The sequence below is a fragment of the Dermacentor albipictus genome, chromosome 1, assembly GCF_038994185.2.
Source record: "Dermacentor albipictus isolate Rhodes 1998 colony chromosome 1, USDA_Dalb.pri_finalv2, whole genome shotgun sequence".
Lineage (NCBI taxonomy): Eukaryota > Metazoa > Arthropoda > Arachnida > Ixodida > Ixodidae > Dermacentor > Dermacentor albipictus.
In genome coordinates, this window is record NC_091821.1 from 2,048,065 (window position 1) to 2,120,153 (window position 72,089).

Consider the following 72,089-nt stretch of genomic DNA (forward strand, 5'->3'; position numbering starts at 1 on the left):
TTTTTTATTGAACCATGGTTTAGATTTGTCGTTCACTGCCGAAACGTACGGAATATATTTGTCTGCAAGAGCGAGTAATTTGTCTTTGTAAAGTATGCAGTTTCCGTTAACGGAACGTTGGGAAAAAGACGGCAAGAATGAGTCACTGAGAAATAACTGAAGTTCAGTGTTGGTGGAAACGTAGTTAGCTTTGTTGTAATCCCGAATTTTTTTATGCTGAAACCCAGTGAATAACATGGGAATTCGGAGCGTCAGCTGAAGCAGCTTATGGTCACTGAAACCGTCAGAAATTAACACAGGACACACGGTTTCAGGTGCGGTAGTTAGTGCCAAATCTAAGAGGGGATTGTCACGGGTGGGTTGATTGATTACCTGAGAAAGATTTAAGTCCAAGGTTAATTCAATGAAATCGGTTGCGTGCTTGCACGACGATGACAAGCATGGCCAATTGATTTGGGGAAAATTGAAATCGCCAAGCAGATAAACATAACTAGTTGAACATTTCTGCATGGCAGTAACAATGCTTTCGCGTAGTTTATGAACAAATGGAAGGGACAATTCAGGGGGGCGGTAACAGACACCAACTAATATGTTTCCACAAATGGTTTGACAGGCAGCCCAGATAATCTCAAGTGATGATGCGGTGTCAACTTCATAAGAAGAAATCCTTTTATTTATTGCAAGTAAGACACCACCGCCCTTTTTATCATTGCGGTCATGCCGATAAATTCTGAGTATGTCACTTTCTATAAAAATTTCACTATCTGAAACATCGTGGTGTAGCCATGTTTCTGATAGAGCTAGAATGTCGGGTTTGCTATCTTCTATAAAGGAACAAAATATATCGCGCTTATTTAGTATGCTGCGTATGTTAGTGTACGATATTGTGAGCAAACGAGATGATTCAGTAGGAGAGGGAAATTTAGGGACCTGCGCACCCGTAGATTTCTTTAGCTAACTGTTACATAATACGACGGTGTCTCTATCAACATCGTACATGTATTCCTTGTTGTTAATGCGCATCTTATCAAGTGAAAGTTTGCATGGTTTGTCCTGTGCTCTTGCATATTCTAGCAGCTTTTTTCTTGCTAAGCGAGTGCCTGGCGCGAAATCCTCGCGGACAGATAAGCGGGAGCCTTTTAGCTTCCTTGCAGAAGCCAAAATATTCTGTTTGTCTTTAAATGTGACAAGCTTAGCGAATATTGGCCTGCATTTGTCATGAGCGAATCGACCAATTCTGTGCACTCGTTCAAACTGGTCGCTTGATAAAGTAAGCTCCAGCCTTTCAGCGCAGAGTTTGACGACGTTTTACTCTGAAGTCGTCCAATCTTCACCGGACTCATCGCTGATGCCGAAAAACAGTATATTTGATCTACGTAATCTGTTTTCGTAGTCCTCGCACCTTGAAGCTATGGTTTTAACTGGCGTGAAAATGACTGGATGCCGTCAGGTGTGTCTGTCCCAAAGGTTTCACGTAGGCTAAGGGTGGACTCGAGACTTGCGACCCTGTCCTTAAGGCATTTCACCTCAATGTCTGTGGCGTCCTGCTTCTCTTTTATCCCCTTAAGCTCCACCAAAATTGCAGTTTGGCCTGCTTCTATCCTGCGTACAATGTCTAAAACAGAATCTTCAGGTCCAGGATTAAGTTCGACATCCCCAGACAGCATCAATCGCAACAAGACATGGAAAGAAGCAAGAAGTCGCACGAAGCAGCAGAGTGCGCGTTTGACACTGTCATAGAGCTCAATTGGGCACGACACCGCTATTAGACAGCGATTATTGCACTTATAGCTACTGGTATTGTCCAGGTAACTAACCTGTAACAACAGAAGCGGTGAGCGTCCCACTGTCGTAGCGGCGTCGTGCCCAGCAGAGAGCAGTTGTGGCGGGCTTTTACTTCCCGCGCCGGATCCGATGTTCGTGCTGGTGCATTGCCCGCGTTGCCAGGTGATGATTCCGTCGTCCGCCAAAGTTGGTGCCGCATGCCATGTAGGCGCTCCCTCGTTCTGCGGTAGATCGACGATACCATTGTTGACAGGGCTCGGCCAAGGGGACCACGCATGCGCGTCCAAGGTACGTGACACACCCATGGAGCCAAGTTCCAGAATGACGGGAGGCCGGCAGGTCAGCCCGAGCAGGAGCAACTGTCACAACAGAAGCGGCGAGCGGCCCATTGTCGTAGCGGCGTCGTGCCCCTATACGAAAATACTATATTTTCGATTTTTAATAATAATAATAATAATGTTTGGGGTTTTACGTGCCAAAACCACTTTCTGATTATGAGGCACGCCGTAGTGGAGGACTCCGGAAATGTTGACCACCTGGGGTTCTTTAACGTGCACCTAAATCTAAGCACACGGGTGTTTTCGCATTTCGCCCCCATCGAAATGCGGCCGCCGTGGCCGGGATTCGATCCCGCGACCTCGTGCTCAGCATTTCGTTTTTCGATTTTTACGTCCCAAAACATTGGAATGGGTTGCTTATTTGTTAAGTCATTGCTTTTATGATCATATTTTATTCCTTGGACAACATAACAACAAGCACGCGCATGCCTTTGTGTTACGTTAAAAAAATATACTATCGTGCCTTGTAGCATGGACATACTCAGGAATTCTGGGCATTCCACCTTGACCATCCTGTGTGTAATTCACATGCGTAACTGAATGGGCAAAATTTGAAACAATTTCATTATAAAAGTCGATTACCAACAAGTTTCAACTGTCTGCACCAAGAGGGTAGTCATTTGTAATAACATATGCATTTATGGCCCTTAGTCGGAACATTGGGTGTGCGTTAAAGCAGCGTTTTGGTCGGGGATAGGTGGTTATGTCACACGACGGGAGCAAATTATTTTGTACCCCATGGGCCGAGGGCACATTGACTTGAAGAAGCGCCAAATTGCAACCATAAAGTAATTTATTACAGCTGGAGTTTGCACGGTGATTGCAGAACGATTGCCATTCAGTGTGTTTGCACGCGCATGTTTTTGCGAGGCAGCATGGAAGGAGAGGGAGTGTATAGGCGTGTACACGAGTTGAGCGCGTGTGCGTGTGTACTTGCATTTGCGTGTGCGCGCTTGTTTGCGTCTCCGTATTTGAATCTGCGTGTGCACGAGTGCGTGTATGCGTGGGCGAGCATATGCGCGTTTGTGTGTGCGTGCAGTTCAGTGTGCCTTTGTGCGTGTGTGCACGCATGGACGAGTGTAAATGTGAATGCGGACAAATATTTGTCGTATCTCGTTCTATCTCTCTCTCTCTCTGTGTGCGTGTGTGCGTGCGTGCGTGCGTGCGTGCGTGCCTACGTGCGTGTGTGTGTGCGCACTTCCCCGCTTACGCCTACGCTCCGATTTCAATGGGATAGAGAGTTTATTTAAACTCGTATTTAAATCTACGACACATGAACGAATGACTGCATTTATAGCGCTATCTCTTTCTGCAAGCGATGTCAATGGAAAAAAAAGACGCCTGAACCGTGAATATCGCCGCCCCAGATTTCGTCACGATGGCACCGTCACCATTCGCACGGCCCCGTGAGCCGCCGCTACCGGCAGCTCACTGTCTTCAAGCCAGCGACGCGCTAAACCTGTACCATCATTGCGCCATGCGTCGCTTCTACGGCCAAGCTAGCTTTCGGCGGCACATGTTCAATGGTATATTGATATTAAAAACTGTGAACAGCTTGCATTCGAATAAACAGCGTTAAGAGGAAGCTTTAGCTCGGGTGCTCCTATCTAAATCCATGTAAAAGGAGAATTCATCTTTCTGGGCATCCACTGCACCAAATCTGGCGAAGTTTGTTGCATTTAAAAGAAAGATTTAAAATCTAGTGACTGTTGGTTTTAAATTTTCGATTTAGATCGTAGATTTTTCATCAAAAAGTGGCAAAAATCGGAAATTTTAAGAAAACGAGACTATCAAGTGTACAACGCTGTAACTCTGCAAATACAAATGTTGTAACAAATATGGGATTGCATCTAATAGTGCATCTAAATGGACGAAATTGATACGTTTCACATGAATCTCAAAAAAATTACTAATATGTAAGTACAGCTTTTGCGGAACCCTTGTGCACAATGCAAGAAATTCACGTAAAATATCAAATACATATGAAATTGATCCGCTTTCAATGATCTAGTGAATGCCGTTTACAGAACCGCGATGTCTGCTTTTGATGTAGAGCTATTAATTTGTAAAGTTCTGGCTTCTATTTTTCTTAAACTCTCGAATTATTGAAATTTTTTAAAACAATATTGAAGCCCTAAATCGAAGTTGCGCTTGCAACAGTCAGTAGGATTTCGCTTGCTCTCTAAAATGCAACAAAGTTCATTAAAATTGGTCAGGGGTTATCTCAGAAAAACGTTTTGCGTTTTGCATGTATTTGAATAGGCCGCGTCGGAGTTGGGCCCGAGCTAAAGCTTCCTCTTAATAAATATCGAAAGCGGACTGGCCACCAGGAACACGCTTACGGAGCCATATTATTGACATCACAAAAGACTACGTGCGGTCAGGTTGACTTTACAGACTTTCTTTTTCCGCGTCAGTTGCGCTTTCCGAGACCATTTATTTGGAAAATATTTATTCGCATAGCTCTTCAGAAGCATGCTTAATTAAAATGTCTTCGCTTGGCTAGATGATCTCGAGGACGGGCTCCCAACTACTAATATTCTTTAGCCATTTAAGATCGATACTTGTAAATGTAATTTATGTATTTATTTATTTTATTGTACCCTCAAGACTTGTTGTACCCTCAAGGATGGGTAGGATGGAGTGCGGTAGCAGACAACAATCGTAATTTTACGGTAACCGATATCAACGCACGCGCGCACAACTTCCAGGTTACAGTATAAGTGGGCTTGATGACTTTGAAGGGATTTTGAAATAGGGAGTAGTACGCCTCCGCCTTTGCGATTAGTGCAATCGCAACGGAAGGTACGAACTCGAGACAAGTCAAAGATTTCACAATCTTGCACATGGGGTTGTAGCCACGTTTCCGTTAATGCAACAATACCAGCATTACAGCAATCGATGAGCGATTCAAGATTCTCGCGTTTGCGAAACGCACTTCTAGCGTTCTAGCATGGAGGCTTGTGGTGTTAAAGATACGCCATTGCCCTTTGCGCATTCCTATGTAGTAGGATGATGACGCAGATTGTCAGGTGCGCTTGCGTTATCTGGAACACTACTTTTAACTTGCTTAACGCTCTCACTTGTTGAATCATACATGAAACATTGTTTATCAATGAAAAGCTTGTTAAAACGTGGTTTACATGAGGGGGAATTAGGCTAGTTTTTACCAAATTTGAGAAGCTTTTTTCGAGCGAGCCTTGTCGCAGGCGAGAAGTCCTGAGTTACTGAAATGATACTACCTCTAAGCTGGCTGCGCGACGATACTATGCTCTCCTTAATTTTGAAGTTTGTTAGTTTCATTATAACCGGACGACATTTCGTATTTGAAAAAGTCCCGATTCGATGCGCTCGTTCAACTGAGTTTCGTGGCAAGGCATTTCCCATCGCTGACGACAGGGCATCCACAGTTTTTTTTTTTCAGCTTGCAGCCATGACTTATGGGAATCGGGTATGCCGTGAAAAACTAAGTTATTCCGCCTTGATCTGTATTCCAAGTCGTCTAAGCGCGAGACGATGGTGTCCTGCTGCTTTTTCGACCGTTCAGCGCTCTCTTGAAGTATGACGATATCATTGCAAAATGTGTCTAGTGCTTCAGATTTATTTTCAAGGGATTCAAGATGGCGGAGAATATCAGTTAGCTTGCCTTCGATTGCGTTTTGGCTGGCTTTCACATCCTTCATATCTGATTTCAACTCGGACTGACCTTTAGTAAGCTGGAGTGTCGACTTCTTTATGTCTTTTAGCATTAATAGCACGGTACCCATTTGATCAGACTGGGATTCGGAAAGACTACTCGAGGCAGAGTCATCTTGAGCCGACCTCTGCACCTTTGGAGGCCCCGGGTTTTCCTCAACGTCACCGCATTGCAACAACAACAGCGCCATGTAAAGACAAACACACATAGTAGCGTATAAGACAAGTGGGCATGGGAGCAGCAAAAGTTTAGCAAACAGGGTCAAATTGTTACGCACCTGTGGAGCGAAGAAAAGTTGCGCATGAGGCATAGTGCAACGAGTGCTGCTCGCATGCCCACAATTAACGTAGCTTCAATAATTACGCACACGACGTCTCAACTTATCCGTATCTAGAGGTTACCAATACGTTACACTCGAATGATAAAATGATCTCATCAAGACTTATATTGGTTAGTATTTTTATTAGGTGCAGTTAAAACAGCCGGCATATTGATAGTGCAGTAGGCTTCCTATGAAGCAATTGTGAAAGCATGGAGAGGTTTTCTTGGCTCAAATCAAGTTCATGAGTTTAAAAGCACGTGCCCAGCCGTGCACTTCTGCCCCTGCAATGGATTCTCCTACAAGAAGCACCTCAGCGCTACGGTACATCACAGAAGGTGCGCGGGAACATTGTGCGCGCTCCCGATTACATTTCTGAGCGTTGCTGGCGTCAGGCCCAATTTCCTGGTGTCATTAAGAATAAAAAGCCGGGGGACGCTTAAAGGGAAGCTGAAGAGTCTGTCGAATTCAATAAGACGCTCATATACGGATGCGGGAACCTTATAAACCAAGTAGGTAAAATTTGAGGGTTTTTTTTTTCAGTTAGGAGCGACGTAATCGTCGGTTGAAATTGCGCTGTAGCTCCGCCCCCCTTTGAATGAGCGAGCGGAGCGGAGACCGGAAACCGCGGTGTTGTGACGTCAACTCTGCTTCGTTCCTTCGCAGCGTCCGCGACCGTGCCTGACCGCGCTTGTTTCTGCGTGCGTGCCATCATATAATCTGCTTCGATCGACCCTGCATTCCTTTGCTGGTGCGTCTGCGTGTATGTAGAGTGGTAGTCAACGTGCGTGGTAGTCAACGTGAGTGATAATCAACGTGAGTGGTAATCAACGTGAGTGGTAGTCAGCGTGAGTGGTAGTCAACAGATGAAGATCACTACATGTACTGCATGAACCGGGAAGCTTTTCACGCGTTTAAACCGTCTTTGTAGATTGCCGACAGCTTTGGACAGCGCACAAATGCCGACGATCGCTTCCCCGTTAACGTTCCACGAGGAGGCATGCAGGAACACAACACTACAGTTGTTTGACCGAAAACTAGCTCACTAGATCGGCGAAAGATCGGCGAGATCACTAGACCACTTTGCAAAAAACATACTCACCAAAGAGCATTTCCAACACGAGGAGATCCCAAGACTTTGCTTTCGTTCGCGTCGAAAGCACTGCTCGCACCAGCATCGTTTGCTTCTTCGAGAGGCCGGCTCTTCGCAATCGGCTCGTACATGTAGGGACTAACGCAGAACTCCTCAAAAAAACGCAGTCTCTCTAAATTTTCCATTACCGTCTCAGAAAAACAGCACCAAACTACCTGGCACCGTGCTTCATGTGTAGCGGCAGTGGTCATCAGCGGCAGAGTTGACGTCACGAGGCGCACCGACCAATCACAGGCGGATACGAGACGCGCGAGCTGGGCGTGTCCGCTGCTGCACTTTTCGACGAAATAAAATATATTTGCGCTTTCTTTCGCTCAATTTCGATACGATATTCGAATTCGGAGGGTTGAAAACCATTACGTACAGATGTTCACTCATTTTTTCTCGAAAACCTTTCAGCTTCCCTTTAAGCTTTGCCTTTAAGAGTGCAACGCGATAGCATTCAAAGATCCCCGACTACTTCTCAAGCTTCCCGGCAACTGCAGCTTATGTAACTGTAATGTTTACCGGGAAAGGCTGGTGGCGAACGCTATGCACGAAGGCGAGCGTTCTGGCAGAAACGCGGCCTCTTTCGTGGGCCGATGCCGGAGGTAGTGCACAGCCGCGCCAAAAAAATTACATCATTTTCAGCTTTTTAACTTTGTTTCACACTTTTAACATTTCAGTTATAGAAACAAAGAAAGAAGGAAAGAAGGAAAAAAATAGAAGCAGAAGGCAGGGAGGTTAACCAGAATAATGTCCGGTTGGCTATACCCTGCACCGGGGGAATCGGAAAGGGGAAAACAAAGACAACAGGGCGAGAGAGGAGGGGAGGAAGGAACAAAATGCACGGTGAGTTCGCTGATCCGTGTGGTCTAATAGTTGTTGCCCTAATAGTCACAGACGTTCACACAAGCCCGTCGCCCTCAAGAAACACAAAATTGCCTTCACCATTTTATGGGACCGACGAGCGATGGGGGCGGTGTTCCAGCAGCACCTGCACCGAAAGCGGCCGATTGTCCAGTTTTTGGAGAGCATTAGCAAGTTCTTGTCTTTCTGGGGCACATCGTGGAGAGTGGCACAGCAGGTGCTCGATATTTTCTTTGGGGCCGCAGAGCTCGCATGCTACCCTGTCGGTCACTCTAGTTAATGTTGAGTATGCATTTGTGAAGGTAACTCCTAACCAAATGCGACAGAGATGCGTAGCTTCACGTCGGGGAAGTCCGAATGGAGGTCGGAGTTGCAGTGAGGGGTTTATTCGATGCAGTCATCAAGTTTGGCGCTCGCTCAGTTAGCGACTGCGTGCCAGGTGTCAAAACTGCCCTGCGGCATCTGTCCAATTGAAACGCTGTGCTCTTCTTGCTGTGATGTGCGAGCAGCGTCACCGGCGGAATAATTGCCACTGATTTCACAATGGGCCCAGTACCCATTGAAAGACAACCTCGTGACCTTTTTGTTGGAGGTGATGGTGATTTTTCACGATTTCGTATGTCAGCTGTTCATGACAACTGCGTCGGAGAACTGACTGCATGTACTGTAATGTCGGTTTTGAGCCGGAGAACACAGCCCATTTCCTCCGTTTAAGAAGATTTAACATAAAATGTATGCGCTGTCGATCTAGCAAGGCATGGCATAGATATACGCCGAAATATGTACGAAAAGTTTTTCCTCACTGACAACGCCACCGACGCCGAAACGAGATTTCCTGAGACATGGGGCCCTTAACGCTTTCGCGATAAAACAGCTGCTTGGGAAAAGCATTGGATTTGGTACCATTGGTGAGAAAGAAAGACAACACATTACGCTTCTATGTAATTTACAGATAGTTTAACCGTGTCACCAATATATCCTTCAGTACTTTGCAATAGATCTAGCAGCGCGGACAAGATGGACATGCGCGGACAGCGTGGATAAAAGTACTAATGTATGAGGATTGGTGTTTGCGGCATATATTGAGGCTGTGAAATGTTAGGACCTAAAAAATAAATACCGTAATTTTGCGACAATTATTGCTGACATATGTAAAGTCACGTGAAATATGAAGCTGGGGCACACTGCCCATGATGGAACTGGCCCCTGGACTACAGGGCGGCATTGACACGCGAAATACGGGTTTAATAACTACCAGTATTCTGAAAGTGTGTAGCTATGGAACTCTTGGTATGTCTGCGCCGATGTGCAATCTTGGGAGCCCCTCTTACGACGCGCCTAATATTTGAAGCAACAGTTACCTCTTACCCACCGCGGTTGCTCAGTGGCTATGGTGTTGGGCTGCTGAGCACGAGGTCGCGGGATCTAATCCCGGCCACGGCGGCTGCATTTCGATGGTGGCGAAATGCGAAAACACCCATGTACTTAGAGTTAGGTGCACGTTAAAGAACCCCAGGTGGTCGAAATTTCTGGAAGGATCCCCTACGGTGTGCCTCATAATCAGAAAGTGGTTTTGGCACTTAGAGACCCATAATTTGATAGAGTACGTTCTTATAATTTTTTTTTTACGAGTGAGCTTCCTTTAGCTTCTCCTCCCCCCCACCACTGTTCCAAGGTTATCGCTTAGCTCAAGCCGTGCCTGCATGTATTTCAGGCATCCAGAATGTCGTTACTGTTTCAATAGCGAAAGAGAGTTATCTATTCAGATTGCGCACGTGAAGTGAATACTGGCGTATACATTTTCGATCATATTTCAGCGCCCGTGATTGCGCTGCAGTGTACGGCCATTCCAATATGATGAACAGATGCCTTGATTCGTAGATCAGATGAAGCGCTATTTTGCGCGAAGCCATCGTTGTGCTTTGATTGTTATTTTGTTTTCCAGCACTAGCTCACCTTACAATGAGTTATATTCGTGACTCACTCTGTTGGAGCTGCCTTGTTCTTCGCATCACTACAACTTGACAGTATAGACGTGCTGCATCTTCATTGAGTGAATACTGTGAAATGGACTAGGATTGTTGTTACGTGTGCGTTTACTCATTTATACAAATAATTTATTATTCACAACTGACTTTTTAATCTAAGAAGTTGTAAATGACAGCAACCTGGACACTCACAGGTGTCAAGAATAAAGTAAATTTAAATGCTTATTAGTCTGCTTCTACCTTTTTAATCTAAGAAGTTGTAAATGACAGCAACCTGGACACTCACAGGTGTCAAGAATAAAGTAAATTTAAATGCTTATTAGTCTGCTTTTACCTCATGGCAAATGAAATTTCTAGTAAAAATGTTCTTAGGGTAATTTAAAGCCTATCCACTTGAAAACGTTTCATCTGAGTTACCCATTTGTAAGCTGATAAGCACTTGAAGGTGTTTCGTATTGCGGGTCCTTGACGTACGTCCTACCTTAACACAAAGGGTCATTCCGAATTTTTCCTTTCGGGAAGGCGTGTTACCCTCCTGCCTTCCACTCCGGTTCACAACCACGAAAAAGATGAAAGTTCTGCATGAGTAGCGTCGTTGGTCCTAACCCACGAGCTATCGTAACTCAGCTCGACTGTATCGCTGTTTCCTGGATAGGAAATGTATCTTTTAAATCGACACATCAGAAATCCGAAAAAGCTGCCCTCGACAAGCCCAGCAAGGTTTATTTCATTTATACTTCGTCCTGTGAAAGATGAGGCAGGTCGCCGACAAAAAAGTGCGAAATACTAAAGGGCAGATAATGGAAGCGCGAAAGGCAAGGAGTTGCCCGATTGGCTATCGTACACATCGGGAGGGAAATAATTTAATGGTAATTTAGCGGTAAATGCGAGAAAAATGCGGTAAGCATTACATCGCACCTCTGTGAGGTCCCCGTTCCATGATTTGTGCCACGCTTACTAAATTACAGTGTTGTTCAGTGCCTCACTCGACACACGTCCCGTTTCTTCTAGGAGCGAAGTGTAACCGACAGTGCGGTCTGGAGCTTGTCACCTGGCATATATATATATATATATATATATATATATATATATATATATATATATATATATATATATATATATATATATATATATATATATATTGTTATGAGGAGTTGCGAGGAAATGGTTTTATTTACAGGCGATGGACGACGATCGTAGCGTGATCGCAGCGCAGCTGGGCCTCTCAAACTCCTCGTCCTCTTTGTCTTCTCTCTTCTTGTCCGCGCCTTTCGTATCCGTTACATTTCCCCGCAAGCAGACGAAGCCCGTGGGGCGAGTCAGGATGGACAAGCAGGGTAGAAAGGCTTCAGGCGAGCAATATGAGTCAGCTGAGTTCTGCTTGATCGCCGACCATTGCACAGGAGGCGGGCTATGACGTGAGTTCGCTCAGGTGGTCCACGACTACAAATGGGCCTGAATATTGTGACAAGAACTTTTGGCACAATCCGCGCTTGCGTTGCGGTGTCCAAAGAAGGACCAAGTCACCTTTCTCCAACGATACTTGTACGTGGCGCTCGTCGTATCGCTCTTTCGAACGACTTTGCGAGGTCAGAGTACGAAGACGAGCTATTCGACGGGCTTCTTCGGCGAGACACAAAGTCTTCGATACAGAATCGTCACTGTGCAGTACGAAGGGTAAGAAAGTGTCGAGAGGGCTTCGCGGTAACCTTGCATACAAAAGATAAAATGGGCTATAGTTCGTAGTTTCGTGTTTCGCCGTGTTGTATGCGTAAGTGATGAAGGGCAGCACGTCGTCCCAGTTCTTATGATTGGAGGAGACGTACATGGCAAGCATGTTGGTCAGCGTTCTGTTCGTCTTTCAACGAGGCCATTGGTCTGTGGATGATACGGCGTGGAATGACGGAACTGTGAAGTGCACAAACGAAGTAACTCTTCAATGGCATCAGCAGTGAACTGGCGACCACAGTCGCTGATGATGACACGTGGTGGGCCATGACGAAGGACCACGGAACGCAGCAGGAAGACCGCCACGCAAGCAGCGGTAGAAGACGGTATGGCTGCAGTTTCTGCATACCGTGTAAGATGGTCTACGTAGACAATTATCCAACGGTTCTTGCTGTTAGATAACGGGAATGGACCGAAAAGGTCAAGGCCTACTTGCTCGAACGGCGTACTGGGCGGTTTCAATGGCCGAAGGGGACCCGGGGCTGCGGTGGTCGGTCGCTTGTGATGTTGGCACGTTTCACAACTAGCGACATAGCGCTTGGTTGTTTCGTACATCTTGGGCCAGTAAAAGCGCTCCTGCGTGCGATGCAGCGTTCGTACAAAGCCGAAATGGCCGAATGTCACATCGTCATGCATGGCGCGTAGAACGTTGGAGCGGAGACTCTCGGGGACGACAAGCAGAAAACGCGCTCCATGCCCGGAGTAATTAGTTTTGTAGAGCAATTTATCACGGACAGTAAAGCGACCGCTGCCTTTAGAAGTACGGGCGGCAACGAAAAGCGGATCGAGGGTAACATCATTCCGTTGTTCTCGCTAAAAGTCTGCCTCGTCAGGGAACGTAGAAGTAACAGCAGCGAGACAGTCGTCAAAATTCTCTGCATCGCAGTCGGTAGTCGCAAGAGGAATCCGAGATAGGCAGTCTGCGTCAGCGTGACAACCGCCACTGTTGTACGACACCACAAAGTCGTATTCCTGGAGGCGCAGCGCCCAACGTGCGAGACGACCAGAGGGATCACGCAAACCGACCAGCCAGCATAAAGAATGGTGGTCGGTGATAATCTTGAATTGTCTACCGTAAAGATAACACCGAAACTTTTGGATGGCGAAAACCGCTGCCAGACATTCCTGTTCCGTAACCGTATAATTGCGTTCAGATTTGCTCAGGCAACGGCTGGCATATGCGACAACATGTTCTGCGCCACTGTGACGTTGTACAAGCACCGCTCCTATCCCGATTCCACTAGCATCAGTGTGAACTTCAGTCGGGCAAGATGGATCAAAGTGACGCAAGAGGGGCGCTGACGTTAGTACAAACTTCAGTTGAGAGAATGATGCGTCACACTCTGGTGTCCAATTGAAGGATGCATTTTGTCGCAAAATACTTGTCAACGGGTGAACGATGTCGGCAAACCGGGGAACAAAGCGATGAAAATACGAACATAGGCCAATGAATGAGCGGAGTTCTCGTGCTGACTGCGGTGGCTTGTAGGAGCTCACCGCTTCAATCTTACGAGGATCGGCTCTGACGCCATCCTTGTCGACTAAGTGTCCCAGGACCAGTGTTTGACGTTCGCCGAACCGACACTTTTTTGAGGTTAGAACCAGTCCAGCTTTCTCAATGCAGTCGAGAACGAGGCTGAGGCGTTCGTTATGTTCTTCAAACGTGCGGCCAAAGATTACAACATCATCGAGGTAACACATGCATATCTCCCACTTTAGACCACGTAGTACTGTGTCCATGAATCTTTCAAAGGTGGCAGGAGCATTGCAAAGGCCAAAAGGCATAACATTAAATTCGAATAGGCCATCTGGAGTCACAAAAGCGGTCTTTTCCTTGTCGGCAGGGTCCATAGGTATTTGCCAATACCCCGATCGCAAATCAAGTGTTGAGAAGTAAGAAGCAGAGTGTAAGCAATCAATGACGTCATCGATTTGCGGTAGTGGATAGACATCCTTCTTCGTCACTCGGTAATCCGCGCAGAATCTCCAGGAGTTCCATCTTTTTTTCGGACCAGGATTACTGGGGCTGCCCATGGACTAGATGACTCTTGAACGACACCTTTGTTCATCATCTCCTTGACTTGCTCGGCAATAACTTTGCGCTCGGACGATGACACTCGGTAGGGCTTCTGATGGATGGGGTGTGCTGAGCCGGTATCTATTCTGTGACGAGCGCGGGACGACGGTAAATGAAGGGGTGCATCTCCATGCGTGAAGTCGAATGCTGCCTCATGCCTGGCAAGGACCTGTACCAGTGCTTGCCGTTCCGATGTACCGATAGCCTTGCTGATCATGCCGAGCATTAGCTCTTCAGAATGGTGATTATCGCAAGGAGAGCAAGCTGTACAGAAGTCCGTAGTTAGTGCCGCTATTGAGCTACACGCAGCTTTATCGAAGAGAGCGATTTTCATACCGCGAGGAAGGACAACCGACGTGGCGGAACAGTTCAGCGCCCACAATGTGGCGACTCCTTTCGTCATGCACGCGACAGAGCAGGGCACAAGTATATCTTTCTTAGCACAGTTTATGCGGAGAGGCCTAACTACAAGGTCAACACAACCAGCATCAGCAGTAGTTGCAAAAACACGAACGGGCGTCAGGCACCACGGTGGTGCAATCACTTCATCAAGAACACTGAGTGTGTCTGTGTCCCTGTCTTCCCCACCCGACCTTTGTTCGGAATGGGCTGATATAAATAACTTGTTCAATGATATTTCGCCACAACCACAGTCCACGGAAGCACTGCACTGTTCAAGAAAATCTATCCCAAGGATAACATCGTGCGAACAACGAGAAAGAACAAGGAATTCCGACACAAACACTTTCCCAGCCAACAAAACACTCGCAGCACAAACACCAAGGGGATGAAGCCACTCGCCGTCTACTCCACGAAAGGTAATACCATCGTTCCAAGAAAACATAACTTTGTGGCCTAGACGGTTATTGAAAGCGAGACTCATCACAGACACAGTCGCCCCAGTATCAACTAACGCCATGGTCGGTATTCTGTCAATCGAGACATTCACTTTGTTTTTGAGCATCACAACAGGCATTTCTGGCAAAGACCGTCCGGCGACCACACCTCCATTGGCCGCGGATGCTAGTTTCCCGGCGGCGCCCTATTGAAAAAATATGTATGAGAATTTCACGAGAACTTCTGTACGCCATTATTGCTCCGTAGACTCAACGACGTCGTACGTCACATGTGTACGAGTGGACATCGTCACTGAACGAGATCGTTCTCGTGTGGGTATATTAAACGAGATTATTCTCGCACAGCTATGCTTGACGAGATAGTTCTAGCACAGCGATGCTCAACGATATCGTTCTCGTTTGTGTATGCTACATGAAAAAGTTCTCATTCAGCTATGCAAAATGACACTATTCTTGTTTAGCTACATTCTACAAGTGTTCGCATTTGCGTTGAATGAATTCTTTTGCTCATGCAATATTTTTGATGAAGTTCCACAGTGTAACACCTCCTGCCAACATTGCAGTGATTAATTTCGGTCACGCGAGTCGGCCGATGTGCCAGTTCAGAGACAAAGAGGACACTTTTTAGGGCCCACAATTAACACAAACCATCTTTATTTTGCATCCTGAAGCATGGTGGCCAGGTGCTTGTTCAGGTCCTTCAGCCTCCTTGCCTCCGTATCCACAGTGCTCGGCGTTTTTGAAACAGTGCTCTTATGCATCTGCACAAAAATGTAAACAAAGCAGCCGGCCCTGTTAGATTACAACAAGCCATTGGAACTGACATGCACAATAGGTAGCTCCACTGCATAACTGATTGGGCTGGTTCTTGCATGATATTGTGTGTAAAGCGTGAACATCTCACAGAGAAACAGGAAAAAGAGAGCACGAGGCTTATGAGTTTCCTACCTACGTAAATTGATATTTCAAGATTAACCACAGCAGTTGAAAGCAAGTGCTCGTCCTCGCAATGTCTTGTTCTCATCTCTGTTAAATGTTCGTGTTTCACAAACAATAGAAATGGCTGCAGAATTGCAGTACAAGACCACAGAAATAGTCAAATGCTTTTCCACAAGTATTTTACATTAAATGAACAAGTATAACCAGCACAATGCGTTGGCGGGCTAGTTGGTGCGAATCCATGAATACTTTGTTTAGCGCAAAGCGACACACACAAGAAAGACGACAGGACAAGGCGCTACTCTCAACTGACATTTATTGCGTCACTCCTTTATAGACCGCTCAAACTAGAGAAACATGCGCAGTGAGCACCATGCGGTGGAGCCACCAACAACATCCGATCCAAAGAGAGCACTCATGCGACAGAATCCAAAAAACCAAATTCAGCGCTGTACAAGGTTCAGGAAGGCACACTAATGCTCTGTTACTCCAATGACTTAATGAAAAATGCTTCCGATAACTCTCGGGCGGTGGTGTCACGGCTCTTTTTCAAAATCGTGGTATCACGAAACATGGGTTTGCATTTGCATGTTTTACAATGCTGAGCCAAATGGGAACCTGTGCCTGTTGGTATGGATCGCTCATGTTCTCTAAGGCGCTCGTTAACACAGCGGCCTGACTGCCCTACATACACTTTGCCACATGACAAGGGAATCTTATAAACGACACCGACGCTGCATTCTACAAACTTCACGTGGTTCTTTTCACAATCAGGTTTTTTACTTGTTTTAGAAATACGGCTGCACAACATTGACAGTTTCTGAGGAGCGGAAAACACTACCGGAATTTTGTATTTAGTGGCGACATTCTTTAGATTGTGAGCCACTCTGTGGCAATACGGCACAACTTCAGGCCTCTTCTTTTGTGTGATGCAGTTACTTTTGTGTCGCTTGTCTTTCAGTTTCTGAAGCAATACCTCCGAGACTGACGTCACCACCACACTTGGGTAACCAGCAGCCTGCAGCCTATTTAACTGTGCAATGAAACTCATGTTCGCAGAGTGATGACAAAATTTCATTAAGGAAGATTCTAAACACATCAAAGCAATGGCGCGTTTCACAGTCTTTGAGTGCGCAGACGCGTAAGGTAAAAGTTCCTTACGTGCGCGTGGCGAGTACATCCAACAGGCGTGGCCTGTTTGTAAGGATAGCTGCAAATCTAAAAACTAGAGTTTACCGTCCCTAGATAGCTCATGTGTGAAAGTTAAACCTTTGCCATTGTCATTGAACAGTGTTAAAATATCAGCTACCGTCACGGAGCATTCGTTGTTAGTCTGTTTTATCACAGCAAGAAAATCATCAACATATCTAAAAATTTGAACCGTGTCATTGTATAAGGCACTCTTAAAAGCGCGGTCGACAAAAGATAAAAAAAATATTACAAAGAGCAGGCGCCACACATGAACCAATACACACACCATTTCTCTGGATAAAAAGGTTATTTTCGAACAGGATAAAAGTTGCACTTAAATAAATTCAAGAAGGGACATGAAACTTTCCGAAGATAACCCGGTGGCATTGCGAAAATCTACCTCGCCACTTTCTTCGATGCACGTCATCACACTGCGAAATAGCTCATCATGCGGCATTGAATAGTAAAGATCTTCGACGTCAACAGAAAAAATTTCGGCTACTGAATGGTTGTCTTCCAGAAAGGTAACAACATCGAAAGAATTCTTTATGCCATAAGGATCGTCAATAGTTAAATGCTTCAACTGTTTTTGCAAAAAGCGGCTAACAAAACCTGCCAACAGTTGTTTTCACTGACTATTGTACGGAAAGGCACATCCGGTTTGTGGGTGGGTTAGGTTAGGTTAGGTTAGGTTAGGTTTCCCGCAAAAAGAATTTTTTTCACCCCGCGTTTGCTGCGGGATGGCAACAGGTCAACAAATAGGTGGCTGCCACTGTATGTAGTGCGGGACGCCGAAACAAAAGTGGCGGCCGGCGTAGCAAGCTGAACACACCAAATGCGCCGAACGCGATTTTTTTTTCTCCCGAGTACATTACTTGCATTGAAAGTTTCTTCCATATCACTAATGAATAACATCGTTAATATCGGTAAGTTTGTGGCAATAACGTCGCCATGTCCACTATGAGGGGGCAGAAACAGATGGGCACGCTTAGCTGCCAGTGACATAGAAAGACACGGCGGGCATGCTGCGGAAACTGCGGCATTTGTCTTCACTACTATCCTAATACAGCACGTTTCCGCTAAGGGTGGGCAAATATCTTAGCTGTGTTACAAGTGTCGGCGTATGGATAGGGTACACTTCTAACGTATCAGTGTAAACGTGGCTGCTATCGTTGTGGCTCGTGATTTGTTGCGTGCCACGAGTGCAGATGAGAAGAATCGAAAGGCACCTTTTTTGTTGTTGTTGACCGCAACCATTACAAAGCCTACACATAATAAAGGCAATTTTGGTTGTAGCTTTTTTGTCATGGAAGTGCGGGAAGTGATGGAAGGAATGAAAACGAGCATCTGCTTAAAAATGTTTGGTGCGTGCAGACCGCTTGGTTTATGAGCAAGGAGATGAGGCAGAGAACAGGTAAAACCGGCGACAATCGCGAATCGAGTGAACAGCCTTGCCACTCTCCGCTCGCCGTTCACATACAGGAGGAAGGGTTGTGTCAAAGAAAAGGTTACGTTAAAGGGCCCCTGAAATGGTTCGGACAAATTTTGTAGATGCGTAGCGTGCAGCTTAAGTAGAACATTCGCAGCACAATTTAAGTGAAGCGTTACGTATTAATGGAGCTACAAGCTATTAACAGTTACCCTCCTTCCTAGCCATGCGTTTCCTCCTCAACTCATTTGCCGAGTGAGCGGGGCTAAGCTCCGCCTTCACTGGTTCTCCGTCGCGATGCGATGTCCCATCGTCCACTTCCGGTGGTTTTGGAGCCCGCCCCCGCCCTCGCGAAACCTCTACGCTAGCCACTTGGTCGCGGATGCTCAAGCGAAAGCTATCGAAACAGCGTGCGTTGCAAGGATTCTGTCGCAGTGCCGAACATGTCTGGTATACCGGTAACCACACACTAGCTGAGCGTTTCGACGGAACGGTGGAGGCATAAACTCAAGCTTATGAAGGAACTTTAGCGTAGACGTACGTGAGCTGCCTGATCGGTCTCCACGGTCCAGCCACCCGTGGCGCAGACCTTAACGAGCCATAGAAAGAGCTAATATTGCTCTAACTACGTGTAAAACATTTTAAACATTTACAAAAACAACGTGTTAAATAACGATTACACTCCAGTGAAAAATTTACATCAGCAGCAAAGAATACATTTTGTTACTGCAACTGTGTCTGATTTAGCCCTACGCCACCAGGTGGCTGCACCATGCAGACCATTCACATTTGCGCTACTGTTCATGCCACGAAACGACACGCAAGGGGACATGGCCAGGCCCGGTACCCTTGCACTTGTGTTTACCCTAATACCGGACTCGCGAAACGCTATTGCGTTAGTAATCTTCCGGTGTAAAGTGACGGCCGTAATCGCGCAAATCCTGGCGCCGATCGGATAGGGCAGTCCGATGCGCCGCAGCCAGTCCGCTCGTGTACTGGCTTGCAAAGGGACACGATGTCGCAGCTTTACATATTGCCAGTCGCTACGTTGGCAGTCCACAACGCAACGAACCATAGCGCTCGCGAAAAGACAGACCGACACTGCGGCGGAGCTCTCGTCAAAGACGGAGCACGTTGTAACACAAGCAGACGACACTTGCTGTGTGCCGGAAGTGCTTAACTGTACTGAAACCTTGTCCTTGTGCATTCCCTTTATGTTACTTTCTTTGGATAAAAACAAATTAACTAACATTCGAACTATTACGAACATAATTTGTTTACCATCAAGTTGGAAAAATTATCGATTACGTGCCCTGGTCAGCCAATCAAATAGCTCGCCCCACTGACGTCATATGGGTGATTTGCGTCATATGGGTAGGGGTGGCTTCAAATTCCTCCGCGCAGTGGGCTGCGATAGGCAGCGATGTGCATTTTTAAAACCTTATAATAAATTACACGCTGTACGCGGAACACTTAGATGCGTCAATCAATGATCAGAAGGACCTACTCTAACGACTCAGTAGGTTTGTAGAAAATCACCAAACTCGTTTCAGGGCTTGCCATACAGGAAGGAAGGTAATGACAGGAAAAGGTTAAGTTAAGGAAACGGAGATACGGAAATGCTACTGCTATAACACGACAACAGTTGCAGGCCAAATGGAAGGTACGGTACTGTACGTTTCTGCTTTTTCTCAAAAATAAACACCATGCAAATTCGTCAAGCGGACTATTGACGCAAGGTGGGCAGATGAAAAGCCACATTAAATCACCGTAGGGTCTATGCAACACTAAGGAAGCGGTCGCACGTCAAATCAACGCTTCTGAGCCCGCCGCGGTAGCTGTGCGGCTATGGCATCGCTCGACGTCGTGGTTTGGATCCCTACCACAGGAGCTAGATTTCGACGGGAGCGAAATACAAAAACAGTCGTGCGCTTAGATTTAGGTGCACGTTAAAGAATGCCAGGGTTTAAAAATTAATCGGGAGTCCGCCGCTACGGCGTGCCTCATAATCTTATTATGGTTTTAGCACGTAAAGCGTCATAGTTCTGCCAACACGTCTGCCGCAACACGATGTGCTATGAGAAGCAATAACAATGCTCAACCCTTTCATAAGTTATAAACACTGGCGCACAACAACGCCTCAGGCAAACACGTCTCGCTGTATGTTGTGTACTACGCAGTCAAAAAGCAATGGTGCACCCAAGGTAACATGTGGCATCAATTCGATACTCTCGTATTGCACTAAGCACTGAAGAAATTATACATTCGCAGTCAGTGTTACCGCTAATTCTCGTCAATAAAAGCAAACAACACAAAAGCTTACCCCACATCGATTCCCACAGTGCGTGGGATCCGCATAATTTTTTAGCCTGTGAATTTATGTGCTTAAGATTGGCGCTCATTAATACAATATATTCACACACAGTGAGCAAAAGCGACTGTCGCGTCCACGGTAGAACGGCTTCAATCAGATGGCCATTACATCATTGCCAACTTCCGTGGAATCGTTATCGTCAAAATGGGATATAAGTGACAGGGAAATCAGGAAGTTGATGAATGGCAAGGAGACAGAAGCTTGCACAAGACCCCAGGAAAATAAGATGACTTCTTAAGCAGCATGTCAAGGGGCCGTGCTATGGTTTCAACGTCTATTACAAATCCCCCAAAATATGAGCAGAGGTCGACAAAACTGCAGGCCTTTTGGGAAAGGCGAGCCCGCTGGAAATATTGGGACAGTACTAGCTTAAATATAAAAGATGACTTAAAGATAAAATAAAAGCATACAGTTGGTAGCCGAAATTCTGGACAAATGAATTGGCTGTTGAAGGAGTTCAGCCGAAGCCCGATGGTGGGAAATAAGGCGAGAATGTCGGCAAGAGTTATAGAGAGGTCAAGTAGGTTCTGGGGCCGACGCCAGCGCCGGCAACTGTCAGGCGACTGCACATGTAAGCGAGATGCCTGGTCGTCAGTCGTATAACGTTTTGGACGCGGACTCCATCACTATATATACAATACACTCTGAGGTCATTCTTCGACGGCTCGTACCGATTCTCGCGCCATGAAGATGCAAACAAATTGTCTCACATGCCGATTGTTACCTTCCTCGAACTGCGAACATTCTTTACCCACCGTAGTTGCTTAGTGGGTGTAGTATTGGGCTGCTGAGCACGAGGTCGCGAGATCAAATCATAGCCGGGGCGGCCGTATTTTGATGGGGCTGAAATGCCAAAACACCCGTGTTCTTAGATTTAGGTTAAATAACCCCAGCTGGTCCATATTATAACTGAAACCCACACTACCACGTGCCTCATAATCAGATCGTGGTTTTGGCATGTAAAACCTCATAATTTATTATTTACCATTCCTTTAGGATGTCTTTGAGAGTCGCACAACTCTTAAATACAGGTGTCAGGAGTTGCGCGCGAGATCTTGAGTACGTGGGTAGCCATTCTGGCGTTCGGCATCTGCCAGTCTACAGTGCGGCTATATTGTATAGGTGGAACAGAAACATGGTAGGAAAAATGGAGAACAGACAAATCCCGCATATATTAGCGCAGAATAATCTTAAATAGTGGTCTTCTTTCAAGCACGTGGATAACCGTGACAGGACAGTACTTTCACAACTGGAAGTACTGTTTATGTCATACCCAAAGGCGTATCTAGCCTGGTGGCCAGTAAATGGGGCATAATATTGTGAGCAGCTTCGGCCATAGCATGTTAACAGACGACCACACAGAGACAGTTTGTACAATTCTTTCGTCGTGCCTATCGCCTCAAGGTGCAAAACCAACTTATCCATGTATCAATCTAAATAGTTATGCACATATCGATTTGGAGCTGCTACGGTAGCCCATGAGTGCGGATAGCAAAGTCGCTAGGGAAATAATGGGGGGCACCCTAACGAAATCGGCAAGTCAAAATCAAAAGCCGTCCACGACGGCGTCTCTCGTAGACGCTGTGCGATGTTCCGAATGTGCCGACTGAAGAAAGACTGCTGCGGGGTGCTTCCGGTGATTACCCTAGTTTGTTTACTCCTTAGTATTAAAAAAAGGGAAAAGAAAAAAAAAAGAAAAACGGAACCCTATCAAAACGCCAGAATAAATCGTCGTTCATCGCGACTAAATGCTCTTAGGAGGATAAGTCATTTCCAGGCGACGAGCGGCTACGCTTTATCAAGAGTACTGATAACGCCGGCGGGACAAGCATTGTTGCGAAGCTCAGTGCGCAGGGATAGCTTTTAATTGTTTTATTTTTGTTTTGTTCATGTCATCACGCGTCACCGTGGTGACGCGTGATGACGCGTGACGCGTGATCTTTGTTCTCATAATGTCATACCAACTAGCCCCTCACCGTACGCTTCTACACTGGGGGAAGTTTGAAAAGTTGAAGTACATTACGCCATGTGGTGGCACTCACGCGAACTAAACCCTTTTGTCCAGAAAAGCTGGATACGGGTGAGCTGTACCTCTCTGCTCCAAGCGCGTTGTTTATGTCGATTTACCGCCTGTTATCGTCAGCGCCGAATGCCCTGTGAACACGTACCTGACACACGCCACCAGAGATGGGTACACCTTGTGATGCTTAGAGAAATAAACACACCGAGCCTTGCGGTCGTTGAGTGACAATTATTTTGCTGTACTCTGGTCTCCGTGAAAAAAAAAATGACATGCTTTCTTGCTGACCGCGCGAAACGTGCCAATTACGTTTCACAAGGTCGTTACCCGGACAAGTTTGTCTTGCTTGCACTTACTGCATTGCATTGTCATATAACTCATAGTAACCTGAGCGAGACTACCTTTTTTTCTTACGAGCACGTGAAATGGACTTCCACGTGAAATGCGCTTACGAAGCGCATATCTTCTATCAGCTGAGAATAGGTGCAGTTGGTAAGCCTATAATCACGTTACTGCCTTCTTTGCCCGACGTCAGGCATCTTGGCTTTGAAGGAGGAGCCAAGATGGCTCCTCCTTCAAAGCCAAGATGGTTCCTCTTATGCATAAGGAAGGAAAGTTGCCTCGTTAAAAGGCGAACATTGGGGACATCACCGTTCCGCCTTTCAAGGAGCAAGGGTCACTCCTTTTTTTTTCTTTGAGTGTAGTCTATTCTCCTCAACAAAACATGGACTTCAATCAACAGCGCAGTCGCAAGTTGCATTCCTCGGTGTCCCATTTTTTCCCACAGCACAAGAGATAGATTTCTGCAACTGGGGCTCGCGATGCTAAGCTGCAGCGTTTTGCAGAATGGTTGCTGAGAACGCAAGAACGCAAGCAAACTCGGAGCAGCGTCTGCGTAAAAGTGCGCAGGATGTAGATGTTCGTCACACTCGGCAAGACATGAAATCATAAATAAACGGGATTTGCATACGCTTTCTTTCGCTAGTGGAAATTCGTGAAGTGCACCGCCTTCAGCGAGAAGAGCGCGCATGCTGCGATGACATCTTCTGTGGCCCCGATGCATTTAGTGCTGCGTGGAAAGGGCGCGTAATCAAGAGGACTCGTGTGCAGAGGTGAAGGCGACTGTCGCCGACGGCAGGCGACGGACAGAAGCGGCAGCAAAAGTGAATACGTGCACGGTTGCGAAACGCGTTGAGAAGCTTGAAAAAGCTGGAGAATAAGTTGACGTCATGCATTCCTTGTAATAAACACAACAACAAAAAATCGTAGCTGCATTACACTTACTTCAGATTGAAAAGCAATCGGTGTGACGAGCCCTGAGTTGGCTACTTATTGACAAAGTGAACGCCTCGAGATATTTCTTTCTTTGAGCTGTAATTCTTTGGGTCACAACAATATCATTCTTAGACTTCCAAAAGTGAACTTTGCATTACCTCATAACAAGAGCTACCGTTTCGCTCATTAGGAGCAAAGCACGTGGCTTTGTCCAGGGTACCCTGTGGAATGTCTATGACATTGCGTGGATGCCGGCGGCGGCGGCCTCTTATCGTTGAGAGGAAATGTGAAAATGCTCGTTTGTTTGTGAGACCGTTAAGGAATTCAAGTGGCCAAAATTACTTGTAAGTGCGGCTCCATTGCGTGCTTCGTAATAAGAACTTGGTTTAACAGGTGAAAGCACGGAATTGAAATTTTTTAGGAGATGACATTATGTGATGACTCGGTTAAACCCCGATTTCAACAGCAATTTATAGCGACTTCCTTCATAAGTGCACCTAATGGAGTGGCGGAATTGAGCTTGCGGTGAAGTCATTGCGCGCTCAGTGACCGCTCTTATTCGAACATGAAAAGGCGAAGCAAGTTCCGCTTTTCACTGGCAACCATTTTGGCAGGGAGCCACTGAGAAGCCAACGGCAGAGAGGATCCCAGTGCTTGCGTCACGAGCGACCATGGCGGCCGGAAGTGCGTCGTTCGATGGGCGAGCCGTCTGGCACCGAGCGCGTCACGTGCCGCGAGGTGTTCCCTGCGCTGGGATGCCGCTTCTAATTCCGGCTCGACCTCGTGTGACACCCGGCAGAGAGAAGTGCGCCCGGGTCGGGGCTTCGCGGAAACCGCGCGGGCCGACAGGCTAGAAACCGGTGGAAAGACAGGAACAAGCCCGCGGTCTGCGTCCAGGTTGCTGCGAAACCCCGGGGCCTTGAAGGCTGCCGACCTTAAGCAAGAGAACGAGGAAAAAAAATGAAGCATTGCGCCAAGAATATTACAAAGATGAATGTAGAAGGAAACAAACGAAAAGAAGAAAAAAAGGTGGCCAAAGCCCTTCCAGGATCACAGCCCCGGGTTTTTCGTCGTTGGCACGGGTCCGAGGTCAGCTGATTCTGGTTTTCCGGAGAGAGAGAACGAGGGGGTTCTGGCCGCGGGTTTATATTTGGGCCGGTCCGGGGTGCGGAGCCAGAAAGCAACGACTCCCGTGAACACAGCAGGCGCCGCCACCGTTTAGTGACTTCCCGTTCCAAAGTGCCCGAAGTTGGTCCTCCTCGCATCGCTGTGTTCTCGCACCAGGCAGGCGTGTGCCTCATCTGTGCTGTCGTGCGCTTGACGGACTCTCCGAAAATGCCTCCCCCGTCCCAGCAGCAGGTGGACATCGTCGGTGGCGCCGGCAAGGCTGTCATCAAGGTTGTACATCGATGCACGGACGCCACGGAGAACCAGAACCTGGGTGAGTGTGGCCGTCTCGTTGCGCCAGTTGATGTGGTACGCTTTGGCCTGCATTATTCTCGCCTCACCCTGCGTCCCTGTGCGCATGCTTTTTGGACGCTACGTCGTTCAGAAGGCTTGCGAGAAGGGAAGCACTGCGTCTTTTTCCTCGATAGTTCGCGTCCCCACAATGTTTATTTTCCTGATACCTCGACGGGGCAGCTTTTAACTATGCGACCTGACCACCAAGGAAGCAACAAAAGATGCGCGGTTGCTGCCAGCGCCGGCGGTAAAGTTTAACGTCGCGACATTCGTATATCATTGCCTTTTTAAACTCCGAAAAATTTCAGATAAATGCATTTACCACGTTTACATTACGACGAGTGTACCTAAAACAGCATTCGTGCGGAGGCCATTACTGTGCATTCCACAGGTCAGACGCGTCTGACCAAGGCATGAGACAGCACATGCTACAGAGCTTGATCGCTTGCTGAAGGAAAGGTCGCTTGAACAAACAGGACTGACACTGTTTCGTACAAGCGAACCTTAGACTATGCTGTGCTACTCACTAGATGTCCTGGTTTAAGGAAGTGCGCGACGCTGGGCCAGTTGGTTAAGCATTATCTCAGAGGGGTGAACGAGGATACACAGCGCCGTGCTTCTTATTCTGTCTGCCGACGTATCTGCGCTGTATTCATCCTTTTTAGATCCTGGGTTCCTTGGAAATAACATTCACCTGCACCTCGTATTTAGAACTGCCAGCCCTTAACGGTAATTGCTGCTTCGAGTCCTCCACGATAGGAATCTTCTCACGTAAATGTAGAGCCGCGTGAAATAACTAAACAGCATCATCACGGCGCTTGATATAGGCATGCAATAATTTTATCAATAAGCTATGGAGCAGACAGTGACAACGCCACAATAGCCCCTAGTGGCTAATCAGGACAAGATCGGGCTTCTTTCATGAATGACCTCGTCTTCACCGTTTTCGTTGCACTGTAGTGTTAGACAAAGAGCCTCTTCGCTTGGCTTGGTCCCAGCCGGGTTTCGCTGAGGGGGAAGTGCAAGCAAGCTCGCATGTTAGATTGAGGTTGCGCACAGAACCCAGGTGGTCCCAAGAATTCCCAAGTCAGGCGTGTGCAATCTAGTACGGTGTGCTCCTTAATAAAAACGTGTATGTGCCACCACAGATTTTTTTTTTACTTTACAGCTTATCGAAAGCAGGCTACCTTACAGAAAATTTCTTCCTGGTACTTGCTAGCTCTTATGACACTTTCTTCAAGGCCAACAGTACAACCCATAACTGCTATAAAAGCGACCTAGTGAGGGCTTACACCACTCATAGGTGGCAACACCATTGTCTGCGTGAGCCCACGTAAAAGCGCTTCTAGAGCTGTTTTTGGCGCACTTGTTCGCTCTTCAGTGTGCGTTACCAGAGATGACAGCCTTACCATTAATTCAGACTGGTACCAATGGTTAATAAATTTTGAGTGGCTCTTTAAGAAGCGCAGCGATATGATTCTTTAGCATATGATAATTGTCGAGTGTAAGTTAACATTTAAATTTGCATAATCAATATATTTTGTTATTTTTCTCTGATATTATCACTACTTCGCATGCAAATATAAGAAAACGCGTCCCATGTCATTGAAAGAGGCCGTGGAAATGTAGTGGCTCGGACTACAAGTGCTAGATTTCTGGGCTCTGTGGCTAGAAAACATTCTGGTTCAATTATAAAAACGTTCCCTTTTTGTTTTTAATCCAGGAAGGCGCGTATACTCCTAATTTTAACAGGATTACCTAACATTATTTGAAATAAACACAAAAAATGATAGTCCTGTTTGAATGTTTGTTAAAACCCTACGCTTTCTTAATATGACGCTCAAAAGGAATAAAGCCATGTCTGTCGTACTTAATGACTGCCGCACTCTACGATCAAGGATGTAAGGGCAACACAAATGGCGTCCCGGTGGGAACTATTCCGTGAGTTGGGCTACGTTCATCTCTTTGTTTTCTTAAAAGTCAAAAGCGACACAATTTTTTACTGTTTTTTACTAGCTTAAGATAGTGTAAACATTTAGGAGCCTCCATGCAAAATTCGGCGCTCACATACGAGAGGAAGCGCCGTGAAAAAAGTACCCGTTTCTGCTGCCAAGACTGAAAACGCCGCCATTACCGCTCTCTCTCTGGAAGTGACGCACGCGGTGTGACGTACGACTGACGTAAAGCGACGGCTGCGTTTGCCTGTAGTATGCTGAAACATCTCGACCGGACGTGTGCCATAGCGACAACAACTCGGTGCATGCGTCGTCTGCTTAGGTGCTGTTTAAAGGCTGCTAACAAAAAAGCTATGCAATTAACAGCCCTGTGGCTTCGCCAAGATTGCTTTGTTGGTTTTTTCTACTAATTTATAACCAATTTAGGCAAAGTGAAATTACAAAGCACTAGGCCTTTATTTCCTTCTTATGAATGCGGGGACTGACACCAAATGAGTACGCAATCAACTGCGTTTTGTCCAATGGTGATTGCCATCATTTCGTTCTAGGAAGACTGCATCCAGAAAACGTTTTATCGCCAAGCTGAATCAGCAAGGACTGAGCAGGAGACTCTGACGGATTGAAGTGGTGACTTGAAATGAAAGGAACACTAAGTCCTGGCGCGTTCGTAATACCTGCCAAACGTCTCCTCCTCCAGTGTACCTGTCGCTCCTTAATGAATTCTAACCCGCAGTGGTTGCTCAGCGGCTATGGTGTCAGGCTGCTGAGCACGAGGTCGCGGGATTGAATCCCGGCCAAGGCGGCTGCATTTCGATGGGGGCGAAAACACCCGTGTGCTTAGATTTAGGTGCACCTTAAAGAACCCTAGGTGGTCGAAATTTCCGGAGTCCTCCACTATGGCGTGCCTCCTAATCAGAAAGTGGTTCTGGCACGTAAAACCCCATAATTAATTAATTAATAATGAATCCTAGGTTGCGAGTTCGCATGCAGGATTGTGCCCCTGCACTCGTGAACACTTAGGGTGACTCACGCTCTCAATGTTCCAAATGTATGCAGAAGTCGAGCGCCGGACGAAATCGCATCGGTTCGTGAAGAATCACGGAAAGAAAATTAACCGACGATTACGACACTCCCTAATGCAACATTTGAGTGCATCTCCAAACGTGTTTTCATTTCGCGATATATTGAGGCTGGCTGAGTCGCGACGCGCGGCGCTATATATACACCGGCCACATAGTGGCCGCTGCAGCCGGGAACACGCTTGCGGCCAACGCTGTGCGCGAAGGCGCCATTTCTGGTTCTTTCATTTCTTTTCCTTGCACGGTTGGTGCCGCCGTGGATGGATGGATGGAGGTTATGAGCGTCCCCTTTGGAACGGGGTGGTGGTTTGCGCCACCAAGCTCTTGCTATTATACAGCCTAATGTCCTACTTAGTTTAAAAAGAAAAAAAAGAAGAAAAAAAACACGATGAATTATTCCATAACCAAATTTTCTAACCCCCTGTTGTGAACTTTGTTTTTGTACGTCTCCGTTTTTTTGTCGTTTCCCTACTTTTCTTCCACCAATCTTAGAATTACAATCACCTCTTACTAATCTCCATTGCGGACATGTTAACTTCCCCTTGTTCTCGCTTAACCAAAGGGCTTCAAGGTGGCCATTGGTACCTAAATCGACCGCTGGGCGGATATCTTCACATTCTAATAAAACATGCTCCATCGTTTCCCTAGCTTTAACGCAGCTAAGCACATGCTTCTTCTTCCTTCTTATATCTCGCTTTATAGGTGCGTGTTCTAAAGCATCCTGATTTCGCTTCGAAAAGTTATCGGCTTCCCTTTGAGTTATCATAAATTGTTTTTTTCATGATTTCGTTTTTTCCTCTTAAGTAGTTACTCACGGCAGGTTTCTTTTCCACTGCCGCTACCTATGCAGTTAAATCCTCCTATCTGATTTTATGCTTGACGTTGTTTGTTGCCGTGTTGCTCACCATCCAGGTCGTATACTTCCTGGTAAGCTTCCTAGTTCTCTTTCTCCACTGTGAATCGATGTTTTTCCCGTACAGTTACATCAACACTCTCCCAGCTCATTTACTTTCTTCCATATTCCTCAGTTGTTGTACATAATCAATTTTACTGTGAGCTTCCTTCACTTCAAAACTTGACCAGGCCATATCACCCTGCACAGCTTCATTTGTAGTTTTCCAGAGAGCGCCCAGTGCGAGGTGTTCCAGTGACCTTTAGTTGCCATCAGGTCCTGATTGTACCCCTAATTTCAAGCAAAAAACAGCATTTCGAAAAATAAGTCCTGGTACCCCATTACACCTTTCTACATATCCCGGAGCACCTCGTACCTATTGCATCCACATAACGCTCTGTGTTTCATTATGGCTGCATTTCTCTTCCCCTTTACTCTTATTGTTTTTTCCTGTTTCCATGCATATATAGCCTTCGTTTATCCCTACACCAAGGTGTTTATATTCTTTTACCCGAGGTATTTCCCGGTCCTGTATGGCCACTGTCTGTTCACTGTTTTAATTGAATATCATAACACCTGATTTTCCAGCCCTAAATTTCAAACCAAAATTCTCGCCTTCATGTCCACATATATTACCCAGACTTTGCAAACCACTTTGCTTGTTAGCTAGCCACACGTCCGCACGTCCGCGCATGCGTCCGAATGTAGCAGGAGGAAAGCAGAGGAAGCCACCTTTAAGCATAACCCGATGGCGCTCACGTCCGCGCATGCGTCCGAATGCGCGTACGTGAGCGCCATCTGGTTGTGCTTCAAGGTGGCTTCCTCTGCTTTCCTCTTCACGCTCTATGCTCTCGCTGTTTTTCATCCGCCGCTGCATTCCGCGTTCGCTCTTTTATCCTTCGCTGTGCTGGTTCAGTTGGTCACGCCGAGGAACGACGCCGAGGGACACCGAGGCACGCCGACGCTCAACGCAGGAATCGGTGCTAAGAGAATTTACACAGAAACTCCTCTGGAAGTTGTCTAAATATGTGTGCGCATTGTTCCACTTGCTCATCTCCTCGCAGCCCGGTGTCATAATTAATGCTATGGACCTTGATCCGGCCGAGATGAAGTGCTGCCCATGGCGGTGTAAGGTGAATTGATGACACAAGCAAAGTACTGCAGGTGGCGGCACCAGGTGCGCCGATGTCGTTCCGATCACTACAAGCCGTTGTCGCTCTTTAGCACCTTATCCATCAGCATCGAACCATCATGAATCGTGATCGACAGCACTCAGGCGCCGGCTGTGCCTGGCGCGGCCACGAGTGCCGCATCTTGAAAGCGATCTGCAATGGCGTCTGAGAGCGCCGACTGCTTACAGCCTCGTGTGCTCTGTGCTCTCGCCGTGTAGCTCGTGTTGAGGCGAGAGGCAGCACGAAGGTGCATTCGCTCGCTGCTGCGGACGCGATCTTGAAAGGGATCGTCTTCCGGGACGGACGGACAGTTTTTCTCGTTGGGTAAGCATAGCACAGAAATGCTTGCGCTTCTAAACACAACATACGACTTCATCGGCATCAGTTGTGTTTTATTCGGAATATATTATGTATAAGTGCGCCGGGAGGACACAGGTTAAGAAGAAACGTTAGTCCGTGTATTGCTGCATGAAGAGAGAATAAACTAAAGTAGCGAAAAGGAAAGGAAAAAAATTACGCAGAAACTCCTCTGGGAATTGTCGAAGTATGCGTTAGCATTGTGCCACTTGCTCATCGCCACGCAGCCCGGTGTCATTTTTCAGTGGTATGAAACTTGATCAGGCCAGTACAAACGACAGCACTGTGGCGACACAAACGGGTGCGGACGGCGGCGCTAGTTGCGCTGATCACGTTGCGATCATTACGAGCCGTTATCACTCTTCGGCGCCTTATCTATCCGCGTCGAACCATTGACCAAACGTACTCGGGCGGCGCCTTCGTGTGGCACCACTGCGCGGGCCGCACCTTGAAAGCGATCTGCGATGCCTTCCCGCGCTGTGTACTCACCGCTTACTTAGCGTTGAAGCTCACTTAGCGTTGTTAAATATAGGCGCGGGCCCGTACATTGAAAGCGATCTGCAGAAGGGCAGAGTAAGGCGGGTGCTGCCACCACTGTGAGCGTTGTGTTCTCGCCGCTCCGTTGACGTTGAAGCGAGAGGCTGCATGAATGTGCATCGGCTTGCTGCTGCAAGCGCTATATCGAAAGCGGTCGTCTTACGGGATGGACGGAGGGACGGTGTTTCTTTAAATGCTTACGCATTTAAAAGAAACACCATTATGCGACACAGGAATATTACAGAAGAATTTCTCTTTGCCTGGTAAGATTGTGTTCGAGCCACTGCGTAACTTTGCCGGTTTGTTCCTGAATTTGTTCCCTTTTCTGGAGCAATCGCTTAGCGATTACTGGTTTCATCAGGACACTGCAGGTGTCACGCAGAGGTTGGCATGACGTACAATGCCGTTGAGCAACGTATTGCACCAGATAGCAGCTTGCACCTGGGGGTGGTAAATGGCGAGTTACAACCATCCAAACGACTTTGAGGGCGGCACCTTTTCAGCGCCGACCATCGCAGAATCCTCTTGGCAGGCTCGAGCCCCCGCGCAGAGAAAAAAAATGCCCCAAAGTGTCGGGACTGAACCGGAAACGCGATGTGTCCTGTGCCAGGAACGGGCCGGCTTTTGCGCTCTCGTGTCAGGCGGGAGCGCGCCGCTTGCGTCTTGGGCACGGGTTCAAGAACACAGCTTTTTTCTTTAGCTTTTTCTGTCACGCGTCGCGACCACGAGACCCGGACTGCGCCGCAACTTAGGCGGTTATTTGGCACTGAGCTTGGCTGAAGCAACACACGTGAGTCTTTGTCAACTCGTTTCTCCAGCAGATGGATGCGCTGGCTGCGAAACGACAGCGCCTAAACAAAACATGAAGCGCTCGCAAATAACGAGGCATACACACGAACGCCCATATTGTGGTTAAAATGGTGCAATAATGTTGAGGAAAGAAAAGTCCAACATAGAGAGGTCCGTCTGACGCGAAGGGGACGCTTTCGAAAGCCCCGTTCTAAAATGAGCGTCCTGTTGCTCGGAGTGATGGGAAACGCCAGACAGGCCAGCGCGGGAGGACGCGCCCGCGCTGGGTGCGCGTTAATCTGTGCGTGCTTTTAAAGTGTAATGGGCTACTGCAGCCCTTCACTTGTGGCACAAACGTCTTCGAGTAGCTTAGGAAACAAATTTCCATGCCACGGGGCACTTTTACATTTATGTGAGGAAAGCGAAAAAAAGTTAACTGTGCAGTGCGTTGTGAGGGACGATGTATAGCGGAGAGCTGCGAATTAATTTTGACCACTTCTTTGTGCGCCCAAGGGGTGTCGGATGTGGGTTTCGCCCGCACCGGAATGCGGCCGCCGGGATCGACCCCGTGGGCACGACGCTACCACGGCGGGTCAAGTACTTCGCTAAAATCGTAGCTAATTCCAAACCATTTAGAGCCACTGTAAACGTCCCCCCCCCCGAGCTTGAGTATAAGCCGGTGCGGCCTGGAAAGTGTCTGCACGGTAGACTGAATGGGGGGATTCGATGAAATCACGAAAACTCACCGTTATGAGTTTTAGTGATCGATAAAATTGGTATATTATAAGGTTAAGTCTTTATTGAATGCCACCGGGACAAATTTAACCAGACGATGCCATGAATCCGATGTCGCTCCGTAAATGTGACAGTGGCTGTGCCGGGGAAGGCCAATCGGCTGCAGAAGGAGCCTCAGAATGTATAAACCATTTACACGGCGATTCCAGGGGGCCTTCCATGTTTGATCACGTGGCGACGCGTCCATTCCTTGCCTGAGCTGCCTCTATGTTTACAATGGATGGGCATGACGCCGGTGCAGCTTAGGAAACCTCTGTTTCGGTGAATGCCGTAGGCTGTGACGACACGAAACTTTTGGCACAGCTTCAGAAGACTTGTAAGCCTTTCCGGAGCTCATTACGTCTTGTCCTAACAGTGCGAGCAGTGTACACGGTGTTTGTACTAAAGTGGAACTAGAAATGTATTTTCAGCTGTCCAAAATTTCCGCTTTCGTATTAAATTAGGATTAGCGTGCATTGTTCTTTGTTCTTTATTTGAAAATTACATTGAAGCAACGTCTTGTCATGTTGCCGACTCAGTAACTTCCTCCGGGCGGTCAGTATTTCATTGTTCATATTGTGGCTAATTGGCAGCATGCGTGTTCAGTTGCGATAGATTTCTTCTTGCTGCGCACAAGGTTTGCAACATAGACGTTTTCTACTTTGCAATAGCTAATTGCAAAGGCGCATTAACGCTAGTCACTCGCTAACTGTGTGGACCATCATGAAAAGTTGAGCTTCGAACATTCGTGTGCTGTGGATGTATAGTCGCCATAAGCCATGCTTTCCATGGAATGCGCCCATTCACTTATTCTTGAAACGTTTGCGATAAAGTGGGCATACGTTTGCGTGTAGATAAAATGTGAGAAACTCATTTCCCAGGAAATTGCGCCACTCCGCTTGTGTAACGAGCAGTGCTCGCTCCTCGTGACGTTCCGGAGGTTTCCTTGGAGGTTAGCAATACAACGGTGACGGGTCAGTCATGTCGCTTTTATTCTGTGCATTACGAAGGGCCGGTAACGCAAGCAGTCTTTATGTAGCCGCGGTACGTGAACTTAACCACACGGATTCATTCAATTCCTTAGTGTGCCAGTCACTATGTGCGCAGCCAACTATTGCACATATGTTCCCTGTACCGCTCCATATTTTGCAGCATTAATGGAGCACAGTGCGTTAACGAACACCCAATCGCATTTCGGATAGCTTATCGCACAGTAGCACGGCAGCAGTGGTAATGGTTTCGTGCTCGTGCGCTTTCGCTGAGGCAACGTTCGATGCGCCTCCTAAAGTGCCATCTCGTTCCTCTAAAGAAAATTGCTCCGCAACAAGGGTCTGTAGACCTTTTCATCGGGTGAGGAGGAAAGGGCGCGCGGCAAGTCTTTCCTCCTGACAAGCCGTCTCGGCGTTGATTGAATGTGTTGCCATCGTGTGCTGCGGATCAATTTGGAAGTGTTGTAGCTCGTTCTCTGTGGAATTTACGTGATGTCAGTTCATACACGGTCGTTGAAAAACCGCTGAGTTGCCTTTCGGTGCATCGCTAATTACAGCATGGGGACCTTGCTGCGCAAACATGCCAAGTGCATCATCAGCGCGGTGCGTGTATGTGCTGTCTATTTTGAGTGTATCGGTTTTCACTCGACAAAGAGAATCGGCGTCTGCGAATTGACAGCATGAATTAAAAAAATCTTACCATTATCTGTTCGCATGCCATGAAAAATTAAACATATAAGTGCTTGTGTACGGCCAACCCAATGCAACCCCAAAACATGTTATAAGCGCTAATCGGTATAAAACATTTGCGTCAGGCACCAGCTTCATTCGCGCGCATTTCAATACTTGAAATCACTATGCCATGTCTACTCATTCCTGCTCAATCACAGCTTAGAATTACAGTTAGAGTGCTGCAGTATGTTGATATTCCTGAAACGAATTTTCAAAAATGCACAGCTGATCTCCGAGATTTAAGTAGGCTCAAAAGGGCGCGCACACATCGTGCTGGGTGCCTCGTCTGCCTCGAAACCAACAAAAACTATGACCATGCCGACCTAAACCACTTCTGTGCGTCTCACATAACCGTTTCCCAAGATGCCGCGTCATGCTAAATAGGCAGCAAGGGTGCGAAAGCGAGAAACTGAAACTGCCGCCAGGCGTCTACCTGGCATAAAGCACGGAGCGCTCACCCAAGCCAACATGCCGACCACCCCTAGGTGGCGTCACTGCCTATACAATATGGCATAGGCGTACAAAAACACAATAGAGGTTCAGAAACTCTGATTATGGGAAGTCATCGTGAGTCTTCTTTCTTTTTCTTTTTTTATTTAACATAGATAAGACATTATGCAATAAAATAACAAGAGCTTGGTGGCGCCACCCACCGCCCCGTTCCAAAGGGGACGCTCATAACATCCATGCATCCAGCTATGGCGGCGTCCATAGAAAAAACAAAAGGTTTATATAAGGGACGCGAGAACGTCTTTGACAGAAATTTCGCTGCATTGAAGGATATTTCTTTAGACTATATCGGAAACGATGGCTGCTGCTAACATGAAGTAGTGGTTTATGGCCAATATGGCTGACTAGTGTAGGAAGGCTTAGGACGCTAAATTTTTTTGTTTACCGAGTATTCGTCCAGAGTATATCGGTGCAACAGTTACTGAAAAATGGATGCTTCAACCTAGAACAAACGTTTAGGAAAGGGGACTTGGCATTGGATTCACATCGCCTGCGCACACATGAAGATCCTTTTAATTTTTTCGTCACCCGTGCTTTCTAGAAGAACCGGTGGCAGAACGCCCCTGTCCCTTCCCTCGTTCCATCGCTCTCGCTTGACTTAGTGTTTTTATATGTGCTCTACAGGTGGGTGTCTGCTACATCAACAATGGCCAACCAACTAACGTGGCATTGCGCCATCAGAACTAAATACTCCTTACCACGCTCTGTTTCTTTAAACGCTTCCTCGTACTACCCTGGGCGCGCAGGCGCCCACGCTTGTTCTTCTCCTCTATGGGGGGCGGAGGAGAGTGAGTGATAGTGAACGCGGTGAAGCAGTTGCTGCAGAAATACCCTTGGCTCCAGCTTAAAGCAGCCCTTCTTCAGCCAATGTTGATAGTCATCGATTTATGAACCGCTGCTTTGCTCACATATTAGCAAGAGGAGTGGGTCGGAGGAAGATGATGGTGAGAGGGGTGGGCAAGTGGTCTTACAGGCTCTTCCGAGAAGCAGAGGTGTTAAAAAAAGGGCACTGTAAAGCAGTATCATGCGCACGAGGACTTTTCAGTCCGGGGAGCTTACTTTTCCGCGAAAGTAGGAAGTAGACAGATGCTTTGAACTGTGAAAGGAGCGATTTAAATCAACTGAACGTTAGAAACTCTTTATTCAATCAGATGTTCGGTAAAAGTAAACTGTGTGAAGGAAAATAAAAGAAACAAGTACTCATACGTGATTTGTCGAAAGTTGAGGAAAAGAACGAGAGAGATTGACCAAAATAACCATTAAAAGAGGAAAACCACCCAAATAAAAAATAAACGAAAGAAAAGCTCTCAAGAAACGTAACAAGAGGCCATGACGATTTCTCTGTTCAAATCGGATGTAAGGCTGCGGGACGTTACGCGCTGCCGCCTATATTCTTCTTGTTAGTATAACACGTTATCAGGAGATGTTGAATCGAACCCTGCCCCAATGAGCAAAACAGAGTCCGATGCTTTCGAATCCGCCCTGGAGGCAATTTAAAAACTGGAATCTGGCCTGAAGTCAGCTTTGCTTGAATTTAAGGGTATCAAGGACGAACAAGCCGCTACTAACGATGAAATAAAAAAAAAACATTTAACGAGAGTCACTGCACTTGAAGCTAGTGCAACTGTAACTGCTCCCACATGAGCGGTTCCCCCTCAGAATACCCTGTAAGATATTTCAAGCTAGCTACGGCGAATAACATGCAGACGTGACGATACAGAAAACAGATTAAGACGATCAAACTTATGATTTTTTGGGATAGAAGATGACGAAAAAGAAGGTTCGGCCACGTCTGAGGAAAAGATTACGAAATTTTGCAAAGAAAAACTAGAACTTCTCACAACCAGTAGGCACTACGAACGGGTTCATCGCCTAGGAAAATATCCTACTGAAAAAAAAAACGGCCCATATTCGCAAAATTGTTTTCATTCAAGGACAAGCAAAGTATCCTGTCCGCAGCACGTAAACATTTTCAGTTGGCGCTCGACAAGCTCTACATAGAAGAACAAGTATATGTCTACGACACCGCTAGCGACTCAGTAATGCAATCTACCAGATAGCTAGATACAAGCCCAAGCTCCCCAAATAACCAGCTGCATTTCTTGCCGCAAGCCGCTCTCTCGCTCTCAGTGGCCTACACTAACGTCCGAACTTTTCTACCTAAACGCGATACAATTTGTGCTTTTCTAGATGATAGTGACTCAGACATAATAGTACTAACGGAGATATGGTTGAATCCAGGTATTGACGACAATGAACTTCTGCAAGGAAATAAGCTTTACAAAATTTATAGAAACCACCGGATCAATACGCGAGGTGGGGGTGTACTTACCGCGATTAAAAAAAACCTTCATTTGTATTTTATCGATTCCGGGTCATCTATAGAGATTGTGTGGGCTGCTCTTCATGTGTCTTCTAGCGCTGTAATCATTGGGGCCTGTTACCAGGCCCCAGATTGTAACCATTCCTTTTTGAATGACTTGCGGGAGAGTGTTACTAAAGCGCCCCAGCTTCGTCCATCCAACCACGTTTCTCTTCTTGGTGATTTCAATTTTCCGCTCATCGACTGGGAACATACGCCATCTTCATTTCATGAGTCTCTGGAACTAATCAATCTAACGTTAGATTTTAACCTATTCCAGATAGTGAAGGCGCCGACACGCGCTTTCAATATCTTGGACTTGGTTTTCACAAACGCTCCTGACCCAATATCTTCCCTTTCAAATATGAGCGGCTTTAGTGATCATAACCTCATGCATCTAGCTGTTAGCATCCAGAATCCCGTGTCTGGCACAAAAACACAACAAATTCGCGATTATAACAAAGCAAATTACGATGAGATGAACTCCCAACTAGAAGAATTTTTTTGCCAAGTGCTACTACTTTCATTTAATTGTCGATCCGTAGACGAAAATTGGGTACTCTACCGGGAACAATTAACTGCATTAGTAAGCCGGTACGTCCCGATAGTCTCCATAACAAACGAAAAATCCAGCCCTTGGTTCAACAAGTCTCTTCGCAAACTAAGGTATAGAAAGAAGCATTCGTATAACAGGGCTAAACTCGTGCGCACTGCTGAGGCTTGCTAGATATACAAAGAGTGTTTAAACAATTACTGCTCAGCGATATCTTCCGCAAAAGATAAATACTACTCGCAAGACCTGTTATCGCTGCTAACTTCCAATACCAAAAAAATTTCGCAAACAATATCTCCGGCAAGTGATACTAACACCATAACTTTACACGGAACAAAAAACATAGCAATTTCTAGCGCCGATTGCCCCACCGTAGTCAACACATTTTCTTCATCTGTTTTCATTTTGGAGGACTTTTCCAATGTTCCAACTTTTCCCGAACTTGACGCCGCATACATAGAACCAATTGTTGTCACTGTTGAAGCAACTAAATTACTCATTAGTAACCTCAAAATATTCACTTCAGCTGGTACTGACAACATTAACTACAAGATGGTAAAGAACACCGTCCCTATGTCCAGCAAGATCGTGTGCCATATTTTCCAACAAAATCTAGCATCTGAAAAGTTACCCACCGATTGGTTAATAGGAAAAATGATACCAATTCTCAAATCTGGAGATGTTCACTCACCTGACAACTATTGGTCCATATCTTTAGCCTGCATATGTTGCAAAATGCTTGAGCGCATAATCACTTCACACGTGTGCAGCCTTCTAGAAGCTCACAATTTAAGTTTTTCTAATCAGCGTGGTTTTTGGAAGGGATTTTCTTGTGACACACAATTATTTGAATTAGCGACTGACTTGCACTTTAACATGGACTGAAATCTTCAAACTGACTTTATCTTTCTTAACTTTTCTAAAGCTTTTGACCGCGTGCCCCACGGCCGCTTTATTTCTAAATTATCTTCCCTACGACTTGACACTTTAACATTATGCTGGATTCATAATTTTGTTTCTTTTCGAGAACAGTTTACTGTTGTTAACAATTTCTCTTCTTCGCCTTCTTCTGTTAGCTCTGGTGTCCCACAAGGCAGCGTATTCGGCCCCTTACTTTTCTTAATCTACATTAACGACTTACCCAACCAGATTACTTCCTACATGCGCCTTTTTGCCGATGACTGTATAATCTATCGTCCTATTCACACTATCGACTGACGATCACTTGGCACTTCAAGCTGATCTCAACCTTATCACTAAATGGTGTAACAAATGGCTTATAACACTAAACTTTACAATGTGCGAGGTGATGTGCTTCAGCCGAAAATGTGTAAATTCTAAATTTTCGTATCACCTTAATTCCACTATGCTTTCCTACACTTCATTATACAAAAGTACCTTGGTGTTCTTCTTACAGATAATCTTTCATGGGTCCTACACGTTGCTTCTACATGCGCCAAAGCATCACGCTCTCTTGGCTATCTAGGACGAAACTTTCGAAATGCCCCGACAAACATTCAAAAACTCGCTTTCCAAACATTCATTTTGCCACAGTTGGAATTGGCCTCATCAATTTGATCCCCTCATCTAAATTACCTTATAAATACGACGGAAAAGATATAAAATAGAGCAGCCCGGTTCATATCCCATAACTACGGTATAAACTCAAGCATTACACAAGTTAAACTAGACCTTCTAGTGGCACCATTAGATATCCACCACAACATCGCTCTTCTGAGCTTATTCCAAAAATATATTTACACTAATAAACGAACCCGGTTACGACTACGAATACCCCACTCTTTTCCATGCATATTACATAATCAGTCCACTTTCATTCGCATATATGGTAAAACCAATGCATTTAATTTATTTGCATTACCTCGTGCAATTCGTCTCTGGCATGACCTCTCTGATAACATAGCCTTCATATTTAACCCCGACACGTTCCGCTGTAAGTTACTGACGTTTTACCACTTTAATGCCGTTCCCGAATGCCCAGTCTAGTGCATTTGATCGCGCATTTTTGCAATTTTGTATATTAATTTCATAACCAGTATTCCATTTGCTCTGGTGATTGCAAAAAGCGTTCGTGTGCCTTCAGATATTGCTTTGTAATCCCTGTGCCTTGAATATTGTATAGCACGGCAATCTCTTTATAGCACTGTTCCTGTTGGAAATTTGTACTTTTTATATCTTTATTCTTTAAAATGCCCCCCTTACTTTATGCCCAGCCATAGGGCCTTTAAGGTTCTTTTGAATAAATGAATGAATACATTAAAGAGGTCCATTTAAAATATCAATTCTTCTTTGTTGCATAGTATTGAACTTGCGGATGACATACAACTGTCATCCAATGTTTTTTTCTTTTCTGTCCAAGAACGAATGCTGTGCGTCTGAGTGCGCAGTTGCATAGTGCTAAAGAGCATACATTGCACGTCAAAGACCATATTGAGAGCTATCTTTAGCTCGCTCATGGGGAAAGTATGCTCTATTCATGTGTTCGGCATGCTTTAATCATTACGATAACACATTTACACCTCAGCTACTTTCTAAGAAATCTTGCGAGAGTTTTGAACAATGTGAAAAGAAATCATTGTAACTACAAGCCATTCAATATTGCAAATCTGCATAGCTGCTGACGCACTTTGTAGGAAAGAGTGCATCCACCAGCCGTGCATTCTTTACTACCTTTGTCTCCCTACCTTCGATCATATAGCACCAGAGATAGCTGGTGAAAGCTTGCAGAAAGTGCACAAACATAACCTGTCCACTGAAACAGAAGGCGTACAGGATAGAAGTCGGGACGCATTACGTTTGCCACCATTTCAGTAAAGCCCCGTGTTTATGTCAAATCAGGCTAAAACATTGCTGATGCTTCTTTTACCATCGTTAACTGAAATTAGTGCTCTATTATTAATATTTTACAAAAGTTGAGTTACAGCGTAAAGCCTGCAGTATATTCAGTGCTGAAATAATACAGGTTATAAAAAAGCAAAATCGCCCGAAACGTTGTAAGTGCGGAAGCATGGAGTTATTATCAACTAAACTCAGGGCGCGCACACTACTTGTCATGCGCGCTTTGCAATTACTGCCGCTGTAAAGGTGCGCATTGTCAGGCGCAGGTGACAACCCTTTGACTTTGACACGCCCTCCTCGCAGACCTTTCCGAATGCCAGCTGATGTCGTTCCCGGACGCCATCTTTCATCTAATGAGGAACACTCGCGTTTTGGCTTGCGACCTCTCCAGCAACGTGCTCCGCAAGATTCCGCCCAAGCTGCCGCTCAAGTTCACTCACATCACAGGTGCGTGCGCATAGGCGATCTCCCTTGCTAGCTATAGAATGTGTGCAGCATGAGACTACCAACAGACCTTCAGCCGACTAGTATGAAGTGAAGTTTATGCTTGACCGGATTTATGTTTTCACTCGATGGTAATTCTGCTACAACTTTTTGTATTTTCACCCTGTTTTAGAATGATTTCCGGCTTAACCATACGAATAAGAACTGGAATAACAATTGAAAACAGTCATCGAAGGCCCTTGAGGGGTACACAATCTTCAATATTTGCTTGGTGAAAGTTTTTCTCTAGTATAACAAGCATAGGCAGAAAGTTTGTCGTGCGATAATGATAAATAACCGGGCAAGGGAACAATATTTCGAGATCGCAAATCAGCCTCTAGAGTCTGCGAAGGAGTACGTTTACCTAGGTAAACTAATCACAGGGAACCCTGACCATGAAATGGAAATTCACAGAAGAATAAAAATGGGTTGGTTCGCATACGGCAGGCATCGTGAGCTACTGACTGGGAGCTTACCGTTATCATTGAAAAGAAAAGTATACAATCAGTGCATTTTACCGGTGCTGACATATGGCGCAAAGACTTGGAGACTGGCAAAGAAGCTTGAGAACAGGTTAAGGACCGCGCAAGGAGCGATGGAACGAAGAATGCTAGGCATAACTTTAAGAGACAGAAAGAGAACGGTTTGGATCCGAGAGCAAACGGGTATAGACGATATTCTAATAGACATTGAGAGAAAAAAATGGCGCTGGGCAGGTCATGTAATGCGCAGATAAGATAACCGTTGGACCATTAGGGTGACAGAATGGGTACGAAGAGGTTGGAAGCGCAGTATAGGACGGCAGAAGACTAGGTGGTGTGACGCAATTAGGAAATTTGCGGGTGCTAGTTGGAATCGGTTGGCGCAAGACAGGGGTAATTGAAGATCGAAGGGACAGCCCTTTGTCCTGCAGTAGACATAAATAGGCTAATGATGATGATGATGATGATGATAAGCCTAAATTTACAAGCAGGACATGAAGCAGGCAACAGGACACATGGCTATAATCAGGACCAAGACGTTATCATGAACATCAGTAGAAACAGTTGTTGCATGTGCTGTGTGGTCGTGTGTGGGCAATGCCGAATAACCATCAGAGATTTGTCTGTGCACCTGCTCTTGAAGCTAAGCTCTGCCACGTGTGCGCAGAGCTGAATTTGTCTCACAACCGACTGAGCAGCCTGCCCGAGGAGCTGAAGGAACTGCCGGAGCTCCGGCGGCTGGACATATCGTACAATGACTATATGTCTATGCCGTGGGTCATCTTCCGTCTTCCGAGGCTCACATACCTTGACGCCCGCAAGAACTACATCTCAGGTGAGCTCCCTTGAAGTTGTCTCCGAATAATTCTCAGCATCAGTGTGTATGCCGGTGAAGTTTGACTGGTCCGTGCATAATTCAGCGAAGTAAAAAGAATACGAGGGTGAAGTACGCAGGTCCGTTCTTGTATTGTCTTTGCTAGTGCTATTTCAATGTTTAAATATAAACCACCTAGCACAGCAGAGTGTGTCGGTTACGCGATGGTTTTACGTACGGCTGAAAACTAAATTGCCAGAACCACGCTTTTTGTGCATTGCATGCATAACCAATTCTCTTATCGTATTTACGTCAGTCATACAGCATCTTGTTTACCAAACATAGCCCGATGCGGTAGCTTAATGGCGCTGCTACATTGAGGTCGTAGGTTTGATCCCGATCCCGGCAGCCGCATTTAATGGGGGCGAAATGTAAAAACGTCATAGAGAATGCTTAGCGCAGTAAGAACAAAGGACCCGTCGAGACAGGAAGTAAGGACAGGTCATTTTCCAGCGCTTGTCCTGTCTCGACCTGGGCTTTGTTCTTGCTGTGCTATGTATTCTGTAAAACGATGTATTACCAACATGTCAAAATGCAAAACTTACTTCCACTTTGGTGCTCGGCAAAAGGTCCATGTGATGAAAACTGTTCCGGTCTCCTTCAATACAGCGTGCCTCATCATAACGTGGTTTTGACACGTAGAATCCAAGAATTGAACTGTTTTATGGTTTTAGCGATTATATGAACACACAAGGCGCATTTTTGCTGTCGCCGTCACGTTCCATTTGAAGTCCAAGGGCGATAACTCAGTCATGGCGCGCAGTGTGCTGTACGTGCGAGTGAAAGCGGGCGAGAGTTCGCCGACGAGCGCAGGTCGACATTGCACGCGCAAGGGAGGGAAGCGGGGAGAAAGCGCGCCGCCTTCGGCCGCGATGATGAGAAAGAAGGGGGCGTTGTACTACGGCAGCAACAGCGTATGGTGCGGCCGCTGGTGGTCGGGTGAGCTTAATCTCGAAAGCGATCTGCTATGGGGGCAGAGTCTAGGTGGGCCGGCGGCTCGTAGCTTTGCGTAAGGTGTGTTCTCACCGCTCAGTTTGCGTTCAAACGATCGATAGCACGAAGGTATCTTCGGTCGCTGCTGATGCCGCGCTTTCCGAGGCCTGCGTTTTGACAGCGAGTGTCCGAGGTCACCCAGTGCGATGGGTTTATGTTTGCCCGTGCACGCTGACACCATGCTTGTTAATTTAGTTAGTATGCCTATGTTTAAATCTTACATGGTCGATAAAACTACTATTCTTCGTATAGCTAGCTGTTCCCTAATTTGCTATCGAAATTGATTATTTGCTTTCGGGCGAAAATGCGACTTTGCTGTATATCAAGAAGAAAAAATATAGGACGCCTACAATGGCAGAGAAAGGCTAAAAAACTGTAACCTTCAGGTTTCGTGGCGTTTAACTTCTCAAAGCAAAACACGGTACATAAGAGAGGATGTGAGAAGGGGGGGGGACAATTTGGCCACCTCCTGTTTTTTTAACGTGCGCAACTGCGCACACGTTTCCCTCCAGACTAAGGCCACCGTAGCTGAGAACTCGCAGGAGCAGAACTCAGCAAAGGCGGTGGGAACAGAGCAACGCATACGAAGCAAGCATATGCAGTCAATTGAAAATTAGGACGTGCCATAAAACGCCTTAAAGTGCGCGGTTTTTTCCTGAGCCAATAACGCAGCGTTTTCCGTACGAATAATTAGCTCGAACAATGGTCGAGTAGTGAAAAGCCTGTATGTCATTATAGAATTGTCATTGGTGGCTCTTTATATATCGAGTCAACTCTAGTGAAACGCAAGGGGGAATCTGAAATCTAAAACCAGCTGTAGTGAGGCTCACACCACTTCTGCACTCTTTCATTTATTATTTTTTATTCTTAAAATATTTTACAAGCTCCCTACATGGGGTATTGAGTAAGATGGACATGGAACAAAGTAAACACATAAAAAGTGACAATCTTGTGACAATATGTAGGTCGCAAAAAAAAAGAAACACCAGCCAGGTGAACAACCTAAAAATTACACAAACATATTATGACATACAGCTGCGCATCAAAACTATAAAAAAACAACTCGATAAGTTTACTGTGGTATAAAGTTTGTAAACAGGGACAAGGTGCCTCAGAAAGGCTGGCCAACGTTTCGATAGGAGGACCTATCTTCGTCAAAGGCGGCCTCGTCATCCTCGGCGTGTTAGTTTCAAAGGGTTAGTGCAGTGACGTCACGTACGGGTGTTGTCGCTGGCGGCTGGTTTTAAAGAGAGAGATTACCAGAAGAAACAAGCGCTATTGTCCGACGTCTGTGAGCTTCATTCCCAAGACGAGGGGACAAGAGCGTGAGAGTGGGCACGCGGGGAGAAAAGAAAAGAAATAGAAGCAGAAAAAAGAAAACAAAGAAAAAAAGGGGGTGGGGGAAGCCAGGGCGGCACCAAGGCAGACAAAAAAGGGGGGAGAGTGAAAGAAAAAGAAAGAGAAAACTGAAATTTTTAATAAATACGGGGGCTTGGGAGCGTGTTGGAGATGCGAAAGGTTAGGAGGTATTCAGGGGGAGTCGTTGGCGGCATGTTTTTGAGGCATTACAACGGCATGTCAAGCGGTCAGTGCGCGAGTAACACAAAAGACAAAAGAAAAGAAAAACAGACACACACAAAAAAAACACCATGAGTTGAAAGTCACTTGAGTAGCACAGCAGCAATACGTCGAGTAATTTTGAAATAGTTAAGATGGCGACGAGGAGTCTGCGGTGCAGTTTATGGGGTGACTGAAAGGCAGCGGCATGGTCTTTCAAGGGGCACTGTCCCAGTCGCTCATCGTAGGTGTCATTACGGCGGCATCCATAAAATGCGATACTGTGGGTTGAGGCGCCGAAAAATGCATATTGACTTTGGAATGTGCTGATGAGGGGGTTTCAAAAAAATGGATTTAAAAAGGGGGGGGGAAGGGAAGGAAGATGGGGAGGGGGGACCGAAACCGGAATAACAAAGAGGAGGGTGACGCGCGAAGAAGCGGGCGGGGGCAAGTGTACATGGAAGAAGGGGTTCGTACAGTTGGTATAGACGTAAAAACCTGAAAGAGTACATTAAATTGAGTAGTAGGCAGGAAAAATGTTTTGCGAAATCGAAGACTAGGTGAGGTTAAGAATTAAAGTTTGCTGGTGGCCTAATGGGTTTCATGTCTTGGTTGATGATATGAGAGTTTCAGATTTAAGTTACGGCTTTTTGCTATTCCATCTGTCAGCCCCTTTCTTGTTATTGGACTTCTATGCCAGCTGACGATGACGGAACAGGGTAAGTGCCCCTTGTTATCCTTTGCCCTTGTAGCAGTCTTTGGAGACAGTCAGTACAGATACCTGAAGGAACATTTTCCACCAGGCCCACACGCGCCATACATAAGACACCTTAGTGGGGCATAAACATCAGATATTCTACCGCTAGTTTGTGATACGCAAGTTGACACCACACACTTTATTATCAATGTAGGCACAAACAACCTAAGAACACAAAGCGCCGCGGACACGATAGAATCCATGAGTGACGTAATAAGAACCATTCAAGCCGCTCACCCAAACGTACATATAACCATAACGACTGTCACTCCCCGCCTACAAAACAAACACCGCCCACTAATCTACCACACTAATGCACTCATGAAGCACAATGAGGAGATTAACAAGCTCAACTCATTAATTTTTAACTTAGAACACGTCCATAAGAATGTTGACACCATGCACCACGCAGAAATACACGAAGCACCACACGAACACCTAGCTTGGGACGGCTTCCACTTGAACCGCAGTGGAATAAAGCTAGTTTCCCAACACATCAAGTCCTTTATTAAGGACAAGTACAGAAAAACTCTTTTATATGCCACCTCAAATACCACCCCCACCAACTCTGCGGAGCGTGCCACCGCGAACAACACAACTGCGACAGTCACTTCGAGAACACAGGGAATACAGACAGTGGAATGCGAAGCAAGCCACTGCACAAGTGAAACATTCAACACAAGAACAGTTGGAAAAGACAGCGGAATGTGAAAAGAACCACAAGGCACACACAACACCAAAAATGACATCAACCACAGTGCAAACGGACACAATGGCAACAGACAACAGAAAACCCTCCACCGAAGTCTACACACAGACCCCCACACGCCTGCCTGCACACACACAAACTCAAACAGAGACCGTTATCGAATTAAGCCAGGCATACGATAATAAACCGGCCGAACTGAAAAACACCCCACGCAAATCTGCCCGCAAAAAGACAAGTAAATGACAGACATCGCAAATCAATAACTCTTCAGTGCCACAAAGCACCGAATTCCTACAGGCTAGAAAACTTACCAAAAAACATGTGAGCTACACCTCCCATCTGAAAACCTACACAATCTGCACAGAGAAAAATATAATTCCTAAAGGTCTAACACTCAAGGCTGTACGAGCTCTAGGAACACACCCACCACACCATCGTGCAAACTGGCAAACAACATTACATAATGCCTCACTTTCACTTTTGAATATCCTCAAAGAACACTGCGAAGAGCAAATCGAAACTTTCAGCCACAGACTTCGGAACATAACCCTGACACCAGATGAGATGAGAGATTTAGAACATTACGACGAAAAACAATCTAGAAAATTGGTTCAAAAACAAAGGAAAAAAGCAAATTTTAACCAAAAAACAACCTTCCAGCCAAACAGCCACCACACGCAGACAAGAACGACCTCGAGTTTAGAAGTACCAGACAGGAAGGAAACTTCCACAGAACTAAACCGCTCCAATGTATAGACATTTCAAAAACATTAAGTCAAAACGAAATAGACTTACTCAGCAAGGGCCTAAACGTTTGCCCCACGAACAACAAAATAAATGAATTCGAGCTTCACAAGCACCTCTCAGAATTCTCCCGATGAATGCGTATCCGACACTTTTTTGCAGACACACCAGACACCGGGACGACACCACTTAGAGCCCAATTCACTTGGACTCCCGAACCATAACAAGCCATAGAACTTGACATATACCTTAAAACTGTCACTAAAGAAATTATAAGCCAATCCAAGACATCTAAGCGACCTAAAAACATAACTGCGTCGGAGAGTCATATCATTCCAAATCTGAGTGGCCGGAATGACATTGTTATTAAGGAAGCAGATAAGGGTGGAAGTATAGGTATAGTAGATAAGTGGAAGTATAGGTATAGTATTGGCCAATAGAAAAATACAAGCACGAGGCTTACAGACAACGAAACAACCCAGAACATTATCACAAACTAGATAACGATCCGACATTGTACGACACAGTAACAATTACCAACAGGCTGAAATCACTTTTGGCTGATGAATTGATAACACCGTCCAAATACAAATTTCTTAAACGAAGCAACAAAACTGCCGGGCGTTTTTACCTCCTTCCAACAATTCATTAAATTCCATCCGCAGAACTATACACTGCTATTATACCAGGCCGTCCGATAGTATCAAACAACAACACCCCGGCAGAGAGCATCTCCACATTCCTTTACCACTACCTTGGTGACTTGCCAAAAGCACTTCCGTCATTTGTACAAGATACACCCCACCTGCTGAGAATTATAGAGGACATTAATACTAAAGGCACACTACCCCACAACACAATTCTCGCAACACTAGACGTCATGGCGCTGTACACCAACATTGCAATCCCTGATGGTTTATCTTCGATAAAACAAATGCTGTCAAAACACAATGCACAGCACTATAATGAAGTCTACTTGTCTCTCCTTGAATTAGTTCTAACACATAATTACTTCGAATTTGAAGAGAGTTACTACCTACAGATACATGGTACAAGCATGGGTACGCCTTTTGCACCAACCTACGCAAACATATTTATGGGGATTCTAGAAACAGATTTCCTATCGCGCTGCACTACCAAGCCCCACACATACCTATGATACATAGACGACATACTCATAACCGGGGGATATGGTAAAGACAGTCTAGATAAATAGGTAGCCTTTCTAAATTCTGCTCACCCAACAAAAAATTCACATCAGAATCCTCAACTGAGCGCATAAACTTTCTGGACACAACAATATACATTGACAATGGTGAGCTAAAGACAATGCTCTATAGGAAACCTTTCGACAAACAACAGTACCTAGAATATACCAGCCACCATCCCAGACGTGGCAAACAAGGCATCTTTAAAGGCCAAGCCACATGACATTTGCGTTGAAAACCAAGACTACATAGATAGACTCGATCACCTTAAAGAAACGCTATCAAACAGGAACCACCCAAACAGTGACCTTCAAACAGCTTACATCGCTGCAACCAAACTTGATCGAGCCGAGATCCTCAAGCCCCGCCCAAGGATCACAAGAACAACAACGCCTCTTCTTACTACTAAATTCTCAAACGCAATCCCAAACGGGAATAACATCCTAAGTAAATACTACCGAATTCTCACCAGCAACCAGAAACTTAAGAAGGTTTTTCCCGACCCTCCCAGAGTAGCCTACAGACGCAACATTAATTTTGAAGATGTTCTTGTGCACGCCAAACTACAGAAAAAGAGGAAGTTGGGAACCAATCCCTGTGGCCGCCCCAGGTGCGCTACATGCAAACATATTCAATCTACTACTACAGTAAAAAGTACAGCGTCGAATTACACACACAAGGTAACTTCGGCTTTCACCTGCGCATTAAGCAATGTAGTTTACTGCCTAGAATGCATCGCTTGTAGCAAACAATACATAGGTGAGACTGGACAACAAATTAATACAAGACTCAATGGTCACCGCGCGGACACAAAACACAATTTACCCAAAGCAGTAGCCAGCCACTTTAATGAACATGGTCATATATTTGACAAAGCAACGCTGTATATACTACAAACAAATTTCTGTTCCCCTTGCGAAAGGAAGTATACGGAATCATACCTCATACAGAAGTTTAATTGCCTACACCCGACAGGAATTAATTTGGCACGCGGCAACTTAGAATCTTTGAAAGCGGTAACTTAAATCTGAGACTCTCATATCATCAACCAAGACACAAAACACATTAGGCCACCAGCAAACTTTAATTCTTAACCTCACCTACTCTTCCATTTCGAAAAACATTTTTCCTGCCTACTACTCAATTTAATGTACTGTTTCAGGTTTTTACGTCTATACCAACTGTACGAACCCCTTCTTCCATGTACACTTGCCCCCGCCCGCGTCTGCGCGCGTCACCCTCCTGTTTGTTATTCCGGTTTCGGTCCCCCCCTCCCCCTCTTCCTTCCCTTCCCCCCCCGTTTTTAAATCTATTTTTTTAAACCCCTCATCAACACATTCCGAAGTCAATATGCCTTTTTCGGTGCCCCAATCCAGAGTTTCACCATTTCTGGATGCCGCCGTAACGACACCTACGATGAGCGACTGGGACAGTGCCCCTTGAAAGACCATGCCGCTGCCTTTCAGTCACCACATAAATTGCACCGCAGACTCCTCGTCTCCATCTTAACTATTTCAAAATTACTCGACGTATTGCTGCTGTGCTACTCAAGTCACTTTCAACTCATGGTGTTTTTTTGTGTGTCTGTTTTTCTTTTCTTTTGTCTTTTGTGTTACTCGCGCACTGACCACTTGACCGGCCGTTCTTATGCCTGAAAAACATGCCGCCAACGACTCCCCCTGAATACCTCCTAATCTTTCGCATCTCTAACACGCTCCCAAGCCCCCGTATTTATTAAAAATTTCAGTTTTCTCTTTCTTTTTGTTTCACTCTCCCCCCCACTTTTTTTGTCTGTCTTGGTGCCGCCCTGGCTTCCCCCACCCCCTTTTTTTCTTTTTTTTCTTTTTTCTGCTTCTATTTCTTTTCTTTTCTCCCCGCGTGCCCACTCTCACGCTCTTCTCCCCTCGTCTTGGGAATGAAGCTCACAGACGTCGGACGATAGCGCTTGTTTCTTCTGGTAATCTCTCTCTTTAAAACAGCCGCCAGTGACAACACCCGTACGTGACGTCACTGCATTAACCCTTTAACGCTAACACGCCGAGGATGACGAGGCCGCCTTTGACGAAGATAGGTCCTCCTATCGAAACGTTGGCCAGCCTTTCTGGGGAACCTTATCCCTGTTTACAAACTTTACACCACAGTGTGCTATTCCATCTGTCAGCCCCTTTCTTGTTTTTGAACTCGATAAGTTTGTAACAAATGTATTACAGTGCATGGAAAAACTAGGAAAAAGAAAACCAAACAGTGAGTATGATAGTAGGGGTTAACAAGGGTTAAGCGAGTTGAGTGAGTGCCTCAGTTTCTCACGGTCAGTTTCCGCAAGTATGTTATCGTGGTGTCTGTTCCAGAGACGAACGGCAAGTGGAATTGCAGACGTGTTGAATGCTTCAGTTTTGCCGTAGAGGCACGTGAAGCTAACATGATTGTGTAATCTGTGTGACGTGTGAGATGAAGTTGCTAGGCGTAGGGAGGATATGTTAGTGTGGCGGGCGTACTTATGAAATAATGACAAAAAGGCTATGTTCCATCGATTACTCAGCAGCTGAAGTGAAAGGCCAAGATTGATTTGTACTGCACTAAATGTGTAGCCATAATTCTGGAAAATGAAACTTGAGGCTCTATTTTGGCATGATTCCAGCATGTTAATTAATTAATTTTGGCGGAGAGGCCAGACTGGAGCGGCGAACTCAAGCTGTGGGCGAATGAATGTTTGAAATACCAGTTTGCGGATAAGTCCAGGTGAGTTTAGCAGGTTGCGGCGCAGATAACAAGTGATCGAGAAGCACTGACAAAGACGCTGGTAACGCGAGAAGTCCAGGAGAGGTTTGCTGAAAGATTTACGCCTAGATAGTTTAATGATGAGGCCCGTGATAATGGGACACTTTTGATACAATCGGAACAGCACGAGTCAGAGCGTTTGCAGCTGAAGAACACGACTTTACATTTTGATGAATTTAGGGTCATTAGCCAGGTGTCACACCAAATAGTAATTTGATTGAGATTATTTTGGAGGATCAGTTGGTCATCAGAACTGTTGATAGGACGATAGATAACGCAGTCGTCAGCGAATGTGCGCATGCATTTTATGCGCTACCAAAGGGGTCATATAATTGTAGTAGGCTAACGAAGTGCAGACATATCTTGAAAAGTGATTAGAACTGGCTCTGTAATTCTTGGTAATCGAGTTGCTTTTCGGAAGTGTGAGCTAGAATGCGTACGATGAGCTAACGTGGCAGTTCATGCGAGACAAAAAAGAAAAGATAAGACAAACGCAAAAATTGCTTTGTAATGCGTTAGATGCGTAATTACACGAGCTTCGTGCCGGCTTTCTTCAAAAAAGAGCCCCTTGTGCACATTCTCCTTCGCAGACGTGGAAGCACCTCGGCTGCGCTCCGTGAGCACTCTGCGCGAGGTTCACCTGGAGGAGAACCCTCTGTCGGAGGACGCTTGCCGCCGGTTGGAGAACATCTCGCAGATGGTGATCCACGTGACCCCTCCGGGTTCCTCCGACTCGGACAACGAATCGTCGGGCGACGAGAAGTGATGGCTGACCAAGGTCACCCTCTCGCTGCACACTTGCCAGCCGCGTGTGGCCCTTCGTCGCCTTCGGGTCGATACTGTGGGACCTTTCGAACTGTGCTGATTTCCGGAAGTGGTCTCATGTGCCATTGGCCACCATTGTGATATCGCGGTTGCTGGCTCTTGGAACGACACCCTTCGTACCTAACGCGCGCCATCCATGTCCTTCTTTTCTGAGTGTCCGTAAGATGCGTGGCCTTGCTAGGCCACTAACTTCCCCGTCAAGAATGCCGGACACTTGCTGCAGGGCCCTGCTGGGAAAAACAGCGTAGGGTGCCTGCGCACAATTTGTGTTCGCCGGCAAAGGAGGCAAATGCTGACGTCACGAAGTGGTGGTCGTGCTGGTCCTGCAATAATGCATGTTTCCGTGCTCGTGCCTAGGACCTCAGTGTCACAACTTAGCAATGCACTTAGTCAAAATTACACAAGCGGTACAAGACGGCACTATACTGTGACAATTATTATTCTAGACATAATGTAAGGATATTGTTAGAGCTATAATTCCTTTTTCCTTCGGACGATAGCCACAGTGGCGTTCTGCCGTAAATCACCGTAGATTATCACCATAGAATATCACCGTAAATGATCGGTCGGAGTGCTGCGTTATTTCTGGCCCAGTGCGGCTATGAAAACATGCGAATGAAACGAAGAGCTTTTTGGCCTGAGCCACCATTTCGTCGTCGGCTCTTTGCTCTGGGAGCCTCTCGACACGGAAAGCCTACAAGTCGGAAATCTGACCCAGTAGGTGACCGCTCCTAGGCGCGGCTATATGTCTAGCGACCAGTCCAGTTAAACTATGTGTCCAAGGTCTCAGCACGAAAAAGTTAGCCACTCACCAAGAACTTACCGTATTTATGAGGCAATCGTAAGACTGCCTGTGAGCAACAACTTAAAAAATGAGGTAGCCTACATTGTTAAACTGGTTAATGTTAAAGTTAGGTGACAGATAGCGTTCTTCACTTTTTCAGCCTCTCAGTGCGGTAAATTAAGTTATCCTTGATTGTTCAGTGTAACCAGAACGTATAAACTCTTTGCGTTCCCGGAAGTTCGTTGCAGGTTCACTGCGTGTTTTTTTTTTGGGGGGGGGGGGGGCTAAGCGAAAAGCAGCTGTGCGGAACAATTTCTCCGCCGAAATAAAGCTACACTTCGCGAAAGGCCGTGGATGCTCAAACAAAAAGAAATGCAAGCGTCTCAGGTCTTGGAGGATGGATTGGACAGGCGTGAGTGGTCATACATTGTGTAAATACTGAGGTCGACAACTCAGCCGTTCTTTAACGGAGAGCATTGTACATACACTTGTAGAGGCAGTAGAGCTATTTACTTCTCTGTAAATACAGATACATATTTTGCATACGATGTTAACAAATATGAAGACTGAGAGCTTTCAAGGGCGAATATGCGGTGCCATTTGAATATCCATGTCAATGTTTGGCCTGTCGTGACAGGTTTCGGTCAGGAATCATAGACCGCTATCTTCCATCAGGTGAAGACTGAGCAAACGGTGCATTAAGGTTTCTGCACACTCTGTACAGTGATTTCCTGAGCCTTTGGCGAGGATGTTGTGAGCCACGTAGCTAACTTGAAAAAAAAAGCCAAGTGTTTCCATCATACTTTTAAACCTGGGTTCATGCTTTGCGTTAGAGTGCTGATGCTATAAATTCGAGTTTTTCAGGACTCGAACATATCAACCGAGCAGTCAGTATTTCGAAAAGCCTTTGCCACAAAAATACGTACATCACTACAGTACTTCGAGATGTTGCACGAAGCTTTAAGCTCGATGCAAGAAAAATCGTCTTACCACAGTGGCAACTGTACACGGCTGGAATGACTCACGGTGCTTGTGTATTAAAAAAAATAATCGGTAGCTTCTTCGTTCGAGCGCTGCTTAAAGAGGCAAAACACGTATCAGCAGCCCTCGCAATGTCTGCTCGCGACGAAAACAACATGTTGGCTTTCGCTATATTATTGTAAATAGGAACCGAGAGGCATACACAAAGCCCGCCGGAACGCCATTCCATGTCATAGAAGACAGCCGCGCGTATCCCGAGAGTGATGAGCACCGTTTGGCGTGCAACGTGCGGTACTGCGTTGACGAAATGACGAATTCGCAAAGCAAGGCCCACAATGTTGTGATAATTGTTGTGCTCGTTCCTTGTGTTGTACATTGCGCGCGCATCGTGAGCACAGATGTGCTGCCGCATACTCTAGCCCTAGGTGTGTTGCCGCAATAAGACAGGTGTTTGGAGCCAATGACTGGTTGCGAAAAAAGAAAGGAGCTGACGAGCTGAAACTCTCTCGTCTCTTCTGACAGCTCGGAACAAATGTGCGAACACATGCACCATTACAGTTGTTCTGTGACAGCCCTGTTATAGGCACATCGATGTTATGTGATCCAGCGAAGAGCTCACTACGAGTCAGTCATTGAGACCACCAAGCTATGGAATGTAGATATTAAAAATGGTAAAGTCTGAAACGAATCCTTGGCGCAGCAGTTTCCGGCGATCTCCCCGATTATGTCACCGAGAGCTTCGCTACTTGCCGTATTCAGCCGACTGGGTTCTTGTACGATTTTTCTCAAGAGAAAATACTCAGAGACAGCAGGTTGCAGGAGGCACAAGTCGTGTATTTTGTGTTTAGTGGTTACAATTGGTGTGCACGTTTTCTAGTTGCGTTATGTTATTTTTTGTGTTCATCGTACGAACAGTTGTGACTGCGTTCAGCTTTGTATGATAGCGTGATTAAAAGGAGGCTGATAATAGGGCAGTGACTTTCACTGAACTTCCATAGGACAGCAACGTCTGGAGAGCGGAAAAAAAACGGAGAATGACATTGAAAGTGCAATAAATGAATAATTTATAAAAAATTATTGTGTCATTGCTTTGTCACCCGAGGGAAAGCATGAGCCTCATTAAAGTGTGGAAATTACTCCAGAAAGCCGGAATACCTTACTGAGAAAATGCACTCCATGCATCAATTGCATAAAGTAATTGAAAGCTATTTACAGCGTAATTGAAATGAAAGTTGAAATGAAAGTTTATTTTCCATCTTGTAAGGTACAGATCTTGTAAGATACAGATGGGGAGGTGGAGGAAAAAACGCTGTCCATTGGACAGCTTGACAATTCCACCATCCCTCATTTGGGCAGAGTCAGCATCACATTCTTTCATTCATTCAAATATACGCATGTATACCGTACCTACATAATATTGCACATCATATACATTACTCAAAAAGTCACGAAGATCATCAAGGAAAAATACACATATTCAAAATGGTAACTCTCCTACGATAGTTCATCACTAAGGCCGAATGAATCTGTTCCCTTCCCGACACAGAGGCTCCTACAGAGGCGCTGGCAGAATTCTCTGTACTTCACTAAAGAGCTCGCTCCCTCTTATCTGCAATGTTCAACTCTCAAGACTTCGCCACAACATTTTTCTGAAACATCCTTCGCTCATTTTGCTAATGCTAATTGCATATGTGGACAGAAATAGTGCCAAATGCAAATTAAAAAAATTGAGGACGCTTAAGCTTCGCCTTCAAGAGTGGAACGCGATAGCGTTATCGCACCGTTCGCACCGCCTACTCAAACGCGCTACCCCGTTCGCACCGCCTACTCAAACGCGCTACGCCAGCCAAACGTCGCGATCAGCACACCGGGCCCCGACGCGCCATGAAGGCGGACACGATGATGGGGCGAGTGGCGCGCCACGTGTCAAGGCAGCGCCGTACATTGCGAGGAGAGGGCCTTCTGTGTTTGCCGCAAGATGGCTCTGCGTGTGCGCAGACCGCAGAAGAAATGTAGCGGCAACGTACTTCACTACTCGTGAAACTGCGACTTCTGTAAGTTACATGGTCATAATTACCGATATACACCGCAGCATAACTTTCTACGGCACGTTTCTAAGGGAACACCGCATTTACTAGAGGTGATTTTGTCCCGTTTTGAAGCAACGAACTTGTGGCTGAGCGATAGCATCACCGTCTCACACTCCGGAGACCCTGGTATGATTCCCACCAGCCCATCTTGCAAGATGTTTTTTATTTATGAAGTGCCTCTGGGATTTATCGCTCACGGCCAATGCCACTGACGCCGACGCCGACACCGACGCGGACGACACCAGCTTTTCTGTGACACGAGCTCCTTAACGCTATCGCGTTAAAATATGGGGCGCGCATCACAGCCGAACTTGGTGCTGAAGGGACGCATTACAAGGATCTATCTTATTGGAAGTGGGCGAACGAAGGAACCTGCAGCCTTGGGCCATGGTTTCGAAAAGAGTACTCGTGTCATCGGAGCGACGAATCCACCGGCTAATTTCTGGCTATAATTTAACTCCCTATACTCGGACACTGTTGATCAGTTAAAGTCTACGTGCAATAAGTCCTCGATTTTGGCGGCTTGCTAATACTTTCTACTGAATATACAGGCTTCCCTGGCTAACAGACTCCAAGTTAAAACAGACATTATTCTACGAATTAAGATCAAGCGCATGCAGTTTAGCGCCTTCTGGAGAAACCACCGGAAATGCTTTAGTCGACGAAGTTCCATTCGTTAATTTAATGCAATCAGCAATCCCTTTAGTTGTCTTATTTGACAAGATGCCAATTATGGTGTTTTCATTGATTACAAGAGGAGTAGTTGTTTCCAACTAAGACTCTTTGGGAGTGCTGCTGTCCGATGAGCGTGCGACTAAGCGACCAGATTATATGTTTAAGATTGCGCGGCCTTTCTCTCTTCGTAGGGAATAGTAATTACATGATGTGTACCTTGCTAAAGGAAACCAATTTTGATGTCTCTTATGATTTTGACTTTCTGTACAACCCCCTAACTGACATCTTGACAATTAGAGCAATAAAAAGTTGGGTAATTTCTTTTATTTGTCTAAATTAATGCCAGTGGCACAAAGCTACTGTAGGTTTCTCAACAAGACTCTAAACAACGCAAACTTAGTCTTACACAAATATAATGGTTTATTTCTCCCTAAAGCGTTGCCCATGATAGCAGTGACACTGCACATCAGCGCACAAACAAAATACAAAACAACGTGAGAAATAAGTCAGCGCTTAATCTCCACGTAACCGGTTGTTGCGTGTTCTTGTTGACTTCATTTATTTATATCTACTGTTAATCCATCACTGGGATCATTAGAGAGTTTAGAGTAAATCTATGACCCAAATTTCACAAAAAATGACGCTAACCCTAGACTACACGCATAATACAAATGACAGAAACATGCGAAACAAACCCTCGCAGGAACGAAATCCCACCGGTGCTAATTAAATTGCTTTTTTCCACGTGTTTATCAAGAAATGCTAAAACGTGCTGAGCAACAGTAATTTCACGCAAAACATTCCATTCTCCAACTGCTTGTAGAAAGAATGAAAAGCGAGACACGCTATAAGCAGAAACAATTATTACAAAGTGAATTTCTGTTGATGACGCTTTGATCTGCTATAGGCAACTATCGAAAAATGTGGGATTGGCCATAAATCCACCATTTACCAACTACGGAAAAAATTAAGCACGGCTCATCTACAATAAATCTCCAACTATGCCAATTGACGAAAGGCGTCATGTATGTGGTTTGTAGTGTAGCCGAGCGCATGCATGGATGGACGGATGCCATGAGCGCCCCCTTTGGAAAGGGGTGGTGGATTGCGCCAACAAGCTCTTGTTATAATATTGCCCAATGCCCTACCTATGCTAGCAAAAAAAAGAAAAGGAAAAAAAAAACACGAAGAATTATCATCACCAAACTTTCTGAACCCCTATTGGGAACTTTATTTTCGTATGCCTCCGCTGCTTGTCATTTCAATACTTTTCTTCCACCAATCTTCCAATCGCCTCTTACTAATTGCGGACATGCTTACATTCCCTCTGCTCTCTCTGAACCCAAGCACTTCACTGAGGCCAGAGGTGCCTAAATGGACCGCTGGGCAGATATCCTCACATTATAATAAAACATGCTCCATCGTTTCCCTAGCTTTGCCGCAGCAAGCCCATGCTTCTTCGTTTTTATATCTTGCTTTATAGGTGTGTGTTCTAAGGCATGCTGATCTCGCTTCCAAAAGTAATGGGCTCCCCTTTGAGTTATCATAATTTTTTTTCTTTCCTGATTTATGTTCGGTTTCTGGCCTAACCTCTCCACCCAGGACATTCTACTTCAGCTTAAAGAAGTCATCGACGGCCTCAGCACATTCTACAAGAGTGCCATCCTGGCACTCGACGTGAAGGGAGCCTTCGACAACGTCTCACGCGAAGCAGTGCTAAACAGCCTAGAACACACCAACTGCGGACGGCGGACATACAACTACGTCCGGGACTTCCTGACGGCTAGAACGGCGACCATAGGCCTGGGGAATCTCAGGACCGAGAAGTTTCAAATACCGCAGAAAGGAACCCCCCAGGGGTCGGTGATGTCCCCGTTGGTGTTCAATATAGCGATGAGAGGATTGCCGAACCACTTGGAGAACATCAGGGGTATCCGTTACGCAATGTATGCAGACGACCTGACCATGTGGACGTGCACGGCATCGGCGGGCGAACAACAAGACATCCTGCAAGAAGCCATCGACAGGACCGAGCATTATCTACACCGTTGCGGTCTTTCATGCGCGCCGGAAAAGTCGGAGCTCCTGATCCTCAAAAAGAGGACAAGAGGGCGGCCTCCGCAGGAGACACCTGACCCAATGTTGACACTAAATGGAGTCAAAATACCCAAGGTGGACAAACTGTATTCTGGGCCTCACTCTCCAGAAGGACGGTGCCCGTCTCGACGCCATTAAAGGACTGCAAGCGACAGTTACCCAAGTCGCGCACTTGGTGCGAAGAGTGACAAACAAAAAGCACGGCCTGAAAGAGCAGGACACAATCTGATTAATACAAGCCCTGATAATCAGCAGAGTTACTTACGGCACCCCGTACCTGGGTCTCAAGAACAGCGACAGAGACAAATTGAACACTCTAATATGAAAGACCTACAAGCTAGCACTGGGGCTTCCACCGACGACGTCGACGGAGAAGCTACTCAGCCTGGGCATCCACAATACCTGGGAGGAACTAGTGGAGGCCCACAAGACGAGCCAGATAGAGCGACTCAAGCTCACCAGCACGGGTAGGGATACGCTAATAAGACTGGGCTACCCAGTCGAATTTGAGTCCGCAAAACAGCGGGTTCCTCTACTCCTGAGGGAGAAGATCATGGGGGCCAGCATCCCGAGAAACACCCTGAATACCACAGAGAAAGGAGGCGAGTGAGAGTGAAAGCTCTACGTAAGGCCTACGAAGGACCAAAACAAGGAAAAGTCCGATACACCGACGCGACCAAGTACAAGAACAGAGCGGCACACGCTATCAGCGTGATCAACGGCCAAGGACAAGAGGTAGCAGCGGCCTCGGTAAGCACTCCAGACATCGACTGCGCGGAAGAAACGGCGATAGCCCTGGCGGCCACTACGGGCCAGCGAGAGGATGATCTAATCACAATCATCACCGACTCACAAACAGCATGTAGAAATTACCAAAAAAGCCGCATTTCCAAACAAGCCCTGAGCATCCTCCAAAAACGAGACACTTTTCCAGAAGTGTACATTGTCTGGGCCCTGGGACGCGAGTCCCTGGCGGGTAATGTAGCGGCTAATGCCACTTTCCAAGATCACATTCTCCGCGCTATCCCACCAGGTACACGAGCACGGGTAGACCAACAAGATAGCGTCCCGAAAAGATACCCCGAGATCCTGAGCCACTACAGAGTGGGTAGAAGGATCTATCCACCCCCGCATCCCCAGCTGACAAGAGGCGGTGATCTTCCGAAGACTACAGACCGGCACATTCGCGCATGGCAGCCTGCTACACGCCATGTATCCTACGAGCTATACTCACAAATGCGCCTTCTGCTCTACGCCCAATACCCTCTACCACATGCTATGGGAATGTCAGCAAAACCCATCGACACCGCCCATCACCGGACCAACCGTCGAGCAGTGGGAGGCCCACCTGACAAGCTCGAGCCCTCAAGACCAGCATCGCCTGGTGAGCAGGGCCAAGCTATCAGCTCAGGCCCAGGGCATCCTGGACTAGGGACGCCGCCCACCTCGGACGATTTTACCGTCGGCTCATTTCAACTGATAAAGTTTATTCCTCCTCCTCCTCCTGATTTGTTTTTTTACCTCTTAAGTAGTTATTCATGGCATGTTTCTTTTCCACTGTCGACACCAATGAGATTATTCTTGCCTTTCTGACTTTCTGCTTGACAATCTTTGTTGTCATGTTGTCATACCCGTCGCATACTTGTTTGTGAGATTCCTGGTTCTTTTCCCCCGCTGTGAATCAATGTTTTACCTTGAAGCTGGCTATGGCTAAAATCTGTAAAAAATGTGTCCCCCCTCCCCCCCCCAAGATGTTGACAAACAGAAATCATCATGTGGGTCCATCCTGGTGGTGTGCAGAAAGGGTCCGAACTCAATGGCACATGTAATGCGCCCTTGAACTACCCTTGTCACACGTGGGAACCAAAGAGATCCCAGGCACAATGGCAAGAAGATATGTATGTGCAAAACTGTTTTGGACAACTTTCTGAAAAATGACTACAAAAATTATCCCCGCCAACCACGCAAACACGCTAGTGCCACTGCTCGCGCGTTCGCCCTCGTCATCTTCTTCCACACCTGGTCCGGTTGTGCAAAAAACTATCATCAGCAATGGTTCAAGCGTGGTGGTCTTCACATCGAGCTCTGTTACCGTCCATCATTTCAGCGTAGAATCGCGCTGACCAGCTACGACGGCTGATTCGGCGGGCACGCAGTGTGGCGTGCCACAATGGGGCCCTGAACTAAGGGCTCCACCCGGCGAGGAAGACACCCCACCTTATTAGAAATAAGTGTTTTCTCGCTCTCTCTCACTACTCTGCTGTCATCGTAATGGGGAGGCCACGTTTAAGGGGTATGACCCACTGCTGAAGGAGGTGTAAGCCATTCATTGTCTTACGTGACGGACGTATTTAATAAGAGAGGTGATACGCGAATGTGTGCGCTTACCTATATTGCAACGATGACCACATATTAGGACAATAGACATGTCCATACTTTTGCTCAACATTTTAAGTCACCTCCGTGTCGTGCACGAAACAACTTCGCTGGTCATCTAGCTTCACACATTAGAATCGCTCTAAATTTTTTCCTGTACAAATATCTGAACACCCTTCCAACCCATTTAATTTCTTCCATATTCCTCACTTGTTCTTCATAACCAATTTCATTCTGAGCTTCCCTCACATCAAAATTTGTCCAGCCCATATCTCCTTCCACAGCTTCATTTGTAGTCTTCCCGTGAGCGCCCAATCCGAGACATACCACTGACCTTTAGCTGCTATCGAGTCCTTATTAAACCCATGAATTAAAAAAATCAACCGCACTTCCAAGTGTCAGTCCTGGAACCATTACACCTTTCCAAATACCCCGGAGCACCTCGTACCTATAGTACCCCCATAGCGCTCTGTGTTTCATTATTGACGCATTTATTTTCTCTTTTGCTGTCACTGCTTTTTCCTGTGTTTCCATGTATCTAGTACCTTCGTTTATCTATATACCAAGGTATTTATATTCTTTTACGCGAGCCATTTCCTGGCCCTGTATTGTCACTGTCTGTTCGCTGCTTTCAATGAGCACCATAACACCTGATTTTTTAACGCTAAATTGCAGACCTAGGTTATCGCCTTCCTGCCTACAGATATTAGCCAAAAGTTGCATAAAACTTTGCTTGTTAGCTAGCAACACAATGTCGTCCGCATAAAATAAACCTGGAAACTGCTGCTCTAATTCTGTACCCGCCTGTTCGTGCCAGGGATTAAACCCCATATTTCTTTCCTCTAGCACCCTTTCTATCCTTACCATGTACATTATCAACTGCAGCGGTGATAATGGGCCCCTCTGGCTCAGCCCCTTGTTAATATCAACCTGCTCCTCACTCCTCATCCCTTCCCATTCAACGCAAATAATATTTTCTAGATAAATCTCTCTCAAAAGCTGTAGACAATCGCCTCCGAACCTTTCGCCTTCCAGAATATCCCACAATATATTGCGGTTTACGTTGTCATACGCTACGGTAATATCTAAAAAACCCATATATAGCGGTCTTCGCTCGATATTTCAATACACTCAGTAAGGACAAATAAGTTATCATCCAGACACCTACCGATTCAGAAATTATTCTGAATTTCTCCCAATGTGCCATTTTTCTCTGCCCATGCTTGCAGGTTTAACTTAATCGCCTGCATTGCTAACCTACATATTACCTATGTAAAGGTAAACGGTCTATTTGAGTGAATTCTATCTTTCCACCTTTAGCTTTATAAATTCAATTCGTTTTACTTTGTCGCCAACTGTCTGGTGTCCGTCACTCTTTTACGTCTTTTTTACTGCTTTCAACAGAGCTTCCTTGCTTTTTGGTCCTAATTCATTACCCAGCCTAACCTGAACCTCGTCTAGCCCTGTGGCTGCACCTTTAGGAATTTTCTCTCCACCTTTCTTTCAGTTGAAATTTATCAGCACCAGCTTCTTTTCCTCCTGGTTGTCGATCATGCTTTTTTTTCCCTCAAATACAACCTCGTCATTGCCTTGGAAGGCTCCGGCTATTATGTTTTGGATATAATTTAATACCGCAGCCCTTCCAGTTTGTTTCCACCTTCGTCTAGAATGTGTTGCTGTATTGTTCCTGAATTCCTGCCTAATAAGTTAATAGCCTTCTTTTTCTCACGTATTTCTGACAACTGACATTCAAGTTCACCTTTTATTCCAGTGAAGTTGCCAATGTTTAGCATAAACAAGTTCTTAAACCACAGCTTCATGACATTAGCCGGGTAGCGCAAGCGGGCGAGCGCCTCAGTGCCCGCTTTCTGCTACTCGCCGAACATATCAGTCCCGCCGCCATAGCAAAATCTTCCTCCCGGAAGTGCTTGCTGCCCACCCAAAGTTGTAGCCGATGGCTGGTGGCCAGTTTTAAGTTTCGCGATCCAAGCTTCACGCAGGTGGTTATCCTGTGGGTACGTGTGAAGGCTAACACCGGGCTCCGTTGCGTACGTCTGGCACCGCGGCGCCGAGCAGTAGCCTGTCATGTTGGACGTGTTCGAAGGCATGCACTACCCATTACAATGCATTTAGGTGTCGTCAAGCAGACACTCGAAGTCGGAAAAGCTCCCCATATATTCAGTACCGCAGCGCAGGTGAAACTTTAGCCTTTCGCTTTCAGCTTGCTTCGGCGCTGCCGAAGCAGCCGATGCAGCAGCTGTGTCCACGTGATCCCTCATACCACGTCATGCCGACGGCAGTGTAGCGTTTCCAGTGGTGGAGCTCGCCCCCAATAGTCATCCAGATCCTGTATGTGGGCATTGATGCCATGTAATAGGATAATTTCTGTGTCATTCCCGAAACCTCTAGTATCAGCACTTAAGCATTTCACTAACTCTTGATTCTTTTCTTTGCGACTATTTCCAGTTCACAAACACATTACCCAAAGCCAAGTTTTCTTTCCGCTCATTGTGCATGATAATCAAAGACCGTCTTGACATTTTGAATTTACTCTTTCCCATTTGGTTCCTCGATGGATGAGTATTCCCACTTCTCCTCTCCTTCTTTCTGGTTTAGTTCAGTTGCACCCTTCTCAAACATCATCGCCATCCCTGGCGGCTCTACCGAGTCTCTAATGTGCGTTTCCGTAACCGCATACACCCTTATTTGCTCTCTTGTAAACTGCTCCTCAATCTCTATCCACTTTTCCTTCTGCCGCCCTGCGTGTTTATGTTGCCTATTGTATGGCGTGTTCTCTTTCTTGATTTATTCGTTTTTCTGTTGTTGACTTCGATGCTATTCTGAGGTTCCTCTAGAGGACCTTCTTCATTACTACCTACCCTGGCCTCCTGAGCTCTCATGGACACCTCTATAAAGCAACTGCGCGACTGCATGTCACCAGCTCACCTCTAGTCCAAGCCTATGTTTCAAGTGTAGTCTCGTTGAAAACTACCACACCTTCTCCCTTCCCTGTTTACTTCGACAACTTCGAAACCTTTCTCTTGGCTCAATTTCCATATAGCCTCATTTGCAGCCACAACAGCTTTTTGTACGTTACTGTCCCGTAAAGGCACTTCCGGCACTGTGCACACCGCAATCTGTACCTGAGGGGACATCTCCTGCAGGTAGTCTAGCCCCCTTGGTCAAGTGCTGTGCTAGTGCTGCCCCTTTTCTGTTTGAGGCGTAATTTAGCCCACCAGCTACTACTACAAGGTTGCGTTCGTGGGCATTTTCCGCGAGCTTTGCTTTTGGTCACTCCATGACGGCGCCCAATGTCCGCCCTAGAAATTTCCCTACTGCTACTCTTTTGTCGCCTTTCACCTTCTCCACAATTGCTTCTGAGCAGCTAGCCAGGTTTGAGTCACCGGCGATCATACCCATTTCACTCTCTCCTATTTTCTAGGCTTCTCCCTGCTTCCCTTTGTTGTCCTTTTCCGCCTGATTCGTATTTCACAAGGGGCATTGACCCCCTGCTTTCCTGCTTTTCCTTTGTGACAGCTTAAAGATCGGTCATGCTCTTTGCAGCTGCCGTCACCCCATGTTGCACGCATTCCACGTGCTTTGCTGACACTCCCTTTCGTGTCACGTCGGGAGACTGCGTTTCATTGTCACGACCATTCTCGTTCACAATGGCGGCCCTGTTCAGCTTTTCCTCGGCTGCTTGAAGTCTTTTTTCCACTACCTTCCGTGCATCACGTTCCATATTTAGCTCATTTTTGAGCTCCTCGACCTGTTTGACAAGCTCATCCTGGAAATGCTCCATCTTCTTTAGTGCAGAATTGACATCACAGTGCCTGCCGATTGACTCGATTTCCTCTCCATAGTCATTCTTCTCCTCGTTCACTTTGAGGGAACCCTCGCACACTGCACGCTTTACCGTCTTTCTTGCCATGTGTTGCACTTACCTTATTTTAATGCAAACATCGCAGCTTTGAGAGCATGTGCGTACTAATAAAGGCCGATACGCGTAGAACATAAATCCATAAAATGCCGTAAAGTAATTATCACCAGTGTTTTAAAAGCAATAAATACCGTACAGACTTAAGGTATGACACATGTTCGCACGTTTTCGAACACGCGGCCAAGGTCTCACTCTCCTGTTAAAGCAATATTCCTGATACCGATGCACACACATTGCAACCACTAATAGCTAATACTCTTGCCACTTCCAAACTACTATTAACGCTATAGCGTTAAAGACTCCATGTCGCAAAAACTCCAGCGGCGGCGTACACGTCCGGCGTCTCGCAACGGCGTCCCGCATCGGACACCGCATCAGTAAAAAGATTTTCGAACCAGACATACCCAGGCCCTTCATGTGACGCAAGAAATACACTGAACTAATTGAATTTCTGAGCCTAAAATGCGCGGAAAAATCGTAAACTACGACTTACACACAACCTACTGACATGAATTTGAAAATACGATGAAACATAGTTCTGTTGTGCTAAAATTCAAGCAAACCCCTTTTCCAGCGTTTCTACAATTCACAGACCAGAGAGGGCGTCCGCCATTTACGCACGCTGGCGCGTGAATATCTCAGCGTACAAGGAGCGGCGCACCCGCTTCCTTGAAAGATTTCCAGATGGCACTCTCCTTCGCCCCATCGCGAGATATGCAAGAGGCCGCGTTTTGACCAGAAGACCCGTCTTTGTGCACAACGTTCGCCGCGAGCGTTTCCCGGTAAACATTGCGGTTACATACGCTGCAGTTGCCGGGAAGCGGCAGAAGCAGTCGGGAATCTTTGAATGCTCTCGCGTTCCATTCCTAAAGGTGAAGCTTGAGCGTCCTCCAAAGTTTTAAAGGCTATACAGACTTAACGTTCCACACGGTTCCATGTGTTAAAACACGTGGCACGAGAGGAAGCTCTGGCTATCCTGCAAAACCAAATATACACGGCACACACCCGCGCACACGAAAACAGAAAAAAAATCTAGCAAAATACAATTTAAAGACTAAAATACCAACCATTCCCCTACAGGGAAAGGGGGGGTAAAAGAAGCTTGTCCTGCGTGCACCTGACCTTCGTTACGGTTGACTAATCTACAGGTAACGGTGCAGGATTGCTTTGACTTTCGGCTCCCTCAGCTCTGGATGTTCTCGTTGCTGTCGGATTACGTGGGCTCGGGTGGCTCTAATGGCGCGTTTATAGCCCGACGTTATCGGCGCATGGGCGAGCGTCGCTCGACGCCGGACGCGTCGCAGCGTGTTCGCTGCGCCGGTGTGTCGAAATATAGATGCTATTATTCTCGTCAACGTAACGTAAAGTGTGCTTGCGCTCGCGCTAGGTCGTACTATATTTAGCTCTTAACGTCTAGATTGGCGCGCCGACGGCAAGCCCTTTGCCATATAAATTCTCGTCGCCGCTCGTCGAAGGCTGCCTGTTTCTCTGGGGAACGCAGAACACATGGCCATCCCAGGCGTTTTCCGAGACCGAAGTAAACAGAAACGAAGCCGGTGCAGCGCACGCGATACCCTTTCCTGCCCTTTCCCTACCCCGCGGAAGTGAAACGGCTCTGATTGGTTGCGCACTTGGCGTGAGCGCACGCCTATGCAGCTGGAATTCTTGCTAGTGACTCACGTTAAGGTGCCGGCGCAGCTATCAACTCATGAAACCGCCCTTCCCTACAGCTTGCGAGCCAATTTGCGAGCCAAACTTGCGAGCCAATTTCGCTTGAAATGCCAGTTTTACTTGAAAAATCAGCAAATAAAAACCAGTAGGAAGCTCAAATCATGCACAAAACCCTTGTGCTTTCGTCGTTGCCGCGTAGCCCTGGAAAAACATGCACGTCCATCGGCCACAAACATCACCGCTGTTGGCTGTTCGCGTAATGCGGGTGTACTCACTTTTGCTCTACTTACTGAAAGGTGCCTGCGTTGTCGCTGGAAGCTACCTGTGAGGCCGCTATGGGTAACGAACGTTTTCGATCCAGGTGCCGGAGAAAGATGTGAATTTTCTTGAGCAAACTCGAAGGCCCGCGCGCTCGCGAGTGCGTTCTAGAGCTCGGCCAAGGCCGAGCTCTGGGACGGAGCCCTAGGCGTGCTTGACGAAGGAGCACGGGCGCGGAGAGACGGTACGAGAAGCCTCGACTTCTTTGAAGGAGAAAAGGGGGAGAGACAAGTGAGCGCGCGCCGCGGCGCCTACTCCCTGTCTCAGCGCCACCGCCCGTTGCTAGAATTTAGGGCCATCATATCCAGCTTTTCTGAACAAGTACCAACTAGCGCCCCAAGTGACCGCGGCACGAAGCTAGCACGTTTTCTATGGAACGAGTTGTTTTTTTGCGAATAATTAAAATTAAAAATGCAGGGCGACGATTGAAAAAGGCAGGTGACACGAGTTCTTGAAGACAATATACACGAGGCAAATGCAGTGAGCATGGTGTGGAAAGCTAGAATTTTGTTCCCAGAGCTGTTTTTTTTGGCGTCAGCATGCCCTACGGCAAAAATTAAATAGATTTAGCTTTGTTTTCAGGATGAAGTCGAGGAGCGGCCGGTGCAGAGTTACGTGCGTCCAGCGTGCAAAGTCAGGTGGTCGACCTTGGTGGTAGACAAGGCCGTGCAGGTGCCGGGCCTCGTGAATGTCGGAACAGGTCCGCAGGAGGTGATGCAGTGTTGCCTCTGTGGCTGGTGTAGTGCAGAAGGGGCAGACCACTATGGGAGGCTGTACACCAGACGTACAAGTGGCCCGGATGGCGGAAGTCAAGGCAGCGCCCACGCGGATCCTCCCGAAAGCAGCCTCCTCTCGGCGAGTTAAGCCTCCGGGAAGGCCCAATCCACGCGGAGGGATAAGTGCAGGCGTGGAACGCCGGAGTGATTCTTTGCGCAGGAGCAAGTTGTCATTTGGGGAGACGAAGTAGAGGCAGCGGGTTTTAGACTTCCACTGGATGGCAGGCGGCATCTGCGTCCCGTAGGACAGGGGCGGACCGACGGGTCCACACTACCCGGACAGAACAGATGCACGAGTTATTAAGGCGGTGTATGTCTGAAGTTAAATCAAGGGAGCCGGTCACTTTTCGTAGCTCTCGAACAGCCTGATTGAAGTCTGTGTATGTAAGCATTCTATTCGGCGACAAGCAATGTAGCTTAGGTATCATGACTGATAAGCCGTCCCGTATAGCTGCGAGCTCCGCCAATACGGATGGAAACGGTGCCTCTGTAACATAGGAGCATGCTTTTTGCTTGTCGGGCAGCGTGGGGCATACGAGGCTGGTGTGCAAAACGCTGCCATCGATAGCTGCATCTACGTATATTTCTATTGAGCCGCCCGTGGTTGTGAGGGCGGGCTCCTGTGCCACCGCACGGTAGGACTGTCAGGTGAATCAGCGGTCGGTTGTCGCTTGCCTATGCCTGAAGCGATGGCGGAATTTCTGGCAATGGTGCGACAGGCTGTGACAGTGTTGGATTGTAGTAGTGGGCTAAAGACGCCGCATTGTTTGTGAACTGGCGCGTGGTGCATCGTGGGTTCTATATATATATGTAGTCGGCAAAGGGAATTCTTCAGGCTACCTTTCAAACCTAAAGAACTTGTGTGGTGCTACAAGGTAAACGCTATGTAGACCAGAACACGATAGCCTCGCACCCAGACTAGCCGAACGCATACTCTCGCACCCGGGTTGCCCGGTCGAGCGGCGCCATTTTGTACTGGGCTGGCAAAGTGTGTTCGCCGGCGACCGGGAGACATGGCAAGCGTTAGTTCTAGGACTCCAAAGTGTGGAAATGCGCCCGTTCACGCAGATCCAAAGTACAAGAAGTCATCTGGGCATCATTGCGTCGTGTTTGAATGCCAAAACAACCAGCGCAAAAGGAGCAGGTTCCTTAGGCTTTTTGCGAAGAGCACAGCACACGTAGGGAATCGTGCCGGTGCGGTGTTTTCAGCCTGCACCGATTTCCTTCCGCAACAAAGAATGCCAAGCTGCGCCACCGGGGGATAGCTGCAGTGAATAGGAAGAACTACCAACCCAGTGAAAATGCACGAGTTAGTATTCGATCTCTGTATATATTGGTTGCATGTTCAACTTTGCGCCCTACGAACGTAATATGTGTAACATGCAGGTTTGCTCCGAGCACTTTCTGGACAACAAGCCTACAGAGCAGAATCCCGTGCCGATGCTTCGCGTTGGCTATAACAAAAAGGCAAGCCTTTTCGTGTTTTCAGTCATGCAGAGCTCCCGACGGTTAAGCGGAACAGTTGAGTTTGCGGTTAGCGATACTTGCAGCTGGTGCAGAGCATGACCACTAAGCGTGAACGACAAGTTGTAGGCAATAGAATGTTGCCCTGCTGGTGAGCGTTATTGCTATGAAAGTAAACCGAAGTCTGCTCGTCACGTAGCATGCGTCCACAAAAACGTAAACGACGACTGCTCGTCGCCGAAGGTGTTCGTGCAGCGCGCCTGTCTTTACGAGCCGGTGTTGCAGGTGTCATTCATAACGAATTCATTTGAGCTTCCTGAGCTCTAAACTGCGTGCGCGCTGTTATGCGGGGTAAAGTGCAAGATTTTTCCGTTCATATAGCGAGAAAAATAAGGTGGTTAGTTATTGTTGTATTTTGTAAAAAACTTTTGCTCGTTCTCGCCAGTTTCTCTACCTTTTTTTTACTGTTTTCTTTTCTAAGGGAGCGCCAACAATCCCATATGGCCTCGCACAGGCGAAACAGGTCTGATACCAGGTAGCTGCAGTTGGTGGGGCTAATTTAATGCAGGTGCGGTTGTTGTATTGTACAAAGGGGTTCCTGATGATGCATCTTTAAGTAGGGATGGTAATTTTATGTGCCTTGTCATGTTTTTGCAGCAGCTGTACAACACCTGCATCTGTCATGCTCACCCTGTTATACGGGCTTTCACTGCACATGTAGTTGAGCATTATAACTACTGTAGTTCCTCATTTTCCATTGAGTGCAGGTTTAGCTTCGTATGCTGCTTGTTCGAGTGCTGTAAGCTTGTGTTCTGAATGTTGTACACTTAAGTGGTTGCACGATACAATTGGCCCGGTGTATTTTTCATTTCGAGAGGACTTTATATCTTCGCAACAGTGATGGCATGGGAAAGAACTACAGCCGTTCTTACTATAACATATATTTTGTTTTCAATGTGCAGGTGGTGAAGGGCAGGCGTCTGCTAATCAGGCAGTCTATAAGCCCAGTCATACGACCTCGCCAGTTGGTTCCCAAACGCGGCCGACCCAGTAGTGACCATGACAAAAAAGACCAAACTGAAAGTGCAGAGGACAATGTTCTGCGTGCTTTATTAATATATGGCACCAACACAGTGCTGTATATTTCTTCACAGGTTACGGGCCAAAAATGCGGAGATATTACAGTTCAGACGTGTTCTAGCATATAGCACAAGGTTTCTACAAACGTAATAGCGTACTTGCCCGATGTATTCGCTTCTGCAGCCTGCACAGCACTCAGTGTGGCCATTGCGGACTCGCATGAGCTCTTGAAGTTTGATTGGATCGAGACAGCGAGAATGACAGGTTAGAAAAAACGCGACACACGCCTTCCGCCCAGCTGAAAAGCCCAAGTTTCGCTTTTGCGCCGGGTCGCATCTCCCGGCGGGGCAGCCCAGACCTGCTACTTCGCGGCGCTTGGGATAGATGGCGCGACCAGCGCTCATCAATATGGCGGCACGCTTTGAATTCACGGTGTTCTGGTGTGTGTGTGTATATATATGTATATGCCAGAACATATATAAATTCCACTTCCCACACAACAGATCTTTCGCCTCGTTTGATTGCCTTTCGTTTCCGAAAACATATTTTCGTATAACTTGGTATGATACACGATTCGAAATTGAACTAAAGGGAAAAATTCCTGACATGCACAGGACTTCTAAACAACACAAAAGTTCACAAACAGTGAAATACAAAAAAAATATACAGAACTCCAGAAAATGCGAAGGCTGTTTCCTGCACACACACAAAGCTATGTGAGACAAATACATGATGTCCTTAAACGGAAGGAACACCAAACTGCAGATATAAATAACGTAAAAAACGCGTTGAAAAACTTGAAGAAAAAGTTGACGAAGACGAAGTAAAGAAATTGGGGAAGGAAAGGGACAGTCTCGACCAGTACAGTACACAGCAAAAATGGAAATCCGTGGACTGCCTCAGCATACCCATGAGAAACTTCTGGAGAAAATAAACCTCCTGGTGATGAACTGAAGATTGCTCGACTTTGAGAGGTTGGCGTTGAGGCTCGACTTCCGTTAAGAGGCGAGAAAGACACGACGGACAGGATTACCCCTGTACTAATCCGTTTTTCCTCGCAGGTGACAAGGGATATGTGGCTAAGCAAAAAGAATGAACTGAAGAACAAAGAATCTAAGACATTTTTAAACGAGAACCTTACAGCTCAAAATAAGGAGCTGCTACGGAAAATGAAGTCCAAGGCAAAAGAAAAAGAATACAAGTTTGCTTGGGTCTAAAGGAGAAAACTTTTCGTCCGTTGCACCCCTTGTCGCCAGATTATCAGGATTGTTTCTATCGACGACCTTGAAAAAATACGATAGGCATTCCGGAATGCAAAAGCGTTGCTTACCTGATCCCGTTATCCCATGGCAAAATGCATTTCGGAAGGAGGCTATCATGACTTTGA

General features: G+C 46.4%; 1 protein-coding gene across 1 annotated transcript; it reads left to right on the top strand.

Moving 5' to 3' along the window:
- The first annotated feature begins 25,179 nt into the window (after window positions 1-25,179).
- Window positions 25,180-55,289, top strand: LOC139060029 (leucine-rich repeat-containing protein 20-like). The gene is made up of 4 exons (XM_070538731.1): window positions 25,180-25,460; window positions 41,344-41,487; window positions 42,673-42,840; window positions 52,216-55,289. The coding sequence occupies exons 1-4, from the start codon at window positions 25,355-25,357 to the stop codon at window positions 52,389-52,391; spliced, it is 594 nt and encodes a 197-aa protein (XP_070394832.1). The 5' UTR covers window positions 25,180-25,354; the 3' UTR covers window positions 52,392-55,289.
- Window positions 55,290-72,089: the final 16,800 nt, after the last annotated feature.

Excerpts from the sequence above, each read along its gene's own strand:
- LOC139060029 (XM_070538731.1), top strand. The coding sequence starts at position 25,355 with ATGCCTCCCCCGTCCCAGCAGCAGGTGGACATCGTCGGTGGCGCCGGC. Across the intron at positions 41,488-42,672 it reads CAAGTTCACTCACATCACAG|AGCTGAATTTGTCTCACAAC; the intron begins GTGCGTGCGCAT and ends ACGTGTGCGCAG. Across the intron at positions 42,841-52,215 it reads CCGCAAGAACTACATCTCAG|ACGTGGAAGCACCTCGGCTG; the intron begins GTGAGCTCCCTT and ends TCTCCTTCGCAG.